Source organism: Ursus maritimus, unplaced genomic scaffold, assembly GCF_017311325.1.
Source record: "Ursus maritimus isolate PB19 unplaced genomic scaffold, ASM1731132v1 scaffold_30, whole genome shotgun sequence".
In the NCBI taxonomy this organism is placed as follows: domain Eukaryota; kingdom Metazoa; phylum Chordata; class Mammalia; order Carnivora; family Ursidae; genus Ursus; species Ursus maritimus.
The window spans coordinates 16,092,947-16,165,035 of record NW_024425564.1 but is presented as its reverse complement, the minus strand read 5'-3'; the positions used below and the strand labels follow the sequence as shown (position 1 = coordinate 16,165,035).

General features: G+C 42.8%; 1 protein-coding gene and 1 long non-coding RNA gene across 2 annotated transcripts; one reads left to right on the top strand and one right to left on the bottom strand.

The window, feature by feature from the left end:
• Positions 1 to 18,091: 18,091 nt before the first annotated feature.
• Positions 18,092 to 25,721, top strand: LOC121106113. Its single transcript, XR_005838864.1, has 3 exons — positions 18,092 to 18,658; positions 23,871 to 24,754; positions 25,138 to 25,721. It is a non-coding gene; the product is annotated as an uncharacterized LOC121106113 (long non-coding RNA).
• Positions 25,722 to 46,158: 20,437 nt separating this feature from the next.
• Positions 46,159 to 46,655, bottom strand: LOC103665154 (short coiled-coil protein B-like). The gene has a single exon (XM_008693054.2). It carries the CDS (start codon positions 46,632 to 46,634, stop codon positions 46,362 to 46,364), a length of 273 nt encoding a protein of 90 aa, XP_008691276.2. The 5' UTR covers positions 46,635 to 46,655; the 3' UTR covers positions 46,159 to 46,361.
• Between the last annotated feature and the right edge of the window lie 25,434 nt (positions 46,656 to 72,089).

Genomic DNA, 72,089 nt, shown 5'->3' with positions numbered 1-72,089 from the left:
ATCTCCTCCTGCTTCCCTCCTGGGCCTCGGTCTGGGCTGAGACTCCCTGGCTTCCACTTCAGCTGCTGCTGTTCCCTCCCTCTGGAAGGCGGACAGGTGGCTCCCACTTCTGGCCTTCAGCTCTTTCTGCCATGCACCTGCTGGCGTCTTTGCCCCTGCAGTGGCCCCATTATGGCACCATCTCCGTGGGGGGCCTGGTGTGCTGCCCACTGGCCACCACATCAGGACCCCCAGGGGGCCTGTGCCACTGCTCTCCTGGCGATACCGTCTCGGCCCCTTCCTGGGCGTGCGCAGCTGCTCCTGTCCTTGCTGCCTTTGTCTGTCCTGCTCCTGAGAGGTGGGGGCTGCGGGACCCATGGCTGCACCTGCTGTGGCTCACATGCCGATCCGTGGCCACAGATGTACGCTTGGTGACTGTGGGAGGGGTGGATTCACTGGGTGTCCCAGGTGCAGTCTATTGGGGGGGGGGGCATGTGGATTCTCTCACTACAGTGCTCTCAGAAAAGGTGGCCCCAGACACCTTGGGAACCTGTGACGATTCCTCAAGCTGACCTGAGCCTGACCCTTCTCATGACTGCTGGTTTCTTTCCACCCTCTGCCACAATCTAGCTGCGTCCATCGCGTCCCTGGCTGGAGTGGCCTGGGTTCTGCTGCACTTCCATTGAAGTCTCAGGAATACATGAGGTTTTTTTTTGGTGACTGAAGGGGACACAGCTGAGGATAAAGGCACAGCCAGTGGCAAGCGTCAGCCATCGCTCCCGTTTACCCCAAACCATGAGCAGATCTGGACAGAGTCCAAGCGAAAAGGCCTCTTGCTCTGGGGCTGGTCACCTGCAGCGGGCTGCTCATGGCCGGGAGCTGGTTGAACCAGCAGCATGACCCCGTGTGGGCGATGGGACTGGCCATGCCTTGCCTATGGCATGCATATCAGTCTCTTCTCCTTGGCTGATCTGGAGAAAGTCAAACACCGGTGTGTACATGAATATATTAGTCTCCCCAGCAGGGCTGTCACTGCAGGTCCCCGGGGAGATGCATGGTCACAGGGGCTGAGTGATGCAGCAACATCCATCCACTGCTCGTGCTATCCGCCCCCCCCTCCTTTTTTAAGGATAGTATTTCTGGTACTCGATCCATGTGGAGGTTTCTCAGACTGCAGCCCAAGCAAGAGGAGTGACTGCAACTCCCTGTGTCCTTTGGGGCCTCTGCCTGGTCTCAACATCCCCTTTTGCTCAGCCACTTCTATCCCTTTACTGTCCCCTGTGATCTCTCATCAACACTAACCCCTTTGTCCTTGTGTCCTTTCCTATAGCTAGCTGACCCCTCAGGACAGGATCACCATTCCCTCCTCCAAAATGCACCATCACCTCCACAGGTGGCAGGCCCACCCTATTAGGGGAGCAACGGGAGCCCTACTTACATGTTAATAACATTGCTGTGGCTGTTGCATGGAAAACAGACGTGGGGGAGTGAAGCGGGAGAGCAGTTATCTGGGAGGCTTTGCAACAGTCCAGGCAGGAGATGAGGGCCGCTCGCGCTCAGAGTTGGGTGTGGTACTAATGGGGGCGATGTTGGTTGGTTGAAAATCTATTTTGAAGAGAGATCAAAATGAATTTGCTAGTGGACTGGACGGGGTGGGCGTGCAAAGTCAAGGATGACTCCAGTATTTTGGTCTCAGCAAATGGGCGAATGATGGTGGTGTTCATTAGGACATGGCAAATTGGAGGAGGCACAAGTCAGAGATGACGAGGGATCTGGAGCTTAACTTTGGACAACCGGAGTTTGAGTTTCCCATTAGACAGCCAAGGGAAGCTTTATGCAGCCTTGGCAGCCTGGAGTGCAGAGAAGGGTGCAGAGTGGAGATACAAATTTCGGGCTCTTCAGCGTGTAAATGGCATTTCAATACATGAAGGATTAAGACCACTTAAGTGAGTGTAGATAGCGTAGAGTCTGAGGATGATCCCAGGGGCACCTCTGATACTGAGGTCAGGGGATGGGAAGACTCAACACAGGAGCCTGAGAAGGGGTGGCCATCAAAGTAAGAGAAGGTCAGGAGGGGGTGGTGGCCTGGAAGCCAAGCCAAGTCGAGCCAAGTTGCCCATTACATTTGGTCGTGTGGCCCTTGACTGGAGCCTATTTAAGAGCGGGGCTAAGGGAAGCCCTGGTTGGTGTGGGCTGGGAGGATGGAATTGAGAGTGTGGGATGGTGGGTTGCATAACACTCTGCATGGGGTTTGGAGCTGAGAAATAGCCTGCTAGTTGGAGAGGAAAGGGGAATAGAGGAGATTTTAAATACTTTAAAAACCATCTTTTCAACTTGATATAATTCTATTCATTCTATTTTAAACACCTCTGTTGAGGTATCCTTTGCATACCATAATATTCAACCATTTTAAATGTGCAATTCAATGATGTTTAGTAAGTTTCCCCTTTTATTCAACCTCCACCATAAGCTAGTCTTAGAATATTTCCATCCTTCCAATAAAAGCCTTGGACGCACGTACAGTTAATCCAGTTCCTTCTTTCCACCTCGGGTGAACGTTACTCTACTTTCGTCTCTGTAGATTTGCCCTTTCTGGGAACTTTGTATAAATGGAATCATACAACGTGTTGTCTTTTGCATTGGGCTTCCTTCACTTAGCATAGCATTCATTCATGTTGTAGCATGTATCATTGTTTGTTTCTTTTTATTGCTGAATGGTATTCTATCAGAAGGATAGACCACATTTTGTCTTCCCATTCACCATTTGCTGTGCATTTGGACTGTGGAAGCTTGTTATTGAAGATGAGGATTGTATCAGTGTGGTCAGGCTGCCATAACAGAATACCACAGCCTGGGTGCTTGAACAACAGAAATTTATTTTCTCACAGTTCTGGAGGCTGGAAGTCTAAGATGAAGGTGCCGGCAAGGTTGGTATATGGTGAGACATTTCTTCCTGGCTTATAGATGCCACTTTTTCACTGTGTCTTCATATGACCTTTTCTCTGTGCACAGAGAAAGAGAGAGAGAGAGAGAGAGAGATCTGATGTCTCTTTCCCCTCTTATAAGATACTCATCCTATCAGATTAGAGCTCTACCTTTAGGACCTCATTTAATCTTAATAACCTCCCTAAAGTTCCTGTTTCCAAATACAGTCACATTGTGGGGGTTAGGGCTTCAACATGTGAATTTGGAGGTTGGGTGCATGATTCAGTCCATAACAGGGAAACTACATCATATTTCTGGGCTGAATGAGAATGATCTAATAGAGGCTTTCTCAACCTTGGCACTCTTAACCTCCTTCTATCCCAGCGGCATTCCCCCACTGGTCATGACAACAAAACATGTTCCCAGGCATTGTCAAATGTTTCTCGGAGGGTGCAAAATCACTCTTGGCTGAGAAGCACTGATAGAATAGGAAGAAAATTGATCATTCAGAAGAGAGAAAAGATAATTGCAAGAGCAAAGTCCTTGAGTAGGCAAGAGGAGATGGCGATCAGTAGTGAGTGGCCCTGAATGGGAGCAGGGAGAACCTATTCACTGGGGCAGGAGGGAGGACACAGAGGCAGGCTGGGTGGCAGAATTGCTGATGGAAAGAGGTGCTAGTTTTCTTCTTCCACTTGTCTTTCTCAGTGAAATCAACCATCTGTGTGGGGGCAGGACTGTGAAGCACATACATGGCTACTGGAGAACCAACCATATTTTATTAAGAGAACTCCAAGAGAAAAAATTGTTTCCTTAGGAGCTAATACCTTCTACATTGTTTAGCCCACCTACCATAGCTCAATGCACAGAGTTCTTGATGTATGCATACTACGTGATTGTAAATTACTTGAAGTTGGGAAGTGTCTTGTGTACATTTGTATCTCCTACAACAAACAGCTCAGTCCACAGTAGTTAATAAATGTTGAATTAAAATGAATTTTCATCAGAACTGTATAATCTTTACTTTCTAAAGAATTTGCCTCATAAAACTAGTAACACTCCAAGAACTGGCTGGTGGGACTAGAATGTGGACAAAACATAGATGAACTATTAACTATGATTCAGTGAACATTTCCAGTTTTTTCCAAAATAGACCATATCAATAAAACTGTAATATAAACCAGTACTTCTCAAACTTCAATCTCCGTATGAATCAGCTGACAGTGTTGTTAAAATGCAGGTTCTGATTCAGTAGATCTGGAGTAGGCCCTGAGATTCTGCAGTTTTTACAAGATTCCAAGCAAGGCTGATGCTCTTCCTCCATTGACCATAATCTGACTAGCAAAGTTCTGGGTCCACAAAAGATTGGGTTGCATACAGAATTGAAGAGCTTAGACAAAGGGCTAATAAGGTCATTGCTGAAAGTGGGAGGGAATTTTCAGGGAAGCAGTGGTAAAAAAGAGAGCATACCTCACAAGTGCCACATGACTTCATCAAGTCGGGATGGCGGACATTAAGAATCAGCATCATGTTATCGATTCAGAATCCAAAATGGCCTTGGTAGTTTGGAGACATGGAAAGAAACCAATAAAAGCAAAGTCCAGAAGAGACAAAGGGCATTGTGCTTGCAGAGGAAAAACCCAGTCTGTCAAATCTACGGTGAACAATGATAGGGTAGATGCATGTAGAGCTGAAAAATATCTAAAAATCATGCGGATCTTGGGTTGATTATGAACCAGCAAGAGAAATGCTCTGGTTTTGAAATCAAGTATAAAAGTAGACCACACAATCAGAAACCACAGAGCAGTCCCCATTATATTTAGTACTGTTCAGAACCTGGCCAGAATACTACATCTAGTGTTGTGTTGTATGAATCAAGAAAGATGGAGAGAACTCAGAGACATTCAGGTGAGAGCTTCAAGAATGATCAAAATATTGAGAAATAGGATTTAGTGGGTAGAGGAGAAGGCTGCATGGTGATTTAATAATAGTGTTTTTTCCACAAAAGGGGTATGTTTTGCAGGGAGTGGTGAGTAGTACTTCCCTATTTCTCTTGACCAACTAAGGCAAAATGCCTTTAAACTGCTTCAAGGGTGATTTTGGTTGGATACGAAAATAGTCCCTCATAAAGAGGGAGGATTGTCAGGCATTGGAATGTGCTATCAAGGGAAGGTCTTAAATATTTTTCCTTTTAGAGGCTTTTACCTGTTTGTTGGGAATTTTTAGTGGAGCCCAACTTGAAGACAGAGGGCTGACATAGCTACAGTTGTGAGCGCTATCCACCATTGGTACTCTGGGCCCCTGAGGACCAAAATGGTTCATAAAGTTGAAGTTGGTTACGTTCCTTCTCAGGATGTCCTGGAGATCCCTGAAGGTCCCAGAGATAAGGGATTACTCACGGGTGTCATTGCTGAGAGCTGCCACTCCTGCTGGTCATGTTCAATGGGACAAGGACTATGGAGTATGTGTGGTAGAGTACAGGTAGTGTTCGAGGTGCTTCAGACTCGTGATCTCTGGTCTGGTGTCTCAGAGTCAGCCAACAACACCACCCCAGTGAAGTGGAGTCCTACCTGATGGACAGCTAGCCTGAAAAACTGAGACCAAATCAACATTTCATGGCAGGATTCACATACAGTTTATTCATGTGGTTACCCAGAAAGCAATACTCACAGATTAAATGGTCAGATGGGTGAAAAACAGGGCATGGTGGGGGTTGGAGAGCTCATTCTAAAGGAGATAGCAACTGATCAGACCCAAATGACTGCTGCTGTTCAGGAGTGATGGCCCCACATCATCAGATCTCCTGAGCCTTTAAGAGAAGTCAGATGTCTGGATATTTAATACAGATATCTTTATTTAAAAATGTATCTGTAAATAATATGGGGTGCCTGGGTGTCTCAGTCGGTTGAGCATCCAGCTCTTGGTTTCTGCTCAGGTCATGATCTCAGGGTCCTGGGATTGAGCCCCACATCTGGCTCCAAGCTCAGCAGGGAGTCTGCTTGAGGATTCTCTCTCCTTCTTCCTCTGTCCCTCCCCTCCCACTCTCTGTCTCAAAAATAAATGAACAAATCTTTTAAAAAGTGTGTTGGCAAATAATAAAAATTCTGGAAATCCCCACGTGGGCCAACACTAGGCAGACCAAGCAAACACAGCTGTATCTGGATTTGATCTATAGGTTCTGAGTCGGACGCCTCCAGTATAAACTGAGAACTGATCTGTGACTCATAAGAGAGAACCAAGGGGAGCTCAAACCCAGAGGGACAGTGCCAGCCACAGTATTGTGGTTTTGCCCTGCCCGCCCAGAGCCAATATTACAGAAGTTCTCCGGTATGACTTTTATTAGTTGGGTGAGGTACTTGAGAGAGATGTTTCACTCTGAATTAATTGGATAGGTGCAACCGTGTAGATGTGTCTTACAGTTCACCCCTAAGATGTCACCCAACTGCCCCTGCCCACATAAACGATACAAAACAATGTCCAACAATCAGAGAAACCCAAGCTTCTGGATGCTAACATCATCTTCCTTTTAGGTTTGGTCATTGTCATGGCAACACACATCAGGCTGCTTCCTGAAGGCCTGTGGACATGTCTGGGATGAGAAAGACCCACCTTGTCAAGAGCAGGCATTCTAAGCAAAACAGGCAGAAGCTGGGAGCCACTCATCATCATAAACCGAGCACCTTATGTGAAAAATGCCGCGAAGTTCTTGCTCCTGGGATATGTTGAGGTGGTGGTTGTTGGCTGCACCTCCAGGTGTAGGGTGCGCTGGGGAGGCGGTGCGGCAGGGGGAGGAAACTAATCTTGCCTTCTCGGTGCTCTTGCACACAATGGTGATGCGCTGGTTTTGGTGTGTTGTCGTTTTGTTCTATGAATGGCCGTTAAATAGTAAGATTTTACTGAGGATCACTTCTTAAGGTCTACAGTGGGTGGATAGTGTGCTGAGAGTCCAACATCACAGGAACTCCATGATTCCTGCTTCCAAATTATTTGCCTTGGGAAGAGCTGGACAAATGAGACAACAATTTCTATTTTGCTCTATTCTTTAACACAGTTGGAGTTCATGGCAATGGAACATTTGAAGTGTTTTATTTTCGTTTGTTTTCTTTTCCATGTCTTTAATGAAATCAGAACGAGACAAAGAAACTGGTAGGATGTTTCTGAGTGCTCTTTCTGCAACTGGGAAAGAATTCTGTTTTATTTCTGTGTTCAGTAGAAATAATTATAAATTCTGAGCTGAACGGAATGCCCTCACAAATAACAGGTTCAAGACTAATTCTATCATGGTAACATAGTTTTCTTTGGCCTGAAAAAAATCTAATTAGTTAAATGCTAGCCTGTTGCTAAAATGGACATACCAGTGGATAATCCTTTGGGGAGAAATTGTTTCACATAATTACAGAATTACAGAATTATTTCTTTATTCATGAAATATCTGAGTGTCTAGACATTGACCCGTATATTCTAAGGACATAAAGTCTTTGTTCTCAAAAGTAAATAGTAATAATAGCTGTTATTATTATTTTATTATAGTTGAAGTTTTATCTTGTACCAGATCCTGTACGCACAATTTTGTTTAATTGTTCCAACAACGCTTTTTGAAATAATCAAGGTTATTATTTTCATTTTACGGATGAAATCTGAGTCTGCAAGAAGGTGCCTAAGGCCACATAACTAACAAGTGGCTGGACAGGGATACTTTGCCATTAAAGCTTATAATTTAACCACTGCTCTATCCAGTCCCCTTTAGGTATAATTTGAGAGATGAAGTTTGGACACAAGTGAAAACAAAGCATTTCTGATTGCTCCAATCAGAAGTAACCTCTTCTTCTCAGAGACAGATTTTTCAGCTATCCTTGAAACTGGCAGTGTTTATTCTCTGATGGGGAACTTGACTTCTGAAAACAACCCAAAGTCCTTGGCACCAAGCCTAGTGAATATGATGTTTAATACCACTTCTAGTCTAAACTGTGGTGAGACTGCAGTATTATCACTGGCTTGAAAATGTTTCCAAATGAGGTGTTTAAAAATATTTTATTCAATGATAGAAGAAAGTATCAACTCTCTGGCGGCAACTATTGTGAATGGCACTTGAAGACACACGCATGGTTCTGGCCAGTGAGGATTTTCCCATTTTACTCCAGCTTCTTCGCATCCCTGGCCCTAAAGGACTGAATGACCTCCCCATGTACTGGGCACAGCATTGCGGTTCCCATAAGCAGCCTATTGATGGATTGATTGCGTGACGGCACGACTTCATCTCTTGTGAGTCAGAGAGTACCGACTCACCTCTCTTTTTTTATTCTTAGGAGCAAGGGGCTGAGCTCTGACCCAGGGTTCAAAAGTTCCAGGTTGGCACGTGGTTCTCCTGAGCATCTCCTCCAGCTCCCTTTTACTCACATTGGCTGGGAGTCTGGGCTCTTTCTAGGCTTCTGAAGCTGCTCTAGGGTCATGGCAAAAGGACAGTGCTAATTGTAGCCTTCCTTCCCTCTGTATCCCACCAGAGAGAAGAAACTACTTCAAGTGGCAAGCCAGATGTTAAGCCTTTTGCTTCAAGAAACTTCCCTACAAGTATGCCTTACTTGGGATGTCAAAGCATCTACCTTCTGTCCTGTTTTTTGTCAAGAGTTTTTAATCTGTGATCCACATGGCTTACAGCAAGTTTCTTAACCTTCCAAGACTACACGTCCTTATCTGTAAAATGGTGATGGTGATGGAGGTGGGGTCATAAGGATATCTACCTCATCCAGTTGTTATTTGAAATGTACATATTTGGCTGCTTAACTTGGCTTGAATTCACTTTCTAATTTGAGCAAGCAACTTTTCTGAACCTGTTTCCTTGTCTATACAGTTGAAACAATGCTTCATATGTCTTGTTTTGTTGTAAGGATCAGAGGAAGGTATATATGGACAGAATTAATTCAGATTCCGAAATACAGAAAATGCTCAATATTAATTGTGTTCTCTTAGAAATCCATTGATGGCTTTAGAGGAATGTAACCCATGAATCTTCTGAAATTATATGCAAATATTTAAGTATGTTTTGTGTGTACATTTATGGAGCAGGTTTCCATAACACTCATCTGATTCTCAAAGAGTTCAAACCTCTTCCCTCCAGACTACCAAAGTTGAGAACCACTGTTCTAGGGGCTTAAAAATGAAAAACTCCCAAATACCCTAGTCACAACCTCCAGAATGGGGTTAAAAATTGACGCTGTCCATGCTCTATCTCTTGTGATTGAACTTAAAACCTTGATATTGATTCTATTCTTGGCCTATGTCCCAGCTCCCATCTCCCAACCTTTTCTTTGTGGCCATTTATTATTTGCGTGTCTGTTGTGTATTGTGGCCATCTGCCTTTCTGACTAGACCGTAAACTCTTTGAAGGTGGAGACTTAATCATTCTTATGTCCCCAACAACAAGAGGCTAAGCACAGCTCTAAACCAGGTGGGTGCTCTGGAAACCCACCTGATATGACTGAAGGTGAAGTAACCAAAGGTCTGGGTTCATCAGAGCCGTGCATGGAAAAACCTCCAGGAGCCATCACTCTGCAGCCCAAGTTGAGAGAAGAATTGAGAGAAGACTTGAAACAATCAGACCCAGATTCCAGTTTTAGGCTGAACTAATTTCCATTCCCTGGTGGGACAACAAGTTTTTCTCCAGTGTGATTGCTGGTACAGGTTGGGACAGGTTGGTAAAATGTTGAAATAACAACTTGGCTTGCAGATGCATTGGCTAGCTTTGCTTAGGCAATTTTGGTGGAAAGAGAAAAAGGTGGAACAGGTAATGCCTGTTCTGCATTGAAAAAATATAATTGTAAGTTGGGCTAACAGGAAATCTTTTGCTTGGCTTGCCCAAATGATTCAGGGGAAATTGGTGGCTTTTTTGGCTGGTAAATCTGGACTGTTGCCACAATATTCTGCTCAACTCAGGAAAATGGATTCTAGAACTAAAGAATTTAAGTAGAGGGAAAAGAGCTTTTTAAGGGGAAAGAGCTGTTCAAGTACTAGCAATAGGTTAAAAAAACAATGAACCCTACTAACTTGGGTAAAATTGAGAGCAAGCGTTAACTTCTCTGTTTTTGTCTCTTCCTACCATCTTTATTCTGAGCCATGGCAGTGAAAAGACTTATTTGTTGTTATTTTTTCCCCCAGAATTTATACCTCGCACCAGAAAAGGTGAAGTAGTTCATGAAACCCTTGATTTCCCTACACTTTTTCAAATTATGAATTAATTTTCCCATTAAGAAGCCATGTAAACATTCAGAAGAATCTGAAGACTAAGAGAAAAAATTCACTTAAAATCTGACCACCTGTAGTCATGTAATCCCTTACTCACTATTAACATTTTTAAAGTATTTCTTCCTTGTGCATATCACTTAAATATTTTGTAATGATAGTTTATGTATAACTTTATATCTTGCAATTTCCACTTAACCATTCACCAACACATGTTTCTTGATGAGATATGGTCTTTATAACCATCATGGTTAGTGGTTGTATAACATTTTATTGAGTATATGTACCGTTTTCTCCTGTTGATGAATATTTAGATTGTTTCCCTGGTGTGCTGTTATATCAAATGCCACAGTGAACATCTTAGTGCACGAAAGTTTTCCACAGTTTGAATTATTTTCCTAGCATGGTTCCCAGAAGTAAAATCAGAGTCCTGAATCAGTGAGTTTAAAGGTTTCAACGCTCTTGATGTGACTTCCCCACTGCTTTCCAAAAGGTTTGTACCAACTTATCCTGGCAGCAGCAGCAGCAGGGGAAGGTTCCAGGATTTTCAGCAGAGTTTTTATTTAAATGGTGATATAAACTACCTGAACTGGTCTCCCGATGAGCTGTTAACCCTAGGGAACAGGTAGGAGGAGGTAGGACTATCTCATGGGCCACCAAAAAATCTAGAAGCATGATCTCACCTTCTCTCCTCCGAGAGGATCCCCTTCACTTACAAAGCTGGAGCATTCTAGCACTGAAACAGTGAAGGAAGGGAGAGATTATAATTCGGGCTGCAATTAGACTCTTGAGACAAGCTGTTACCCATTGTTGCTTCTTGTGTGTTCCACTGAACGAGGAAAGGAAGCCTCTGTTTCGTATCAGCTCTCAATATCAACTTTATTGGGCTAGTGGTCCAAGGCCATCAATATTTATTGTTTTGTCAATTTTGTCCACAGATATGTACTACTGCATCCCAGTACCTAGAAGACTGTCTGGAGAGAGTAGGCATTCAATGTATATTTGTTGAGTGCAAGAATGAGTGCAGAGTAGAATGGAAGCTAGCAGGGGTCTTATTTCTTTTGAGGCATGTGGCTGATGTTGCTGTTTTCTAACCAAACATGTATTCCCTCTTCTTCCTTGTCAATTGAACTTCCATTTTATTTGTGGCCACAGTGTACCACTGAAATATCTCATTTCCCCAGGCCCCTTGCATCCAGGGAAGATGAGTCTGAGGGCCATGTGACACAGTTTGGATCAATGGGTTGTGCAGATGTAATCTCAGAGTTTCTGAGGAAGCTGCTTTTCTTCTTCCTTGTTTTTCTCCTCTTTCTTTTTTGTGACCTTGGAAGTGGAAGGGCCATCTTACCACCAAAAGATGACAAAGGTGAGGATGAAGTCATGAGCTAAAGAAGACAGAGAATAAAAAGATGGTGAACTGGGATGCCATCATGGGGTTGCTGCACCAGCCCTGGGCATAACATTTTTGAGAAAGTTAAACCCTTTCTCTATAAGCCACAGTGGTTGGGTTTTTAGTGACGCACATCTGAATGCCATCCTTCCTGATACAAGGAACCTGAGGCCCAGGGAGTTTCATCTTGTCCAAGGTCACAATGACAATGTGCCAGAAATAAGAACAGAACTCAGGTCTAGGGGCGCCTGGGTGGCACAGCGGTTAAGCGTCTGCCTTCGGCTCAGGGCGTGATCCCGGCGTTATGGGATCGAGCCCCACATCAGGCTCCTCGGCTATGAGCCTGCTTCTTCCTCTCCCACTCCCCCTGCTTGTGTTCCCTCTCTCACTGGCTGTCTCTATCTCTATCAAATAAATAAATAAAATCTTAAAAAAAAAAAAAAGAACTCAGGTCTACTTAGTTAAACCAACCCTCTGATTTCCCTCAACACTCTTTTCTGGTGGTACCAATTTTAGATTGAAGGTGCTCTCAAAAGTACATTGAGATTAAATGCATTTTCAAGTATTTTTGGAAGAGATTTGACAAATATCTTGATAAATATTGGTTTCTGACTGATTTGGTGAACAAAGGGTACCTGAAGACACTTGTGAACACAAGAGTTTTAGTCTTCTAATATACGCTCTAGTCTAAACGTGAGCTCTTTGAGGGATATTTACTTGGTAGAAGAGAATAAAATATCAAGAGGGTTTCTTTTCTTTCTTTTCTTTTCTTTCTTTCTTTCTTTTCTTTTCTTTCTTTCTTTCTTTCTTTCTTTCTTTCTTTTCTTTCTTTCTTTCTTTCTTCTTTCTTTCTTTCTTTCTTTCTTTCTTTCTTTCTTTCTTTCTTTCTTTCTTTCTTTCTTTCCCTGTCAGAGAGAAAGAAAGAGAGAGCACAAGTAGGGGGAGCAGCAGGCAGAGGGAGAGCAGGAGAAGCTCCTGCCGAGCAGGGAGCCCGATGTGGGACTCGATCCCAGAACCCTGGGATCATGACCTTAGCTGAAGGCAAATGCTTAACTGACTGAGCCACCCAGGTGCCCCAAGGGTTTTCTTTCACATTCCCATTACCTATGTTAACTCTGCTCTCATGTTTCATAGAAAATTGAAAATCAAATCTGATAAATTTGATTTGGGATTTGATTTTTCAAAACTTTGACAAGGCCTTCCTTGTGTTTTTTATTTTTAGAAGAGTTAGAAAAGGCTGGGGCTACAAGTGCCAGTGTGTATTTTCTTGATGTTCTCTCGCTGTGTTAAAGTATGGACCCTTTGGCAATATTTCTCAAAGAGTTGCTTTTAAATGACATTTGAAAAGCATCTACACTGTTCGCATAGTTTAGTTCCTGGATAAATAGTCCTCTACTTTATGGAAGTGACCTATGGAAGAGACCAGATAAATGAGAGAATGAGGGTCAAGTTCATGTGGTGTCTCATTTGCTCAGATAAGCCAACAGGGAAGCATTTCCATAAATCAATGTTAGTAAACCACACAGGAAACTGCTCCTGAGTCTTGCACTGGGTGCATTTATCAGCAACAGGTAATTTCCCAAGGGTAGAATAAAACAAACCAAATGTTGTAGTGCATTCTTTGGGAGTCATACTACATTTGGAAAACGGTGTAAGAATGTAGTTCAGACAGTCCCATCAGTATACTAAATTCATTAGTCAATTTTAATTTTTTAAATGTAGTTGCAATCATTTGTACTGTTAGTGTTTGTATATTAATGCATATGTCAGATAAATTTTTCCAACTGATATGATTACTCAATCTGTTCTTTTCATATTCTTCACTGGCCACAAGTCCAAAGTCATGGGACACTGAATAGCTCTTTACCTTTGTCCTGTTCTTCCACTGTAACTGAGAAGTTATGCCAATCATGAGGCATGTTCGGGAGTGATGCTGGTGTTGCTGCTGCCATCTTGCTCTCAGCCATGGATACAGTCAACATGGAGGATGGCAGAGTGGACAAATGGAAAACCTGTGATGACACACACCACTGATCACACTGCATCTGGAACATGGCTTGTCTCTGGATTCCCAGTTATAGGGGACAATAAATGTTCTGGTTAAACCAGTTGAATCAGTTGTCTATGTGGGGCAGCCAAGAGCACTGATACATTTAGGAAGGGCTGAACAAACTCCTGAATCAGTGCAGCCAACCATCTGTGATGTCATTATCTGGCAGCCCACAGGAACAGCCTGTCCAAACCACATCCATTCCTTACAACTTAAAAAATGACAACTGCTGGTAGCCCTGCAGGCTAGGGCCACCAGATTTAGCAAGTAAACACAGAGGATGCCCAGTTAAATTTGGGTTTCAGATACACAAGGAATAATTTTTATAGCATAAGCATGTCCCGAATATTGCATGGGACATACTAATACTAAAAAATTATTCCTTGCGCATCTGAAATCCAAATTTAACTGGGCATCCTGTATTTTTCTGGCAACCCAACTGTAGGCTCCTGCGAGGACTTCTGAGGTGCTTGTAGGGGTGCGTGGGTCCTGGGCATTCTGGGGTCCTGAAACCACATTTATCTGGGACTCATTTTTAAAGACCATTCTCTAGGTGAGCCATTTCCCAGGTTAATGAAGAATGACAGTATTTCTCACTGGACACTGGGCCCTTTCTTTGTGGGGCCAAGTGAGTCTTCTGCTCCCTTGTCCCTCCTTCTCTGCCCCATTCTCCACCTCTTGCCACATGGCCTTCCCCAATTTCCAGGAACCTAGAACTTCTCTTAATGTTCTTTGGACATCAGAAATTCTCTTGGGTCTGTGGGCCAAGTATGCTCCAGCATTACTTCTTTCTTCCTTCCTTCTGCACAACCCACCCTCACTTCAGGTGACTACGAGGGGACACGAGGCTGAATGGCTGACAGATGGACTGGCCCCTCTGGGAGCAGGAATGCTTCTCTGACTGGTCTCATGGAAAGCAGCATGGCAAAGTGAAGCCTTCCAGGCAGCAAGTGGGTGTTTTATTGCCCCAGAAACTCGCAGCCTCTGGCACTGCTCCTGGATTCTGGTGTCTCATTCTGTGATGATCTTGGCTCGGGAGCTGATCAGGATCCAGGCCCTACCTCTGGAGTCACCAGAGGGGGACAGGTGCCTTTTCCATAGCAACCTCAGCCAGCCCTTCATGGAAATGAAGGAAGCTTCCTTTTCTCTTTAGTTGAGATGAAAGTACACTCTAAAAAAGGAACTTTTCTTATTAGAAAATGGAGAAAATTAAAGCAAAGCCAAGAATCCAAAGCATATAATTGGTTGTTTGCAGAGATCACTTTCTGGTCCTCACCCCCCACCCGCAAAGAGCAGCCAGCTTGGCACAGTCATGAGGAAGTCAGCTTTGGACTTTACACATTTCTTCAACTCTCCTGGACCCGATGGACACCATGAGATAAAATCGGGTGGTGCTTTCTGAGGTGTGACTCTCATTGCTCCCTGTACCTGCTCCCACCTCCTACAGCGGGTCCCACTGCACCACCCCAGCCCTCAGGGACCCTTTGAGTGGAGGGTCCACCCTCCTGAGTAGAGCAAGGACTTCTCCTTCCAGCTCTCAAGGACCCTCTCCCTGGTTCCTGGCCTTCCTGGGCCCTCTGATCCTGCTCTGAGAGTCCCCATGGCTCAGTTTCCCTTTTGATTTGTCTGGCTTGGTCCCTTCAGTGAGGGTTTATGTCCTCCCCAGAAGACTCCAAGGCTGCCTGGAAGTCATGCAGCCCCGAAAGCAGCCTCCATCTCTCCTGATGTGTCTTATTCTCCCAGTTTCCTGTCTCAGCCAGAAATAGACTCACCTGCCTTCCCATGTCTCTCATCAGCCCCACTCTCCTGTGGCCCACCCACTAGGTTTCCCCACTTTTGGTTGATGAGAAGTTCTGGTCCTCAGTTCATTTGCTGCAACGATAAAGATCTCAATTACAGATGTCATAATCTTCAAAGAGCAGCACTGAAGTATTATGTTATTTGGTTACTAAACATGTCTGGCTCCCTTCCCTGGGGTCATAATGGTAGTAAGAGGGTGGCAAGAAAAACTGGTTTGTCAACAAGAGAAGTTGGGAGATTCTCCAGAGTTCTAATTCCCACTCGACTACCATATATCGAACACCTATATGGTGATCTAATTTACTCCTTTTAAGAGCTTTTTTACAGATGAGGAAACTGAAACATTCATGTATCCTTTACCCATGACCCAACACCGTCTTCATTATGGAGCGATCACCCTCACGTGTGTCTTTGTTACGGGCTGAATTATATCTCTCCCCAAATTCATATGTGGAAGCCCTAATGCTCAGCTCAATGCCTCAGCATGTGACTGTAATTGGAGATATGGTCTTTAAAGAGTAATTAAAGCAAAATGAGGTCATAGGGGTGGGCCCTAATCCAATGTGACTGGTGTCTTTATAAGAAGAGGAGATTAGGACACAGACACACACAGAGGGAAAATCATGTGAGGACACAGGGGGAAGGTGGCATCTACAAACCAAGGAGAGAGGCCACAGAGGAAACAACCCTGCCGGGACCTTGATCTCAGATTTCCAGCCTCCAGAACGGTGTGCGAGTAAATGGGTTTCTCTTGCTTAAGCCGCCTTTTGTTTTGGCAGTGCTAGCAAACTAATACGGCCTGTTATTACGCGTCAAGTTCCTCATGAGGTCTTGGATGAGGCTTCCGGTGGTAGATTGTGCGGGAAATGGCCAGGGGCTAGGGGTCATCAAAGGTAGCGTTCCAGATGGGCTGTCCTTGCCCGGGATCACTTGCCCTTGTCTCAAAGCCCCATGTCGCTGCAGTTGCTGCCAGGTGCCACTCATAGAAAGGTCAAGTGGAAAGAAAGGGGAGGTCAGTTTGAGAAGCTGTGCGAAGGATGTTCTCTGAGCAGGATACCAGTGGTGTAGGATCTTGCTTCCCAAGTTTTGTAAAGACTACACTTACTTAAAAAAAAAAAAAAAATTCACACACACACACACAAAAATTCCCAGAGAGAGTAGAAGAAACAAGGTAAAACAGAGGGAAAGAGGGGGAAAACTCTAATTCATAGTAGTAATATCACCTCCTATTTGCAAAATACATTACATGTTACGAAGCACTTAACACTGATGGCCATTCTCAGTGCTGTTTGGTGAACAGAACATTCTTCTTCCCATTCTACAGGTGAGGCAAGTGAAGGTGAAAGTCCTGCCCAAAGGTATTCGAAGGGTAGGACGTGGGGCAGGAGCCAAGATTCTGCCCCTGGAGCTGCACAGTGTTCAGGGCACATGCTTCCGCTGTCCATTTCTCCTGGGGCCCCTCCCTTGGTGAAAATCTTGAGATTTCCCCCCCGCTGCCCTGGTGGGGGTGAGCTGAGGGCTGGGGTCCCAATGGTTGTGCCTGCCTCTGGGAACCTACTTGCCGTTCCCTGAGCTCTTTCGCTTTCCCCTCTTCTCCACAGAGAGAAGAATGTGATTTTGTCAGGTCGACAGCAATAACACCCACTTTTGACAGCCCTCAAGTCCTCCCAGCCAGAAGCCAAGCAGAAAGTCAAAGCCGGCTGTGTTTCCACCACCCCCAGGGTGACTCTGTTTAAAATTAAAGCTCAGCATGTTTTCTTTTTTTAATTCACAATTTATTGTAAGGGGAGAAGAAAAGCTTTTGCCCTAGTGATTAAGTTTTCAGAGGGATCACCTTCGAGCAGGGCTACAGCAGAGTTGCTGCTGGTAGGCAGGGGTATTTAAAGAATGTGAGCTGGAGTTCTTTCTTCTAAGCCCTTTTTATTTCATTTGCACGGTGCAAAGGTATTTGTCATGAGAGGGGCATTTCATAGCTATCAGGTCAAGTGCAATAAACTGGTAAGCAACAGACTGCCATTGAGGTGAAATAATTTCTGACACTTAATGGTTATTACTATGGAAGGCTGTCCATCACCATCCATGCTTCTTGCTGCTTGGGGCTTTCTGCTCTTCGGCTATGGCAGAGAAAATAGCTGAGTTGGGGTTTGGAAGCTGCTTCCAGGAGCCGCAGTTTGGTATTACCTGGCTGCTAAAGTTGCTTCTTGGTTAAGTGCCAGTTCCAACCTTCCTGGGGCCATGCTTCCTTTAAGGAAACACAGGAAACCCCTGTCCTCCTCATAGCCCCACCCCCCCACCCTCAACTATGTTGTTGCAAATCAGAACTTACTGTGATTTGGGGAGAAATCTGGGAAGGCTCGAGTTCTGGCCCAAACAAATCAAATAGGGTAAATCCTCAGTGCTGGGAGACATCTCCCTCTCCATTAATTTGAAATTCATGATCATCTAGTCTGGAATGAGTTAGATGCAAAAAAAGGGGTGGCGGACAGACTCTAAGGTGGTCCCCATGATTCCCTCCCTTGGTGCGTGTGTCTTTGCGTAATCCATTCCCCTTGAGTGTAGGTGGGTCTGTGACACGCCACTAACTGAGAGACTACGCCTAGGGTGATGATTACAAGAGTATGTTAGGACTCTGTCTTCCTAGCCGACTCATCTCACTCTCCTGCTGGCCTTGAAGAAGCCAGCTACGTGTTGCGACTGCCTATGGAGGGCTCGTGGCAAGGAACTGCTGTGGCCTTTAGCAATGGATAGCAGCCTCCAGCTGGTCGCCCGCGAGCAGTGTGAAGCTCTCAGCCTTATACCCACAAGGAAATAAATTCTTCTAATAACCTGAGGGAACTTAGAAACAGATTCTCCCCCTGACAAGCCTCCAGATGAGAACACAGATTGCCTGTCACCTTGACTGCGGCCTGTGACCCTGAGCACGGACCCAGTTAGACCCTAATGCCCAGAAACTGGGAGATAATAAATGCGTGTTGTTTAAAGCTGCTAAATTCGCAGTCATTTGTCATGCAGTAGTCGATGACTAGTACAAGGGATTTGTGGAGTAAATGAATACAGAACGCCATGTCCCAGGGGTGGCATGGAGCCACTAAAGAAGACAAGCCTCGCAAGCCCTTGTGGAAGCACCATTTGCATTAAGGAAGAGGCAACTGCCTGGACTTCTTAGCCCATCTTTTAAAGATATAACAGAAGTGCTTCAAGGACAACCCGGGGAAAGCACTGGGTTTGTCACTTCGTGGATGGGCAGTCCTATGGAAAGGATCATTCCAGCAAAGACTGCGGTAAGTGCCATGGCCATGGCGGGGAATGTGCCAGCCTACGTGATGCACAGAAGGGGGCCACTGTGGCTGGAATGGGAGGGGCCAGTGGTAGGAAGGTGGGTCAGGGAGGTCAGGGAGAGCCCTAGGGAGGTCACAGAGACCCAGGAAGCCACCATAAGGATTTTGGCTTTGACTGAGTGGCATGGGAAGCTGTTCAAAGGGTTTGAGGAGTGGTGAGGGGAATGGCATGACCTGACACGTTCTAAGCCCACCTGTACTCTCAGTCCCAATTTGTGGGTGTGTAGGAGAAGGCAGAGGCCTGGTGGCAGAGATTTTGATTCACTTCTATACCCCTCACGTGACTTAGCATGACATCTGACATATTAGCTGTCTAGTGCTTGTTGGATTGAATTGAATGTATAAACCATCCATTATTGCTGTAAGATTTTTAAAAAGATTTTATTTTTATTTATTTACTTATTTATTTGAGAGAGAGAGAGCATGAGTTGGTGGGAGAGAGAGGGGGAGGGAGAGAGAGACAGAATCCCAAGCAGACTCCACACTGAACATGGAACCCAACATAGGGCTTGATCTCACGACCCTGAGATTATGATCTGAGCCAAAATCAAGAGTTGGACGCTTAACCGACCGAGCCACCCAGGCACCTCACTGTCAGATTTTTTAACATTCTGAAGAGTTTAAGTCCCAAACATTTGCATGGTGTTTAACTGGTTTATCAGAGCCATTGACATAACTGGTGAAATTAAAGGCAAAGCTATGTTGATGAGTACGGCAACCCCAAATTTCATAGACAAGAAAACGATGAGCAGGTGTTATCTCGGGTCGGTGAAGGGCACCCCCTCCCTTGCCTGGTGATGTTAAAGAGGATGGGATAGGAGCTTTTTTCCTTGTGTGTGTTGGGAGGGGCAGGGGTTTCCTCTCCTACATGGCTCCTGTGAAGCTTTGCCCATAGCATCTGCTGCTGAAATCCTCCGTCAAGTTTACCCTGTGTCTTCTACTCTGTTGTTATTTTGATTGCTATATTTGTTTTTCCCCCAAGAAGGGTCAGGATCCCAGAGGAACCCCCAGGACCAATAACATATTGAAATGTATGAGCGGTTGAGTAGCTAGGGTATGTGCACTGATGAATGCTATGTGGGGACTGGGCTAGGCCATAGTACGTGAACGTTGGGTCAAATACCAGTCTAGATGTTGCTATAATCGTATTTACTAGATGTGATTAAATCAACACATTTGGAGTAAAACCGATTGCCCTCTGTATTGTGGGTGGGCCTTCTCCAGTCAGCTGAAGGCCTTAAAAGAAAAGACCTGGGTCCCTAAGGAGGGAATTCTGCTTCTGCCCTGCTCTGAGATGCAAGACTGCAGTATTACCTTTCACCAGATTTCCCAGCCTACAAGCCTGCTTTGCAAATTTTGGACTTGCCAGCCCCCAGTCACGTGAGCCACTTCCTCAAAACAACTCTCTCTATATAGATAGAGATAGATAGATAGATAGATATAGATAGATACAGATATAGATATAGATATAGATATAGATATAGATATATAGATATCCTATTGACTCCATTTCTCTGGGAACTCTGACTCATACAGCGTGAAAATTCCAAGACTGGAAGTCTGTCTACTTCTCCCGCTCCCCCTGAAGATTGGTCTTGGTGTCTGTTACTTTCTCACGTCAACCTGGAGTGAAGCATGGGGTGTCTTCTACCTGAGGAGGCACTGTTTGAGCGAGGGTGGGTAGAGGTGCACCACCCCCAAACAAGTCCTGATGTTGCCAGTTTTGTGAGCAGAACACTCTAAGGGAAGGCGAACTTCTTAGGGTAACATCCTAGCCAGCACCACGGCCCTCAGTGGTTTTCCCCCCCACCTGCCCCTCACCTCCCTGGCCCCAGGGGGTCCAGACTCTTGGTAAACCAGTGGCCTACTATTTCCTCAGGTGTGAACGTCCCCAAGGACTCTTTCTCTCTCTTCTCTCTACCTCTCATTAATGGTGCCTCAATTCAGAGGGGATCTGATCAAGCCAAGGACACAAAGGTATAGGCAACTTGCAATCTCGGCATCTGTCCTGGGGAAGAACATATAGGTGAAAAGGGTCTCCCACTGATGGGTTTATGTGGAGGCATTTTGTGAACATGTTTAGATGTCCTGGCTCCCTTTATTCCCCAGTATCCAACAGGGATGAAAAGGAATGGAGGCATGCTGGTTATATTCAGGGCTAGCTGCATATAGTTACCCCCTCCCTAAGGTCTTCCTTTTCCTTAATCTCCAGCTTCAGTGGGTGACAACAAGGAGAGTGTAGTCAGCCCAGGCAGTGCTGGAAGCTGGGGTGTCAGGTCTCTAGCCTAGAAATGGGTGATTTCTTGTGGGTCCTCAGTGTCGAGCTACACCACCCACTGCATGCTACACCTATACTTCCTAGGGAAACCAGCCCACACCAGCAGGGATCCTGTCCCCAAGTTCTCTCTGCCTAGTGGCCATCCCTGATGGAAAGGAGAATGCTAGCTGGAGTAGGAATATTGCTGTTTGCTCTTTTTAGAAAATATGTTTTCTAAATGATGAGACCAGTAGAATCTACCCAGGGGAAGTGTCCTGGAGTTGGCCCACACTCCTACCCAGAAGCATTTCCTCCCTGTTGGGAAATGGACTGGCCAGCTGGCAGTACCCAGGTAGATTCCTGAAGGGTGAAGAGTCCTGCCACTTCTCTAGGCTGGACTCATCCCACCAGAGCCCTCCCTCATTAGTCACATCATCACCATTGAGAGAGAGTCAGAGACCTGGGGAATAGCTTTTCTGATTCTTCTCCCTCTCCTCCGGTGCCATCTTGTCTGTGTGCCTGTGGTTTAAGGATCAGTGTGCCTGAGCGTGGAAAATAGGGTATGGCTGCATCTGTCCCCAACACTGTGGCTGGTGTGACTTACATGAATCACTGAGTCACACTGATGTCCAAGCTGCCAGTGGGGCAACTTGCAGGGAAACACAACCACATTTTCCTTCTGAAAGGACAAGAGTGACTGTTCTCTTCATGGATTGACATAGATCAACCTATTCGAAATACTAAAAGATGATGTATCCTTGCAAATAGACATTGCATTATAAAGCCAACTCAGCTCTTCAGTGGCTTCAATTAGCACTCGGCACAGCACGGGGGACAGAGGAGAGCGGTATCTGAACAGCCAGCTAGCCAGCAGTCTGGGGAGTCTCATGCGTTTTGAATTATAGCACCATCGTTTATATGAGAAAGGGAGAGAGACAGAGAGAAAGAGAGACAGACAGAAGGAAAAAGAGAAACCGAGAGAAACAGCAAGGCAAGAAGAGACAGAAAGAGGGAGAGACAGATGGAGAGAGAAGGAAATCGTAAAGGAGCGAGAGTCTTACTGTCGAGGATGGAGAGGGATGGATGGGGAAGGGAGCTCCTCTGCTCCAGTAGCTGTCGTCCAGATCAGAGCCCCTCCATTTCTCCTTTCACCCTCAAAACAGCCAGGGAAAAATCCCTGTGGCAAGTGCACAGGTGATCTAAGGAAGTGACCAGCGGAGAGAAAGAGGGTTTCCTTCCCTCCTGGGTGCTTTTTCCCTCTCAAATCATGGCTCTTTCAAGTGAGGTTTCCAGCGTAGATGTGGGACACACTGGGCAGCTACTTCTTTGCATCAAGAGCAACGTTGTCTCCATCTTCACTACAGCCGAGAGCCAAATGTGCTCGCCCTTGTCACTGCCGGATGAGCAGTGGGAGCCGGGGGGCCTGAGTTCCAGGCTCTGAGCGCTGTGGCCTCAGTGGCCGGCCTTTCTCCATCAGGACCATCATGTGCAATGCACACTGTGTTCTTCTGGTGTGAGGAGCCCACAGATCCCAGCTCCCCTTTCACTCCTCCAGCACCTGGGACAGCTCGCAAGGGCAGCACCCAAGGCTCTCAGCTACTGCCAGGGGCCTGCCATTTTCCCGAAGTCTCTGGCTTTCTAGTCAATGTCTCCAGCTACCTAGATGCCTCAGTACATGTTCTTCTGACTCTCTTTCTCTCCTTCCCCGCCTTCCCCCTTTTTCCTCCTTCCCACTCTACCTCTTCTTCCTCCTTCTTCATCTTCTGAAGCCCAAATTATCTCTTCTGAGGGTAATTATTGCAGAGTCCTTAATTTGGAAACCATTGTTTTGTCTCCAACAAGAATCCTACAATCAGGATTTGGGGGGTTGTAAAATGAGCTTCCACCATTCATGTGTTAAGAATATAATGTTCCCTATCCCTTCCTCCATTTCACATTTAATAAACTGACATGCTTATTACACAAAGAAACCAGAGGTGTGTGTGAGTGGTGGGAAACAGTACTCTGTGTCTGTAAGCATAGTAAGGGGAAGGCACACTTCCCTTGGATCTGGAAATACACAATACAATTGCAGTCCATTAAGTAGTGGACCGTACCTCCTTCCCTGGTTTATCCATGAATAGACAGGCAGAGTGGGGCAGAGAGTGTGTAACCCCTAACCATTGCAGAGAGAAAGAACACAACTCAATTCACTTAAAATACTGTGAGCACATGGATGTGAACTGTGTGTCTCCAGGATCTTCTTGTTTCCTCCCAGCCTGTTCACTGCATCTCTGTGAAGTGGGTTGGGGTCTCTGGTTATCAGCTGCAGCTGACTGGGGAGTACCAGAACAAATGCCAAGTAAATTTTGGTCATTTTTAAGCCTACTCTTGATCCATGGATTCCCAGGGCTGTGCGTCAAGTGGGGCAGCCAGGTGCTGGGATACCAAGCTGAGTGAAAGGCGGGTGGGACCAGGAGAGAACAGGCTGTTAGAGGCTGCACTGCAAGAGACCGACAGGCCTGCACAAAGGTGGCACCTGCCCTTACACTGTGCATGTACATGGCTCGCTCCTCGCTGAGCTCCAGAAATTAGAGGCCTGAGTACCAGGAGGAAGAGTGTCCCCACTCTGCCCCATCTCATGGGCTCATCTGTAAAAGGCAACATGCATCGTCTACCTGATGGGAGGGGCCTCATCCCAAGTCTCTGAGCACATCTGAGCTCAGTTTAGAAGAGAGAAATTATAAAAAGTTGCATTGTTTAATATCTCCTTATTTTTATTCTGTCATATTTCCTTACGTCTGCCTTTATGTGGCTTTTATTTCTCTATATTACAGACCTAAAAATAAACCCACATTTTTTCCTATCTCCCTTCCTGCCAATTGCTACTGAACCCATCCCATGTCCTACTCACTGCAGGTCCCAGCTCTCTGGCTGTCAGAGTCTCACAACCAAGCCAGTGGTGGACCCATCATGGAACTCATGAGTTATCCTGGCTGCAGAGCACAGAGCAAAAGGGTCCACTTAAGAGGCAGTATCTCAGGAGAAGATAAATCAAGTGACAAGCTGAACACATTGTTCTTGTTGAGGGGCCAAGCAGAGGCATATTCCAAGTGTGAGCCAACAAGACGGGAACCATGCAAACCAGAAAGAGAGACATTTCAAAGCAGAGACTTGGAGATAGAGCCTAAGAAAGTCCTCCCATGAAGAGAATGTGTCTAGCAATTGATTACCATGAATGTGCTAATCAGAGAAGATCACTCCTGCTGCACACCTAAGAGGTTATCCCTCTGGGGAATGTAAGCCCTAACCAGGAGGGAAAGTAATTGGCCTGCTATGGACTGTATGCTTGTGTCCCTATGCCCCCAAATTCATATCTTGAAGTCCTAACCCTCAGTATGAAGATATTTGGAGGTGAGGTCTTTGGGAAGCAAGTTTAAATGAGGTCATGAGTGTGGGGCCCTAATTTGACAGAGCCGGCACCCAAATAAGCAGAGGAAAAGACCAGAGCCCTTTTTTTCTGCACCATGTGAGTGTCCAAGCAGAAGGCAGCAGTCTGCAATCCAGGAAGAGTCCTCAGCAGGAACCAAACTGGGTGGAACTTTGATATTGGACTTCCCAGCCTCCGGAATTGTGAGAAATAGATTGCTGTTGCTTAAGCCACCCAGTCTATGGTATTCGACTAAGGCAATGCCCAAAGGTCCTGACACCTGATACCCTTTACTGTGTCCCATGGAGATTCCAAGTGCTTTATAGAATCAGCTCATTTCATCCTCATCATTTTAACCTCACAAACCAATGAGGTAAGTGGTTTTCATCACACTACGCAGATGACGACACCAGGTATAAAGAGGTCAGGAGACGTGTGGCTGGTGCGTGCAGTGCCTGGATCTCACTCCCGCGGTCTGACACCACAGCCTGGACAGGGAACCACGGGACCTCAGTGCCTCGTGGGATTTTAATGGTAGGAGTGTTAGTCAAGGATAGGACACTTCCAGGTTCCCCTATCACCCACCCCTCGGTGAGGCTATCCCTTCAGGGCAGGTCAACGGGCAGAGGAAAGAGAGCATCCAAGGAGCTGCTGATCTGGGGGGTCAGTGAAGGCACAGAAAGGTTGGGCCTCCTGATGATTCATTCTTTTCTTTCTGTGTGCCCTTCTTGGCCTTTTTGTCCCCACTCTCCCCAGGAAGGCTCTGCAGCCATTTCTAGGAGTGGACAAAGGCGGAGCCTGTGACTCGGCTGAGCTGCAGAACAGGGATTCCCAAACCATGGTTGTTCTGACGGCCTCTCACGGAGCACAGCCAGCAGATGGTAAACATCCCCCGTCGGTTTCTCAGGAGAGGGCTATTTCACCGCTGCCCTTGGGTGACCAAGGTGAGGGCGAGCGTGCACCATTGGCCGAGGTCGCACATGGTGGCCCACTGTTCCGTGCGTGTGAAAATGCCAGCTTCTGTCACAAGGGCTGCAGTCCTGCTGATCCCTCTAACACTAGAAGTAGTCATTTTAGAGCGAGAACTCACGAGTCCAGAAGGAGCACATCAACAGCCTGAGGATACCATCTGTGCCACCAAGGCTCCCTAGGAGGCTTAAGATGGCTTTTGCCGAAGCAAACAAGCGTTCGCAGGTACCGCCTTTCCACTGCAGAGAAGGGGGGAAGGAAAATTCCAGAGTGTGGCTCCGTTATCTCAGCTCTGATAGAGGCCAACGGGGGGAGAGCAGCTTTCAATAGTGCTTTTCCTCTTTGCTCTTTTCCTTGTATTTGACTTTCAATGTAAATTAAAACTTTTTCCAGCAACAATTTTGTGGTGTACATTTCTAAATCATAGCTAGTTAATAACATTTCTATTTTATCAAGCACTGAAAATGTCGTTTCAAAAATCCAGCTAGATGATATGTTGCAGTACGTGTATCTATTTACTCGATCCACTTAGTGAGCCCCAAGTAGTAGGCGCCACAGTGATAGCAGTGTCTGCGCTGCAGCAAGGGAAAGATGATGTATCAGGCACTTTACGGGGCCTTTGGTATGCATTTTCTCACTCGGGCCTCCAGACAACCCACAATATTCTTCAGATCCCCGTTTTACAGATGAGGAAACAGAGGGACAGAGTAACTTGTTCAAGGTAGTTGATGGGCATTTAAGAGACCAGAAAGAGAGATCCTACTTGGTATGGTATCAGCCCTGGCCGGGGACTAGTATATGCCCTGCTTCCTTCCTGGTAACGTTCAAGATTGAGGTCACTGAACAGCCAATTAGACATTGGCCTAATCACGATTGGTAGATCTGTGCCTCTTCCCATTCTCTGTTTTCCTCCATCTCTCTTTTCTCTCCTTTCCGATTACAACAGAAACACCTGTTTACATCTACTAGTCAATCACTTCCTGTTATGGACCGAATTATGACACCCCTCCCCCCAAATTCATATGAGGTCCTAGCCACCTGTATTTCAGAATGCAGCTGTATTTGGAGACAGGGTCTTTTAAAAAGGTAATTAAATTAGAGTCACCTGAATGGCTCAGTCTGTTAAACATCTGACTCTTGGTTTCTGCTCAGGTCATGGTCTCAAGGTTATGGGATTGAGCCGCGTGTCAGGCTCCATGCTCAGTGTGGAGTCCGCTTAAGATTCCTTCCCTCTCCCTCCTCCTCCCTGTCTACTCCTCCCCTTGTTCGCGTACATGTTCTCTCTCTGTAAAATAAATAAATCTTTTTTTTTTAAAGGTAATTAAGTTAAAATGAGGTCATTAGGTGGGTCCTAACCAGATATGCCTGGGTCCTCATATGAAGAGGAAATGTGGACACTCAGAGACACCAGGGGTGTGTGTTCAAGAGGAAAGACCATGTAAGGACACAAGAAGAAGGTGCCATCTACAAGCAAGGAGAGCGGCCTCGGGAGAAACCAACCCTGTTGACACCTTGATCTTGGACTTCCAGCCTCCAGAACCGAGCAAAAAATTTTCTGTTGTTTATGCCCCCAGTCTGTGGTATTTGTTATGACTTTCAGAGCAGACTAATACACTCCCAAAGTGCCAGCAGTTGAACATGATTTGGTTCCAGTCACCCTCCATGACTCCCTGTCCAGCGAGGGACACAGACCAGTTAACAAATAACGGCAGGACAAGTTGACGAACCCTCTGAGAGAGGAGTGCGCCAAGACCTGTGGAAAGCCACGGGGGCACTGTGGGTGGGCCCAGCGGGGAGGAGATGAAGAATGGTTGGTTTGAGAGATGACCTTTGAACAGAATCAGAAAGAATTCCGGTTAACTAGGCTAACAAGAGAAAAAAGTACTCCAGATCGAACAGCAAGGACAAAGGAAGCTGTAGCTTCTGGAATCAGATATGGTGGATCCTTGGCAATCTCAGAATTAATGTTTGCAGTTTGGGCAATACTTGAGTGAATAGGTGGGTCCTTGGCATGTACTAATCTGTAATTTTGCAAAGGCACGAGGGTGCATATGAGGGAGTGTGTTGCTGGTGTGGGAACAAGTCCCCTTAGCTATTAAGTGAGCTTCTGCATTGAAATGACTCACTCAACACAAGGCATGCTTTCAGTCTCATAAAGACCCCATGAGAAGCTATGTTGTAGATTAGGAAATGGAGAAAATTACACGTTACAGTCATATTCAAGGCTCTGAGCATTTAAGAAAGTCTCTCTTGCACCCTCCTCAATTCAGCCCTTCATCTGCCGTTGATTTTTTAGTGAGCATTTCTATTTTGTACCAGCCACCAGGCTAGGTATACAGTGGTGACAAAACACACATGCCTCTGCCCTCCGGGAACTCACAAACTTTTGGGGAGGGATCATGAAAAAAGGAAGCAGACATATATGATTGCCACTGGTGAGAAATGTCACTAAGAAAAAGTGCCGGTGCTTTGGGTAAGAACAGATGGTGAGGGGTCAACAAAGGGCTCTTTGGGGGAGGCAAGGGATAAGTGAGCCTGCTTCTCTGCAGACAGAGGGAGGAGCATGCCTGAGGGTCTGCGATGGGAGCAAGGTGTGCTGGAAGAATGGTGGGCCGAGAGTGTGTTGAGAGAGAAGGAAGAGCAGCATAAGGTGAGTGGGAGGAGTGGGTGGGGCCAGATTAAGGCCTATGGCCATGGTAGGAATTTGAGCTTATTCCCCACGAAATCAGGAGTCTCTGAGGGCTTTTAAGCAGGGAGTACCAGTCTTACCCCCGTGGCTCGAATGGGGAAAATGGACAGGAAGGGGCACACGTGGATGCCCAGTCAGAACACAGGTTCCCAGATATGGCTGCAGATTGGAATCCCTTGGGCGTGCGAAATAATACTGATGTCTGGGTCTCCCGCATCCTAGACATTCCGATTTAATTGGTCTGGGGTACAGCCTGGAATTTTACAGAGCTCCTCCGGTGATTCAAATGGGCAGCAAAACTTGAGACTTTCTGAATCTAGAAGGTTCAAGAAAAGATTCAGTAGAGGTTTTGAGAGTGTGGTGTACTAGGGTTGTGGCTATGAGAAGCCAAGGCATGAACAAATACATGAGATGCATTTTAGAGACAGAAACAGGAACTTAGCAGGTATTCTGGTTATGAGCGACAGAGGAGCAGGAGGATTTAAAGATTACTCAGAAGTGAGGTCTGAGACACGGATAGACATTTGGGAGCCATTGATATTTGGGTTGGTATTTAAAGCCACAGGAGTAAAAGCAATCACATGGGAGAAAATATGAATAGAGAAGAAGGGCTCAATTTTAATAAGGTGAGGAGAAAGGGGTTAGATTAGGGTGGGGTGGGGTACAGATGAGAGAGATGATGCCACAGAGGTGTGCAGGAGGAGGGGCTAGCAATTCATAAAAGGAGGATTGCGCCCCCCATTTTAGCAGGAAGAATGAACAAGAAGAGGATAGTTTGAGTGGCTTTGTAAATTAGTTATGGGAAAGTGAGAGCACTTTTAGCTGATAGATTTCATTTTCTCAATTGAGTTTAAGCAGGTAAGAGCTGAGGGTGAGTGGCAAGGGTTGGGGTAAGGAGGAGGGGTGGCACTTTTGAGGAGTTTACAGAAGTCATGGGGTTGGGGGTTGGCGAACACACCTTTCGGAGAGTGTTGTGAATTTAGGGCAGTACCGTGTGTCCATCTGAGGATGATGGTCATGCCTTTATTGTGACTGTCAAGGTGTTTCTTTGTCTCCACCAACAAGGCTTGGAGTCACAGGTGTAGGCACAGAGAAATGGTGGGGTTCATCCCAGGTTGGCATTTGTGCATCTCTGGTGATTTTAACAGGTTTAATAAAGAGTTGGGGGACTGCCTGGATTATGAGGTCCAGTGTATAAATGAGCGGTGTGGGGGCCCTGGAGGGTGCACTGCTCCATATCCCTTCAAGACAACCTGGTGGCAGCACCCTTTGATTCCCTTTGCACCCTCAATAAGACCCTGCTCCCCCGGCTGCTCCCAGCCATGACTGCAGGTGCCAATGTAATGGCAGGGGCACTGGATTTACTTTGTATTTTCAAAACAATGTTTGTATTAGTTTCCTATTGTAAATTTCCTGTGTAAAAAATTCTACAAACATACTAATTTTAAATAACATACATGTATCAACTCCGTTTCCATGGGTCAGGAGTCCAGGCATACTTAGGGTCTCACAAAGCTGTAATCAAGGTGACAGCTGGGGCTGGGGTGCTATGCCAAGTACAGGTGTTTGCTGGCAGAGTTCAGTTCTTTGCAGCTGCGTAACTGATGGCAGCTTGCTTCCCCAAAGCCAGTGAAGGGACAGAAAGGCTGGGCTTCTCTTTCATTCATTCTTCTCTTTATGTGCCCTTCTTGGCCTTTGTCTTCTCTTCTAGAGCCCAGGAAGGCTCTCTAGTGATTTCTAGGGCCACAGGGGGCAGAATCTGTGACTTGACTGAGTTGCAGAACCAGGGATTCTGGAGGGAGGAGAGCATTTCTGCTGCTTCTGTTCTCTTATCTCCAGACCCAGGTCCACCTCCTTAGGTCAGGCCCACCCAGGATAATCTCTCTTCCAATTAATTTAAAGCCAACTGATTAGAGACTTCATTACATCTGCAAAATATTTTCACTTTTGCCAGATAAGATAAATCATTGGTGATACTCACAGTCTGGCCGACACTCCAGGGGAAGGGATTTCACACGTCAGGTGCACCAGGGGGAATATTGGGGGCCATCATAGAATTCTGCCTACCCCAGCATTCACATCAGGTAAAATAAAAAAAAAAAAAGTGTTTCCTTTTCTCTTCTGACTATAAAAGTAATGTAAGTTCATGGGGTAGAATCTGGAAGCTGTAGATATGTACAAAAAGGGGAATTTAAACCCACTCATTAGAATATCATTTCTGCCCTAAAATATAAACCTTATTATCATTTTTATTTTTTTTAAATAATGGAACCACAATATAGAATTTTTTATATTTTCTATTAGATTAAGTGTTCTTTGAGAATATGAATTTGGCTCATACTATTCCCTGTGTGAATATGGATTCAATTTATTTACTGTTTTCCCTTGTACACTTTGGTTGCTTCCAATTTTTTTTTTTTGCTATTATAAATAATCTTGATGAATTTACTCCAGCATCTCTAAGTGCTTATTCAGAGCTCACTATTCACTTGAAATTTTGAGGCAGAGATAGTTAAAGTGGTGGGACAAGATGCCAGTAAAGAAATTAATCAGAAACAGAAAACATCCACAACCCGAATGGGTTATTTGGAAAATAAAATCAGTTTTTATTTGGGCACAATTTTTTTTCCACAAACATTTTTTGGGGAACCCAAGATACTGCTAAAGTGTTTTGGCATAGGGCTCCATGAATATAGGGATGACATTTATTCCAGGTTACCCAGCCTTGCACAATAAGTACTCATCACAAGGATTTGGTTATGCCATTAACATAGTTGCATAACAACCCCTGAAGGGAAAGATCTGAGTGTGGGGAAGTGGGAGAGAAAGAAAAGATGAGCTGGGATTAGGTAGGAAGGTGGAATAGGAGGGTCCAGACTGCAGAATTAACTGGAAGAGAGAGATTTCCCTTTGTCTGGGAGATTTGGTGGTTGAAATGAGCGCCCGGAGCGGGCAGGAAAGCTGCCTGTAGTAATGAGCCCAATAAAGTGATTTAAAACATATTGATCTTTGTGTGTTTGTGGGTTTGGGCTTAACCTTGGTGGTTGGCTTCCTTCAGGGCAAACACCTGGTATTTTGTATGCAGTGGGGAGTCAGAACCCACCAGAGACTTTGTCATTCAGTGCTGAGTTTGGTGTGGTGCGAGGAGGTCTTGGACACGGTCTGAGGACATTTCGTTTGGGAGGTGCTGTCAGGACCTTGGGCCTGTGCTCCCAGGATGGGAGGCTGCAGAAAGACAGCATGTTGCTTCTACTTTCTGAATTTTCTGGGAGTGTATGTGTGTGTTGGGGGAGGGAAAAGAAAGGGGAAAGAGCAGGAATGATGATATAATGGGTCCCTATAGTGAGCCACTGAGAAATGCTAGGGAAGCTGGTCCTTGGCATAGTTATGCTTGACAAATGAGATGTGTTTCGTTCCACTCTGGGCAGCACACACGTGTTCTCTTTCCAGGTGCAATGGGAGCCATCTCTCCCATGACAATTGTGCCCAAGCCTTCTGCTGTGCTGTGTCTTCTGGGAGTAAATTGCTATTTCCCTTGAAGAGACTATGTCTCCTTTGCCAAGCTGCCCAGTGGGCTCCCTCTCTCCTCTGCCAAGAAGCTCTTCTGTGGAGTAGTTGTGAGTTTGGTAGAATGAATTTTCATGTGAATTAATGGCCAGGGCATTAAACGTTGGCCATTCCCTCAAATGAAGTGTTGCTTTCTCTTTCCCTTTTTGTAGTCTCAGTGAGGACCCTAAGCCAGGTGTGGGAAGTGTGTTTTGGAAAAAGCAACTCACTGGTGGTCTGTCCATAATAAATATCCAGGAAGTGGCTTTGCTCCTAGGACTTTTAAAATCCTGTGCTTCTCAACTTTACAATTATGATGCTCAAAGGACCAAGTATAGGTATAGATCATTGGTTCTTAACTGGGGGTGACTTTGCCCCTTGGGGGACATGTTGCCATGTCTGGAGATATTTTGACTGTCAATGCTAGGGGTGGGGGAGTGGGAGAGAGGTGGGTGGAGGACATTACCCATATAGTGGATAGAGGCCAGGGATCTTGCTAAACATTTTACAATGCACAGGAAATATTCTGTCCAAAATGTCAATAGTGTCAAGGTTGAGAAATCCTGGCATAGACCAAAGTATTACCCCTATTACCAGGAAGCCTGGCTTCTGCGTTTGTAAGATAGACACCAAAGTTTGTATGGGAGCTGTCTGCCTGAACTCTATTTAGGCAAAGAACCATGACCTACTTTTCAGCACTTTCCCTAAAGCAAGATTAGCCAAAACATTTCAAATATCCCTAATGTGGGAGAAAACAAACAAACAAATGCCCAAGCCTATGGGTTAAAAGACTCATTTACATAACAATGAGACGCCTGAAGCAAAGGCAGATCTGGGCTAGAATCCTTCCCAGTGAGCGTTCCTTGAGAAAGAGAGCTAAGCTGGTAAAAGGAGCATGCCCCATCCTTCACATGCCTGTATCACGCCAGCATCCAGCAATGCTTTCAATCAGAAGTGGTGCTTCCTGGGCAGGAGACCTAGAGATGGCCTCCCTTTGGGCAATTTATGCTAAATTAGTTTTGTGGATGCTTCAGGTACCAATTCCTCCAGACTTCCTTCATTACAGACAGTGCCTCTGGGACCAGTAGTGAAAAACAGTGTCTTGAATTACCGGGTCCTAAATTTAATATCGGAGACCGTCTTCCCTTCCTCTATCAGGTACCTATAGCAAATAGCTTTTACTGTTTTCAGAAATGCTCACACTTTAATGTGATGTCTGGGGTTTGAAGAACCCTTAGGTCAGAGGATGGGCATTACGAACCCTGAAACTGTCATGCAAAATTGTGTGAGTTCAGTTACCTGGGGAAGAGAATCCACTGATTTCATCACATTCCCTAAGGAGCCTTTATTCCGAATATTAAGAACCACTGATATGGATTCATTCGTTCATCAAATATTTATCGAATGCCTATTCTATGCCAGCACTGTGTTACATACTGGAAACGAAGAGAGCTAGGTGGTGGTGAATCATTGATGGAAATTTAAAGAAAACAGGAAGGAGCCTGAAGAGAAAAGTACAAAATTAATCAAGACACACTGAACAAAGTAATTGAGAAAATTTAAAGAGCCTAAAGATATCTTTTATTTGACATTGACAGACATTTCTATCTATACATACACAACGTTGTAACAATACTATGGCAATGGAAACAAAGCAGAGGGAAAGTTATGGAAGGGAACGCTTAGATGAAGTGGTATTTTATTAATAGGTAATTCACATCTCTAAGCTGCTGATTCTGAAAATAGAACCCAATTTGTTCCACCAAAAACATTTTTAAAATTTAATTATCAAGTGGATTGATCATCTGTGTTTCCTACATCTTATAATTTCCGTGTTTTTGGAATGATAGCTTGCAGGGTGCCTGGGTGGCTCAGTCAGTTAAGTGTCTGCCTTCGGCTCAGGCTGTGATCCCTGGGTCCTGGGTTTGAGACCCACATCAGACTTCTTGCTCAACAGGAGTCTGCTTCTCCCTCTCCCTCTCCCTGCCACTCCCCCTGCTTGTGCTCTCTCTCTTGTCAAATAAACAAATAAAATCTTAAAAAAGAAAAAATGAAATGAAAGCTTGCTTTCACAAAGATAGAGGTAAACTCTTGTGTCTATCACACCCATGACTTATCATGACGGCTTCCATTTTAATTTTTTCACCATAAACACTTACTTTTCCTTTTCTTCCTGCTAGTTACAATTTGCTTCTTAACCCTGCCCCGACCCTGAGATTCAGCACTGAAGGAGTGGAGGCGGGTGGGGGTGGAGGGAAGGTCACTCCCAGCCATCAGTGGGACTGTCAAGGACACCTGGGCTCCACTCCACCCCATAGGGTAATTCTGGACCCAACTCCTCGTCCATTGGATTCATGGCTCCAAGCTAAAAGCCAAAGACTTCTGTTTTCCTTTGTGATTTGTAATCCATGTTTCTTCATATGGACATCACCTTACCCGTGGTCACCCTGCGAATAAAAAGTTGCTGTCTAAACTGTGGACACTGTAAGTTTACCTGTGTTTCTTTTTCACCTTAAATAAGCCGAGTCATATTAGTCCACTGTTTCCTAAGCCTGAGGGGAACTCAGTTCATACTGCTTGCCTTGGGAATGCATTGAATCTCTGTTTCATAGCATATAGAAAACACCTAACAGTTTATATAGTAAATTCCAGTGTCTCATTTTATAGATGAGGATGCTGTGTTTCCTAGACCTCAAGCTTGAAACCGGCAGAACTAAAACTAGAATCTCCATTCTGAGTTGCTTCCTGGAGCTCCCTTCACAATGCTAAATTTCTAGAAGACACAAAACATCAAGATTACTTTTCTTCAGTCCTTTCTGGGCAGAATTTGGTGGCCTCTAACAGTACCTGGGTCACAGTAAATTTAGAAGCTGTCTTAGTTGGATGATCGGACCCAGTAGCTCAGAACAGCCACTGACCCTCTCAGTCTTCTGAAAGGAAGAAAACGTACCCACAGGCCAGTTTCTTGGCCGACAGGTAACTTGAAGGTGGACCCCAGAAGAGACAAATGCTCATTAGATATAAATGTAGGAGCAAAAGAAAAGTAGGTATAATGCTTCATTCTGCCCAAGGGGCTCCATTTCTTACAGTGTGAACAGGATTCCATTTCTCTCCAGTTAATACATTGTTCAATGATTTCCCCAGTGCCAGGGAAGCTATGTGCTTCTCAGGAGCGCCCACCTTAGCAAAAAGGTCATGTCACAAAAATCTATTTGGTTGCTGAGGGAAAGACAGCAGGTGATTCCCAAAAAGTCCTCTTCCCTTCTCCCATAGAAATAAAATTTTTCAAAAAAACTCAAATAATCCAATTAAAAAACGGACAGAGGACTCGAATAGACATTTTTGTAAAGAAGACATAAAGATGGCCAACAGACACATGCAAAGATGCTCAACATCACTCATTATCAGGGAAATGCAAATCAAAGACGCAATCAGCTATCACCTCACACCTGTCAGAATGGCTAAAATAAAAAAGATGAGAAACAAGTATCGGTGAAGATGTGGAGAAAACGGAACTCTCCTGCACTGTTGGTGGGGATGCAAACCAGTGCAGCCACTGTGGACAACAGTGTTGAGGGTCCTCAAAAAATTAAAAAGAGAACTACCATGTGCTCCAGTAATTCCACTACTGAGTATTTACTCAACGAAAGGAAAAACACTACTTTGAAAAGATATGTGCACCCCTATATTTATTGTAGCATTATTGACAATAGCCAAGATATGGAAGCAGCCCAAGTGTCCATCCATAGATAAATGGATCAAGAAGATGTGGTGTATATATATACAGTGGAATATTACTCAGACATAAAGAGAGTAAGATCTTGCCACAGGCAACAACATGAATGGACATAGTAGGTATTCGGCTAGTGAAAAAAGCCAGAGAAAAACAAATACCGTATGATTTTCACTTATACGTGGAATCTAAAAAACAAAACAACAGACAAAAAGCAGAAACAGAGCCGTAAATACAGAGAACACACTGATGGTTGTCAGGGGGAAGGGGGTGGGGTGGGCAGAATGGGTGAAGGGAAGTAGGAGATACAGGATTCCACCTATGGAACGAACAAGCCAGAATAGAAGAGCCAGCCTGGGGAATAGAGTCAATGGTACCATAGCAGTGCTGTGTGGTGACAGACGGTAGCTGCACTTGTGGGGAGCGCCTCAGAGCGCAGAGAGACGTTGAATCCCGATGGTGTGCACCTGAAACTAATGTAACATGGTGTGTCGAGTATACTCCAAAAAAACGCTCAGAAAAAGAAAAAGAACGTTCTTTAGCCTGGTCACTGTCTGCCCGGGAAAAAAGATTACATTCTCTAACTCCCTTTGCCTTGAGGATGGTCATTGGATCAACTCCTGGCCAGTGGGACACAGGGGCCAGCGTGGTAGGCAGTTTGCCTCAGTGGGACAGAGTGGGCTCTCCCTGTCCCTCTCTTCTTCCCTGCTGAGTGGAATGTCAGTGTGACAGGGAATCCTTTTGGAAATGAGGGTGTGATAGAGCGGTTAGGGAAAGGCCGACAGGGCAAGAAGATAGTCTTAGTCACTCAAGGGGCCACAACAACACACCACTGAGCAAGCAGCTTAAGCAACAGACCTTTCTTTCTCTAGTTCCAGAGGCTGGGAAGTTTAAGATTAAGGTCTCACTGGATGGTCACCTTATTACTGATGTGACGGAGAGAAAGAGCTCTGGTCTCTCTCCCTCTTCTTAGAAGGACACGAATCTCATAATGGGAACCCACCCTAATGACCACATCTAAACCCAGTTACCTCCCAGAGGCCCACCTCCCCATACCATCACACTGGGGTAGGACTTCCACATAGGATTTTGAAGGGACACAAAGTTCCGTCCATAACAAAGAGAAACCTCATAAGCAAGGCCCCATGGCAACTTGGGCTTCTACACAAGAGAGAAGTGTGTTCCTAACTGGTTAGGGCACTTTGGGGGCCTCTTTCACATTCAGACAAATGTATGATATAATAAATACAGTACTTTAGGTTTGTTCTTACTAATATCACATCCTGTTTTCTCCTGTCACTGTTATGGCGTATGGGATAAATACCCACTCCATGAGGGCATGCAGATTCTTACCGTACAGGCGTGCAGGCTGCAGGTGGAAAAGTTTACGTTTGACTCGCCACATGTGACTGACCAGAAAGCCACCGTGGTTGGCCTGTGACAGGTTCACTGAGTAACTTCCCTGAGTCGCAGATTGCACAGAGCCCTGGCGGAGGGCACTGGGCACCCTTCCACCCAATGGACCATGACAGAACACGCATTTGATTCAGAAATCTTTTATTTTTGTCACTGGAAGGGAGGGAAGGAGGAAGGGGCGACATGGACTGAGGGAAAGGGGGCCATCTTTGTTCACTGGGGCTGCCCTAATGAACTATTACAAAATGGTGGTGGGGAGGGGGGAGGGCTTAAACAACAGAAATTTCTTGCCTCACAGTTCTGGAGGCCAGAAGTCTGAAATCCAGGTGTCAGCAAGGCCATTCTCCCTTGGGAGGTGCTGGGACGGGTCTGTTCCAGGACTCTTTCCAAGCTTCCAGTGGTTCCTCAGCGTGTGGCAGTGGAACTCCAGCCTTCACAGGGTGCCCTCCCTGTGTGAAGAATGCACCCACATTCTTCACATCTCTGTGTTCTCATCTCCTTTTATAAGGACACCAGTGGTATAGGGTTAGGGCCCACCCAGATGACCTCACCTTAACCCAATACTTTGGTAACAACCCTATTTCCAAAAAAGGTTACATTCTGAAGTACCGGGGGTTAGGAATTCAACATATGGATTTTATGGGGACACAATTCAGCCCATCACAAGGGATATGAACTGGAATACTATTTTGGCCAAATTATTCCATCCCACCAGCAGCAGGAGAGGGGAACCAAAGTGTATCAGAGAGCTCCACAGCGAACCCAGCATGGCGCGCGTCATGCTGAAAGGGAGTAAGGAGGCAGTTCCCCACCAGCTCTGCAGTGAAGCGTTGCTCTCACCGGATGCTCTCCCCACAGCAGCACAGTCCATGACGGCCAGGCTTGCAGGGTATTAAGCAGAGATCCAAGAGCCCAAAGCCAGGGGTCCCAGCTCCTCGTCTGGACCTCTGTCCCTGCGTTTCAGCTGCCTTTCCATCCTGCCTGGGAGTCATGGATAAAAACAACTACCTGCTCTGTCTGGAAACCAACACCAGAGGCTGGGGATGTATTTTAGGAAATATATTTTATCCTTTCTTGAGATAAAAATAATGCACACTCATTATAGCTCACTTGGAAATGACACAGAAGTTGAAAGCCCATAGGAAAATCGCCCCTAATTCTAAGACCCAGGCAACCTGTTAAAATTTGATTTCTATTGCATCCATTATTTTTTTCTTTTTCTATGAATATTTTATGGAATCTGGGCCATGATCTCTATTTCACTCTATACTCTGATTTTTCACATAACATAATGCAAAATTTCCCATTATTACAAATTATGCTTAAATATTCTTTCAACAGCTGAAGAATATTGAGGATGGCCAGGTAATAATACAGAGAAGCTGATATTTTCTGCATTCCAGACACAGTTTCAAGCAATTTATATACATTTTCCCATTTAACCCTGACAACAGCCCAACAAAGTAGGAATTATTTTCATGATATAAATTGATAAAAAAATATTGAAGCTCAGAGTTTTAGTAATGTGTCTAACATCACACAATTATTAAACAACCAAAGAGAGATTTATAGACAAGTTTGTTTAAGGCTACTTCCCTTGCTTCTGATTACTGCTTAATTTCTCTATTCTTGGATATGGGGCTTGCTTCCACATTTTTACTGTTATAAATACTGCAATGTACATCTTTGGACAGAACATTTTTCCCCCTGGATAAATTCACAGAGCTGGAATTACTAGAACTAAGATTTGAACATTGAAAAAAAACCACATTTTTTGTTACATTATCGCCAATTTGCTTTCCAAGAAGGTTATCCCAACTTGCATTCCCTGGAGCTCCATTCTTGTTCCTTTATGCCGAGCACTGGACAGTCAGACTTGCTAAGCATCCCTGCTATTTATGATAGCTGAAAATAGATTGGTTTTGCTTTTTATTTGTATTTTTTTGGTTATTAGTCAGGTTACGTGGTTTTTCATAGGTTTGAAGCCATTCATATTTTCTACTAATAATCTGGGCCCATTTATATGTTAAAGCTTTAGTATTCTGCTGAGCCATGTGCAACTGACATTTTTTTGTAGGTCAAAAACTTGTTGACTATCAGCTCAAAATTTTTTTTCAAATGCATTAGGAATATGAATCTTTAGATATATTGGCTATAAATATTTTTGTTGATGTTTTGATATAGACGTTTTTACTTCCCAAATGAGCATCCAATAATCTGGAAAGTATTTGAGTAATGGAAATAGCATGCTCATGATTCCATGGACTAATTTTTTTTTTTTTGCTTTTGCATTTTATTTGTCCCTTCTGCACTTCCTTCTCTTCCCCCACCCTTTCAAGTCTGAGTCTGGAATGAGATACCTACATGAGGTAGATCACGGCTTGGCACCAACTTTAAAGATAGAATAAGAAATGGCATTGGAAGAATTACAGGTGCCAGTAAAACAAGAAAAAATAATGCATCTTCCCTATGGGCGATGACTTCTTAAAGTAAAAAAAAACAAAAACAAAAAAAAACACTGTAGCCTGAAAGCATTTGGAGACACCACTTTTCCTGCAGAAGTGTAGAGGCTCTTTAAGGAAAGAGTGATCTGGGGACATAGGTGTGGGGATACACCTTGCATGCCCGACAACGCAGAACGCGCTGAGCCTCATTCTTAGCCAGAGAAAGCCAGACCATCTGGCTCTGCAGCGACTTCATGTCTTCTCTTTCCTGTAGGGAGATGGAGAACCATTTGAAAGAAAACCTTTGTGGCTGCAGGTTGCACACACATTTTTGAATAACCAAAAGGAAAAGGGAACGAACGGTTCAAGTCGCTTGTCAAATCCAAGCGGGTGGTAAGAGAGACAGAAACACCGCTTCAACAGCCAGGAGTATTCCAAAGGTCACTGACAAGCATTTGCCTTTTAACACCTCATGCTCGAGACCCTCGTTTGTAGGGACAGTTTCTGTTTGCCTGCGCTCACATGGGGAAACGGGTAGACTTGTATCCCAATCTGCTGCCTTGAGCCTCTGGTTTAAATGATTTACGTCAACTCTCCCTTGGCCTCCAGTACTTTTTCATGTCAAGTACCGATGCTCTGCCCCAAAGATGGGAAGCAAATCTTGGCTCCTCCTGTGTTCAAGCCTTTGATCAACCCAATGTATCTTGCTGCCTCCCTAAAGTGTAAATGAGGTTACATTTTGTTTACAGCATGGCTCCTGGGAGGGCAACTGAAGATATTACATATGGGGTGTTTGCAAAAACAATAAACCGTTCTCCATGGGTGAGGATGACATTCCTGACCCGCCCTCCTAGAGGATGAGCTCACAGTTGGTTTCCCCCGGGGAGAGCACCACTCCCGTCACCTGGTTGCCATTTGTCGCGCCGGCCAGGTCGGGGCGGGGGCAGCTAAGTGAAGAGAACAAAGTTTGCCTCTGTGCAACGTTAACTGACCCATTCACAAATCCCACCGATCAAACCCACCACAACGTCAGTGTTCCTGGCACGAGCCACAGACCCACACAACTAACTGTTCCAAGTCACATAGGGACCAATCCGTCAGCACACAGCGTTCTGCCACCCAGAGCAGGCTTCTCGGCAGGCCCCCCGTTGCATGGGCCGGAGTCTGTGCACAGAGCCCAGCCAGCTGCGGCCGCCCCTGCACCCTGGGCCTTGCCTTGTGGAGACGGCTTACACACGCGGCCCAGATGTTCCCTGTAACCGAGAGCCCTGGAAACAACTGTGTAAAAACACATGCGCTTTCTAAGGCCTGCCTGGAATGTGACCAAATGGTCTGGGGTTATTGTCTGATCACTGGGCAGTTGGAGACCCAACCCTGTTTCCTCCTCTCTGAGCTGTTGGGCCTTGCTTCACTAATGGGGCACGATTCTAACAACGGTGGTTGTAGTGAGGGTTTCTTGTAAATTTTGAATATAAAGATCATACTACCACAGAACTTCCACATCTTTTAAAAAGAAAGCAAAAAGAACACAAAGAGAAGGAAGCTGATGATCGCTGGTAATGAGTATGTGGGAAATCGAATCATATTTTTGAAACGATAGTATTGTCTCCTTTTTGCTTTCCCGCAAAATTTATATATATGTGCCCACCCCGACCCCCTCCCCCACCACCAGGGTGTAAAGATCTCCCTTGGAAGAATGTCAGTAGTGTGACAAGGAGGCGAATCTATGCAGCCGTGGTGTAAATCTTTCCTGAAATCAACTGCACAGAAGCGTTTGTCCTCCCCGTGGGCCGGGAACTGAATAATTCAGGCTGTGTAACGTCTCCCTAACTGGCTCCCCGCCTTCCACTCCCTTTCTGTCCAAACCGGTCCCATCCTGCAAACTGCCATCGCTCCGGTCCTCCTGGGGCCTAACCAGCAATCAGCCATCGCCGTAGAGAGGAACATGTGAGGGCTTCAAGCTCCACAATGTGAAATGCGCTGGGAATGAAGAGCTGTTGCTTCTCTTTGCCTTTTGTGACTCTATCCATTCTGCCACAGTCCTACTTTCCAAGGGCTCCCTCAATCCACCGGTGTGCCCTGAGGACCCCCCCACCCTTCCTGTTCCCCAGACCGGCTGGGACCTCCTGCTGTAAGCTTCCCTGTGACCTGAACCTCTTCTTCCCAGCCCTCTTCACCATCCTTCAGTGAGTCTTCCCCACTGGATACCTGCAGTATCTGGCAGCTAGGTGCTTCAAGAATGTTCCCTCGCTGAAGGGGTGACTGCTTTAGCAGCCCAGTCTTCTAGCATTTTATTTAGCTGTTTGCTCAACACAGCAGGTCAGTTCTAGGCCAAGCCTAGGCCACCTTTGGTTTCTCTACCTGGGATGCCCCTCCCTCTTTCCCACAACCCACATCCTGTTTACCCTCCCTAGTCTGGCTCATTCGTCTCTCCAAGGCCACCCCTCATCCCTAACCCATTAGATCCACTGGGAGTTTTCCCCCTTCCAAATTCCTGGGGTGCTCGCTGTGGCAGGGACCCAGGCCTTAATCACATCCTTCCCTGCAGGGAGACCTGAATTTTCCCAGCGTTTGTGCCTGGACTCCCTTATCAAATCTGTATCCACGTCCCCCAGTTCCTCAGGGTCCTGAGCAGAGCTGAGCACAGACCAGCTGCTCCATGCATGTCTGCCTGACTGATGGCGGTTGGGCACCTTCCCTGCCTCTCTCCAGTTCCCCACATCCTAGCCATCATTCAAAGTCCCGCTCAAGCCCAGCTTCCTCCACGGCGCCTTTGTGATTGACGCCCCACGTGGATCCACAGCTGGCTCATGGGCCGGAGCTGCCCCTTCTGCACCTCGCGCACCTGCCGGACGACACGTTTGAGCACCCATCCCAGCTTGTAGGCATATTCCGTTACTTGGGAACTTTGTGTGTGCCCTGCTGTGTCCTGGCTTTCTGGAGCCCCGCTGCACTCCCAGGGGAGCACGCACCCCACGCTGGATCCCCTCTTGAGCTGCCATTTCTTTCATGCCCCTGGACACACCGGAGCAGGCAAGCCCAAAATGTGTGACTGGGTGCCTGCCGCCCTCTCAGGACGACCTTCTGTGTGAGTCACAGCTTCTGGTCCTGGAGTGTGATGCACACATTTCTCAGTGTGGAAGGCTGACAGTAGAGCTCTTTGAGGCCAGGTCACTCACCACCAGGAGACCGAGCATTTTCTTGAGTGCAGAGAGATGCATTTATTTCAAAGAAGGCTCACTGGGCCTGGCACATAGTAGAAACTCAGCACGCTTTGGAACAGAACACGAACAACCGTGATCCTTGATGGCAAGTGTCCTACTCTAGGGTCTTCAAACGTCGGTTTATACACCTTGTAAAAGAATTTTGAAAATCTGTACTCATCCATGCATTTTTTAAATTGACTTCTAAAACGTTTCACACGTTTTTAAAATAAGTTGTATTAATAGGAGATAGGAAATGTTAACTATTTTGTATGTTGAAATAAAATGAGGATTGACTATAATTTGAATAAATATTTTATATCGTTGGATAAAATAAATTTTCATTACTTTACTGAATAAAAGCATGCTATATCTGAAAGATAGCAGGTGAAATTTTTGTTTGTGTGTTTAATTTATCATATTTTGGAAAATCCAATAGTTCTGCAGAAATTACATTTTAAAGGATCCACATCGCAAGCTTATGCTACTTTGGATATTCTGAATTATGAGCCGTCATGGGCCAACATGCCCTTCTTGCAGAAATATGTATAAGACAGGGAAGGACACAAAGCCTTACAAGCTTAAGGGACTTGGTTTATCATTAATTTTAATTTATCCCATTGTTTCAGCTTCCTTCCTGCAGCAAAGAATCAAAACAGGATTTGGGATGGGCAAGGGATACATCTTTCTTTTGTAAAGTGAGGAAAGTATATTCTAAGCACAGGCTCATTTCAAGCGGATCAATATTAGCAAAGAATACCTATGGGCATTGATGCCTTTTTAACTATCCTTGCCTGACTATCATTTGGAAAGTGTTCAAATTTTCCGGAAAGTGTGTACCCCGGTTGGAGGAACACTGGCCCAGTGCGCAGGGTTAGCAATAAGAGCTGGAGTAGAGGGAAGAGCAATTACTGGTCCAGGCCGGGGGGCTCCTGCCTCCCCTTCGGCTCCATGGAGAGGACATCCTTCATCGTTGCCGTGAGGCAGGTGAACTTGGCTTGCCAGGGGCAGCCAGGACAGAATGGAGAAAACTGTTAGATGTTACATTATCAAGCATTAGAAACAAAAACAGAACCTGAAAGGTAGCTAAACCAGAGAGGCATAATAGACCACACCAATTCTCAGAGGAGCAAAGGGCAGAGAGCAGTAGGCAGGCACAGCTGACGCAGAGGGGCGGGAGGAACAAAAGGCAGGCAAGAGGAGCTGGGACAGATTTGTGGTCAGTCTAGATCAATTCAAGTGCACTGTGGTTCTTTTTGCCAGCCCTCCACTGGGAACCCCAGAGCTCAGGCTCCTGGCTCCCCAGCTTGCAGCTTTGTCTTACAGAAGGAAAACTGTTTAACCTTTATTTATGAAGTGCTAGAAATACAGTCTGGCTTCGACATCTTTGTGGCTCCGGCACCGCCTGAGGCTCTCCAGGCTCACGTTCTCGTCCCCGCGTCTTATTTTTCTTAGACAAACCAGATGGTGCCAGGCATTTGCACCTGAGCCGTCCCTTCCGCCTAGAATGCTCTGCCTATGGGTTCATAAATTATTGCTTCTGAGCCTTCTTTCTCCAGCATATTCATCCCACCTCACCCCTTAGAATGGAATTTCTCAAAGTGGGCTCCACTACTGTGTCAGGATTATCTGAGATTTTTGTGGGGAAAAAGAGACTATATTGCCAGGCAAATCTGGAGATCGAGATTTCAAATCTGTAATATTGGAACCCCTGTGACCACACATAGGAACGTGCACGTCTGTGAGCTGCCCATGTGCTCTTATGTGTTCTAAAGCTTGCAATCCATCACTGCTATGTCCCTCAAATTCATATCTTGAAATCCTAATCCCCAAGGTGATAATATGTAGAAGTGAGGCCTTTGGGAGGTGACTGGGTCATGAGGATGGAGTCCCTATAAAAGAGTGCCCTTATTAAAAGGACCCCCAGAGATCCCTTGCACTTTCTGCCATGGGAAGACACAGGGAGAAGACAACCTTGATCTTGGACTTTCGGCCTTCAAAGCTGAGAAATAAGTTTCTGTTGTTTATAAGCCACCCAGGCTGTGGGTTTTTTTAATGCAGCCCCAGTGGACTAAGAGAAGTGGTGTGCTGTCAGGGACTTTCTCAGAGTCCCTGGACTTCCTTCACACTTCTCCTGTCGCACTCCCCCATCACATCACAATTTCTTTCTGTACTTGCTCGTTCCCACTATTCCCTGAATTCTCAAGAAGAGAAATGCCCTCATCTTTGTTAACTCCACACCAAGCACAGTGCCTGGTACATAGTGGTACTTAAGCGTTCTTCTTCTTTCCTTTCTTCCGTTCCTTCCTTTCCTTCCTTCCTTCCTTCCTTCCTTCCTTCCTTCCTTCCTTTCTTTCTTTCTTTCTTTCTTTCTCTTTCTTTCTTTTTTTCTTTCTTTTTTTCTTTCTTTCTCTTTCTTTTTCTTTCTTTCTTTCTTTCTTTCTTTCTTTCTTTCTTTCTTTCTTTCTTTCTTTCTTTCTTTCCTCTTTCCTGCCTTCCTCTCTTTCTCTTTCTTCCTTTCTTTTTCTTTCTCTGAAATATATATATATTTTTTATTGAACAGTAAAGCACGATTGTAACACAATTTTAAGTGTTTGTAAATTAGGTCACAAAAGGGGTGCAAAATCTTTGCCGTATAACTATTATATTCATACAGCTACGGTCATTCATCAAATTTTACACCAATACAAACATAAGACTAGTCTATGATTCAAAGTAGCTCAAATCTAACAGCCAAAATTATATTAGTGGATCTCTTATCCTATTTAACATTTTAACATTACTTCTAATACTAAATTTCTTGCCGAATGGAATCTACAAACTAAATTTTTAGAAACTGTCAAAGAGTGATTAAACACTACGAACCAAGTAGTTCGGTTAACAGAACATTCAGGGAGACGTGGTGACAGAACATACTGAGAAGGTGTCGGGTAATATGCATGCACTTTATTTATGAGTTTTATACTAATTCGCTCTAAAGGGATTTTGCAAAAGGTGGTCTGCTGGGTACTACAAATATACCTTGAGACTGAACCCTTTGTAACTATTCTCTTCTAGATGTGGTTGACATAAGATTAGTCACATTTCATCTACTCTCATATATAAATTCTCCAAAAGATCTAGTCTGTGCCAGAGATCATGCAAATCTGGAGTAAAACCATTTGGAGCTGGTTCTACCGTATGCCAAGTGCTTTTCCTCTCCTGTTTCCATTTTTCTCAAAATTTCCTATTACAAATATATAACCAGAGCTCATCTTTTTAGATATCAAGTGGGTTATTTTTTGCAAAAGGAAGTTTTTATCAACAAACCTTCCCAATTTGACAATTCGGTGGCAAAGAAAAGTCTTCATATGTATAGCCTCTGTTTTCAATTGAGTAAAGAGAAACCAACAATCTTATCTTAATACTAAGGTGAGCTCTAACTGCGAAAGCATCCCATTTGGGTTAAATTTCAACAATTCAAGCTCAGGTTATTCTCAAAGATGATTAACTATTACAATTACTTTTACAAATGTGAAACCAGTATTTTTTTCCCTAGGGGAAGGAGAATGGGAAGGAAGAAGTGCATGGAGAAGAGGCACAGCACAGTGGACAGGGTACACACAGCTGTACAGTCAGCGCATGATTTTGGTCACTTTTCACAATACGATGGCTATTTTCTTGTATCTCTTACTGTGCCTATAATAAAAGAAAGTGCTACACCTATAAATCAAAGCGAATTTGACAAAACATTCACTTTCAAGTTTTATAAATATATGCATTTCTAATTATAAAGTCTCTATGAGACATTTGCATGTTTACATAGACTAACATATATCACGCAAGCTCATGGATGTCTTCTGTTACACTCCTGATTTTGCCTAGATCTGACATTATCTTCATAAATATTCAATTAAGCCACAAGCAAAATTACTGTAATTTTTGAATGTATCCAAGTTTTAAAGAAAAGAGAAAGATCATCAGAAGGGATGTCAAATCCCTTACTTTCTTTGGCTTTTTGTGTCAGTTGTTTGAAAAACACTAGAAGCTGACATGAGGTTTTCTATATATTGTCCAAGAACTTGGTTTTCTGATTTTAGCTTCAGAATTTCTTCCCTAACTGCATCTACTCTTGCTGACAGATCTTCAAGTGTGTGTTGAAGTTCCCACACTTGATTAATAAGTTGTGTTTTTTCCTGCAGTTCCACCTGATTTTCAGCATCAACTGTATACATGATGGCATTCATCATCTCCAGTAACAAACTTTTGGGCATTGGGTACGAAATCCTTGACGAATGGTCTGCCGTTGGAGATGCTGGCAGTGGGAGGGTTCTAATCAATTGTTCTTCAGTGGTCAGGGTGTCCCTAATAAAGGATACAACTGATAGAAGAAAAGCATCCTCAGTGTTCCCGTGGGTATCAGTGAGCATAATGCTCTCAGATTCGAAGACAACCACTTGCTGGTTCTAGAATTAAGCTAACTGGCTCTGCAAGGTGCAAAGATGGACCTATGCAGGAAGCTGTGGCGAAACATCTTGCGGCATAGGTCCAGCCTCAGTCGAAGGACTTTTGCCAACTGGTCAGGATTGTCGGGGACAGTGATGACGTCTGCTATGGTAAAGGTGTGTAATGAGGGGGGCTCTGGACTGCCTCCCAGGGCGCAACTATCACAGTGAAAATAAGCATTCACACAGTCTAGACTGACTGGCCTCCAAGACTTGCCTGAACGTGTGCAGTTTATTGGATTCCTTGTGGGGCAGTGACAATAATGAAGGACCTAACACCCATTCCCCTTTCTTCTTCAGTATCTGAATTTTTGGAAGGCCACAAGGTACCCAGCTGAAAAATTGCATTTCCCAGTCTCCCTTGTGGACAGGAGTGGTTAATGAGATTTAAGCAGAAGTCACTGTGTCTGCCCTCTGCTCTTCCTTCTTGCAGCCAGGAACACGGACTGCAGCTGTAACAGCCATTCTGTAGTCATGGATGGATGCCATGAGCAGGGAACAGAAAGCTAGAAATAGACAATGTCATTGGTGACATCACACAACCAGCATTGTAGCCATGGATTGCCGACCTTTGGACTACTTCTGCGTAGGAAACAAAACAAGCACACAAAATCCTATACGTTTAAGCCACTGATATATAGGTTTTTGGTATAATCCTGACATTCACATTGCTGGCATCATTTGGCTTGTGAGCTGATTGCCCAGTATGGATTTCTTGTTTACGGTTCACTGACCTCTTAGAGAGGCAAGACTCACCCTCCACTCTTACTACTGCTGCTCCCAGTTCCACGGGGTCATTGAGGCTCTCTGCCTGAGACTATTCAATCTTTTAAGTTACCTGAAAGCAAGCAGCTGGGCTCACTAGCCACTTGCGACATCGACCAGATGGGTCTTCAAACTCTTTGCTGAGCCCACTGTGCCTGGGGCACTCTGGAGGATGCTTTCATGGGCTCTATAATTTGGACCCAGAGGAACCACACAGCTGGGAACCTACTACTCCTGAGATTTTCTTCCTCAAAGAGAGTTGCTTTTGAGTCTTAACTCTATATGTTTAAATCTTCCAATGTGCAGTAGACACAGGATTTCCTGAGTAGTGAGTACCAAGCTTATAGGGGAAAACTACTAGGAAAACCTCATGATATTCCCAAAGAAAGAAGCAGCATGTACAAAATAACGTATAATTTAGGAGGGGAGACATTTCAAGGTATAAGACTTCAAGTCTTCCAGTATGAAGGAGATTTTGCAGTCAAGAGATCCAGAGATCACCATTAGGAAGATCTAGATAAAGCTGTAACCATCATTTCAGTGCCAGTGAAACAAAGGTACATCTTAGGTCTGTCCAGAATATTGTGTGTAAACCAAATCTAGCCAGGGGAAGACCAAATAATCTTCATGCAGTGATCAATATGGTAGAAAAAGAGGTCTGGGAAAGTGCACTAACAGGGGCTTTGAGAGTTAAAGAGAACTGGGTTCAAATCCCCTCTTTTCTTCATTAGAAATGAAGGCACAAGTAGATATCTTGGCAGGGTTGTTGAGTATGAAATAAGAAACTGTGAGTAAAAGGGCCTGGCCATCAAAAACAAGACATAGAAGCACGGGAGAGATGAACACAGTGGTGATCAGTATGGGCTTTGCCATCCTAGAGGGGATGGTCCGAATCTAGCCTCCTGTACCGCTTCTCTGTGACTTTGGACAAATTGGCTAACCTTTTCAAGTCTCAATTTTCTGATTCAAAAAATAGGGATAATAAATGACCTTACTGATAACGTTGTTGTGGGAATTATATGACATGATGCATGTCATATAAGCACTTAGCAAAATGCTGAAAACAGAACAATATTTCAATAAATAATGCTGCTGAAGGACAGCTTCTTCCTCCTCCCCCTCCCTCTTTTATTTCCCAGTCCCTTACACTTAGGTGGGCCCATCCGACCAGTTATGGCCCATAAGCGATGAACAGAAGTGATGTATACCATTTTAGGTCAGAGCGTGAAGAGTGAGCACTTCTCCATGTGCTTTCTTCCCCGACCACGGCAAATCTTGGATCTACATGTTTCAGATGGTCACAGAGTGTTGGAACCTCCATTAGCTTGTGTTCCTGAGTGGCTATTTGGACCCACATTGGCTGTTTTCGGCTAGTGGATTTTGAGATTGACTTGTTACAACAGCATAACCTAGCTTATCCTCACTAATAGAAGTACTCATAAGTGCTGTTGATATGAGTTACATAAAAAAGTACTTCAATGTCAAATAAGCTTAGGAAGTTCTAGGTTACAAAACAGGTTTTTTTCTGACCGTGGTGGGCCCTTTAAATGTAAATGTCCATTGTAAAGCTCTAAGGTTTTCCACGGTAATTTGACAAAGATTTATTATTTTTTTTAAGGAAGCGTCTTTTACACATCTAGTGTTCCATAAAACACACTTTGGAAAAGTATGTTTGGTTAATTGACTATTTCCTACTGAGACCCTATTCTTGTTTCTCTACCTCCATGTGAATTTGAGCAACATATTCCTGCAGTTCCCTACTCAACCCATTTCTACATTCCATGGCTTCCCATCATTCTTCATCCTTTTTCTTCCCTCTGAATTCCAAATTGCTGAGCCCTGCTGGAAAAAGTTAAGGGGTGGAAACTGATTGAACCTCCAACGTTGTTGCTATGCACATTGAGCTTCCAGAATCGGTCGTCTTTTATTTCATTTTCAGTCAATCCCCTACAAACTCCCCAAGAATGCTTTTCTTATGCTTATGCTTACTTATGCTCGCACCCCAAACTTACCCTCATGCCCCTCCTTTTAGCAGAAAACCTCATTGCCTACTTTATGGAAAAGATCAGTCATCCAATGTAAACTCTCATTTCATCCTCTCCTCTTTATGAAGATCATTAGCATTCTGTCTTATTTCAAAGAAAAATTTGTTTTCCATTTTAGATACTTCCCAAACCTCAACCAAGCTATTTTTTCTCTTCCTTGTTTCAGTTAAGAAGCATTTAAGCTTTTAGCAAATGAACACAGTAACCACCAAGGAGCCACCAGGAGATTCTCAAAAGTCCCCATTCCTCAAATTTCGTGTTTCTCACTCTGTGTGCTCTCCCCTTGGCCCGTTCACGTACTCTTGTGACCTTGACGTAACTCTGCAGGTAAGTTATGAATCTAAGTTTTCTTCTTTCTTGTTCTTAAAGACTCAGATTTTCGTCTGCCAGCTGGGCACCTCCATATGAATGTCTCAGGTATCTCACCATTCACATGAAACACATTCTTTTCCTCTGACACATCCTCTTCCTCCTCTGCTTCTTCTGGAGGTGGCCCCGCAGGAAATCAGCTCAAAATCTCACAGATATCTCTGCCTCTTCCTTTTCCTAACTCCCTTTGCTGTGTTGGTAAAAGACCTCCTCTTTCCTTTTCCACATTTGTTGCTTTAGTCCTCATTCCTCTGACACGGACCAAGGAGATAGTTCCTCAACTGGTATTCCCAATGCCAGTCCCCACCCACAATGCACCGCCTAATTGTTGCCAAAGAGGAATTTGACAGAATTTGACACCTATTCATGATTCAAAAATAACGAACAAACAAACTTCCTGGCAACCTAGAAATAGAAAGGCAACTACAGTGATAAAGATTGTCTGTCTCAAACTGGCAGCAGCACTAATACGTAAAACATTAGGGCATGCTCATTAAGGCCATGAACAAGACAGAGATGTTTGCCATTACAATTAGCCAGCATCATAAGAAAAAAGAGACATAACTATACTAAAGAAGCAAAATTATCCTACAGCAAAATTAATTTTTTTGAGCCAATGGATGAAAGATTGAATGACATGGGAAAATACCTAAGATACACTAAGTGAAAAAATAGTGACTAAGAAATGAATGTAAAGAGCATGATCTTAATTTTGTGGGGAAAATAAATGCATTATTTATTGAGTGAATGGGAAAAATTTCAAGACTGAAGAGAATTAGTTTACAAAAAGCTTATACACTGTAATCTTATTATATGTTTTCCTCAAAATAGATCTTCAAATATGTAAACCAGATTTTATTTTGTTTTTGTGTTTATTTCATATGTTCTATAAAGAAATAGATTCTTTTCAAATCAGCAAAATGCTATATATATTAAAAAATGAGCCTCTAATTTTTAGGTTCTAGTCTAGATACCAGGTGAATTTTAACATCTTACCATATTCGTTGTGACTGTCTAAAGATTAGCTACTCATCAGCCTTTTGCACAAGTTCTAATCCTCCCTCTTAACTATAAAATGCCTTGGTCTGTCCTAAATACAAGGAACATTCCTTCCTGTCCAAGAACTCCCAGGCATAAGATACCCATAGGGAGACTTTTCTATTTAGAAGTGATTTATTAATTGGTTTCTCTGTTCTTAGAAATTCAGTGAATAAATCACAGACCCTTGACCAGGAATTTACCATTTCAGTGGACAAAGAGAGGAGGACATTGTCGTCTTGTTTGAATCAAGGGAATTTACACAAAACTTCGAGTCACAAAGAATATTGTTCAGCCCTGCTTCTGTTAGAAGTTAGGAAGAACCTTTTCGATGCTTATGATGACAAACTACCACACAAGAGCCCAGCCTGATTATAAACTAACAAATCTATCTGATTCAGGAAATTTAGCTGTGCTGCCCAATGACTTAATCCTCCTCTGCGCATTACTTTATTTTTTGGGTCCTTGTCCTCAGCTTGACTTGGTCCTAGTTTTTAAAATTTCTGATCTCCTTATTGTGAATTCTGTTACCAGCTCCCAATGTTGGCCCTCAGACCATGCACCTGGCAATGTCTCAGGGGCAGAGATGGACCCACTGGTAAGGCTGGGTGTGACATTGCATGCCACCTGCACATTCAATTAATAAATCAGGTCAGGCAGTAAGCAATGGTAGATGCTAACATCACAAACCATGGAGTATGCTTTCGAGTATATTCTTGCTTGGGGTTTACTGAATTTCTTGGAACTGTGAGTTTATAATTTTTGTCAAATTTGAAAATGTTCAGCCTTTTCATCGTCAAATATTTTTTCCTCTTTCTCTCCTTCTGGGATCCAATTATGCATTAGAGAACTTGTTATTGCCCCACAGGTCTCTGAACTGTTAATTTTATTCAGTCTTCTTCTTCTTCTTCTTTTTTTCCTGTCTGTACTTATTTTTTGGTAGTTTCTATTTCTATTTCTTCAAGTTCATTCTGCTCTTCTTCTGCAGTGTCTAATCTGGTGTCAAGCCCATCTAATGATTTTTTTCTACCTGTTTCCACATGTTGTACTTTTCAGCTTTAGAGTTTCATTTAGAGTTTCATTCTTTTTTATATCTTCCATTTTTCTATACCTTATGTTCATGTTCATTTTAAACCCTGAGCATATTTATAATAGCTGTTGTCATTTCTGACATCAGTCCATTGACTGATTTTGCTTTCTAGGTTGTGGGTCCATTGGTCTCATTTACTATTTCTTACATCTGATAATTTTTTACTGGATGCCGACCACTGTGTTATTGGGATATTTATTGTGTGGATTTTGTTGTCTTCTTATAAATAGTATTGATCTTTGTTTTGTGAGGGAGTTAGCTCTTTGCAAATCAGCTTGATCCTTTCAAGGACTATTTTTAAGTTTTGTTACAGCAGATCTAGAACAAACTTTACTCTTGGGCTAGATAAGCCCTCCCACTACTCCTTCTGTGGTCTCTACTGAATGCCTTGGGTATTTAAGAATCCTCCACTCTGGATTATTGGAACTCCAGTGTCTCCCATCCCTCTGTGAGCTCCAGGAATTTTTGAGTTTATAGCTTCCTGGCAATTATTTACTTGGCTTTGTGGGGTTTCACTCCCTGTAGACTCTTGGGGACCCCTAATCAGATTTCTTTGTATAGCTGTCTTTTTTCTGGTACTTGCCAATTGCAGCTACCTCAGAATCCCTGGACTCTGACCTCTATCTCCTCAATTCAGATTGCTTCCATGCTTTGTTTGGGGTCCTTCTTTCCATCTCGTATCCAAGCAGAAACGTCTTGTGATTATAAGCCTTATGTCTATGTTTCTCTTCTCTCAGGGATCATAGCTCTGTGCTACCTTTTGTGCAATGTTTTGAGTTGTTACAATGGGATGGGAGTCTAATATCAGTTACTCCAACATGGCTGGAAGCAAAGCTTCCCTTTGCTTGTACTTTTAATTTAAGTAAGTGGTACTGTGATAAATAGATCTCGTTCTGAATTTTGCCATTCTTTTTTTTTAATGTTTTTTTATTATATTATGTTAGTCACCATATAGTACATCCCTGGTTTCTGATGTAAAGTTCGATGATTCAGTAGTTGCGTATAACACACAGTGCACCATGCAATACGTGCCCTCCTTACTGCCCATCACCAGTCTATCCCATTCCCCCACCCCCCTCCCCTCTGAAGCCCTCAGTTTGCTTCTCAGAGTCCATAGTCTCTCATGCTTCATTCCCTCTTCTGATTACCCCCTGTTTCTTTATCCCTTTCTTCTCCTACCGATCTTCCTAGTTGAAGTTTGTAGTACCATCAAATAAAGACTTGCTAAAAAATACATTAATGTAAGTATGCCAAAAACATACAGGAGAGAACTAAATGAGCTCTCAATGGCCAAAGCAATGAACAACAGATAGTGGTTTTTTTTTAACCCAGAGTACAAAATAAATACCAGAAGTCTACAGAAATAAGGATGGAAGGAAAGAAGGAGGGAAAGAAAGACGGGAGGGAGGGAGAAGGGGAGGGAAACATAAAAATATCCCCATACACACCCACACATATACACACACACAAAGATAGTATCATTGTCTTGGAAACCTGTAGCATAAGCAGTGATAGCAGATAATACACAGATTTTTAAACACTCAACAGCCAGAAGAAATACTTTGTTCATTTGCTAATTTGACTTTTTTCCATTTGTACTGGTGGTTCTGTGGTTTTTCTTCATTCTCAAACTTCACTTTCCTCCCTGGATATATTCCACCTTTACTTTTATTTTTATATTTTTTTTACATTTTCCTGTTTTGATTCTTAGATCTTCCAACTGATATCTGGGTAACAGCTTTTTTCTGGACATCAGGGACATTAGAAACTCGCCGATTATATAGAGGACAGAATTTATCATCAAATGTTGTTACTGTATTCTTGCTCTCACTATTGTGGTGCTTATTCAGTCCTCCATCATGCCTCACCTAACATGATTGAATAGGTCAGTGTAGGGGGTGAACGATAAAGAGACAAATCTCAGTGTGTTCTGGAGTTTAAAAGGCTTGAATGAAGTATAAAAATCTATAGATAGATTTGTTAGTGAGGCCTGGAGTAAGAAAATATTCTGCAAGTTTGGGATACACAACAGTCAATAACAGGGAACAATTTCAGGAGCTTTGCAGACACATAAGGATAATCGAAATTAAGTCTGTTGGGGGACAAATTTGTCACAATACAGCACTATTGAATAATGTCAAGCACTTTAAATGTAGATAAATGATCATAAGTAGGAAGAGTGTGGAGACTTTCATTGCTTCGAGGATATTTGTTTGGTCTTTTTTCCGATCCATGAGTTTGGTATGTTCTTTTCTTTTTTTTTTTCTTCCTCAATGTCTTTCAAGAGTGATTTATAGTTTCTAGAATATAGATCCTTTACGTCTCTGGTTAAGTTAATTCCAAGGTAATGTATGGTTTTTGGTGCTATTGTAAATGGGATGGATTCCCTAATTTCTCTTTCATTCTTTCTTTTTTAAAATTTAGAACTATGTTTGTCAGATTAATTCAGATTGATATGTTTACATCTAATTTGTTTCTTCTAACTATTGTATGATTGGAACTTTATTTTTTAAAAATTAATCTGGTAGGGCAAGCAGGGCTGAATTAGAGAAGAGGCTTGTCCTAATTATTCACATTTCTACAGTTTTTCTAAAGCTACTCTCATTAACAAAAATACCTTTTCTCATCCTCTCTGTCAAAACATGCTTGTCACTATCTTTTTATTATTTTTTTAATTTTATATTTTATTTATTTGTCAGAGAGAGAGAGAGCACAAGCAGGGGGAGTGACAGGCAGAGGGAAAAGCAGGCTCCCTGCTGAGCAAGGAGCCTGATGTGGGACTTGATCCCAAAACCCTGGGATCACGACCTGGGCCGAAAACAGACACTTAACCAACTGAGCCACCCAGGTACCCCGTTTTTCAGTTTCTTCACACTTAAAAGAATCTGAAGTATTTTTCAGTATATAGTTAATACAGAAAAAAATATATATATACCAATCATCTAGATTTAAATAAATTAATGCTTCTGTGTCTGCTTTGTATGCATGCTTTTTGTAATGATGATAGGAAATAAGATGTTTCAAAAACAGGTAAAGTCCCAGTCTCATACATCCCCCCACCACTCCCTACCTTAGGAAACCATGTAAGTTGCTGTGTATTTCCCTATGCATGATTTCATATTTTTACTATGTGTGTATTGCTTTGTAAATACATAGTGTTTTGTGTGTTTTAAACTTTACAGAAATGGCATCATTCTGTGCATATCCTTTTGCAACTTGATTTGTGGCTTAGTATTAGGTCTGATATTTTGATTTATTGAAATTGATAAGTGTGATTAATAGACATTAATTGCCATATGGGATTCTCTCAACTATTTCATCCAGAGTTCCTTTATCTATCCTCCTACCCGTGGAAAGTTTACCTTTTATTCTTATAGATATTTCCTTGTCCCTATATCTCCTTATGCTCATCAAATTGGCAAAAATTTAAAAATCCAGTAACACTAAGTATGGTAAGAATACAGGGAAAATGTAATATCTTATACAGTGTTGATGTGGGGGTAATTCTGTACACCTGCTTGGAGATGAATTTAGTGATACTAGCACTGACAATGATGAAAGGTCCATTCTGTATTTTGGTGAGAAAACTGTCAGAAACACTTTTATTTGGGGACGCCTGGGTAGCGCAGTCGTTAAGCGTCTGCCTTCAGCTCAGGGCGTGATCCCAGCATTCTGGGATCGAGTCCCACATCGGGCTCCTCTGCTGGGAGCCTGCTTCTTCCTCTCCCACTCCCCTGCTGTGTTCCCTCTCTCCCTGGCTGTCTCTCTGTCACATAAATAAAAATACAATCTTAAAAAAAAAAAACACTTTTATTTGGTTCTACTTCATAAAATTTTATGGCAAGTAAATAGCTTATTATTCTAGCCATCTCAAGAACTGAAAACTGCTATAGGACTTTATGTTTTGGGGTAACAAAAACTCCAAATGATGGAAAAAATAAAGTCTTAAAAATTTTTGAGTAAGTTTAAGTTCAGTTATACCTGGAATTATTAATAGAAAGTAGAATTGCTGATCTTTCTCTATACCCTGCAGTAGTGATATTTTATTACTTTCCAGAGTTATACAACACATGTTTTAAGTTAGCTCCCCCTCTGAACTCTAAATGTCCAGTGTCTTTACCCTCCAGCTCCTCTTTTCTCTGATAGGGTTATCTCTCTCTCCCTCTACCAGTTAATATACTCCTTCGATGCTCATGAAACAGTAACAGCAACAAAACCCAGTTGTTCTCAACCCTGGCTGCTGATTGGAATCACCTGTATCAAAACACCAATCCCTGGGACTCATCCCCAGAGATTCTGATTAAATTGGATTTAGAGCCACTGTATTATGCAATTCAATTTAGCAGTATAGAGCTTTACACAAAACATTCAATTATGCAAAATATATCTCAATATAATGAACTTGTATATTTTCTTTATTTTTCACTTTCTTTTTGAGTCCATAATCTGGGCAAATTTTTCATGCAACCCCCCTCCCCACTCCAGTTCCTACTGACTAATTGTGTGAATTTGGAGAAATTACTTAGTCTTTGTGTAGCATTTTTCCCCTCATCTGTAAAATGGAAATAATAATCACAACATACTTTTCAGGGCTATAGCAGGAATCAAATTAAATTATACATGCAAGTAAAATGGAAAGCAATTTACAAATGTTAATTATTATGAGTCTCTCTGCTCAACATTACCATATGCTGTTTGGATCACATCCGCATACAATTCTGTATGCGTTGAATTGTTGTAATTTCCTGTTTATTTTTGTATGTATCCTTACACTTGTATAACCTAAATCTCAATTCAATTAAGACATTTTTGGGGGAAGAAGTGAATTTGTACTTCTTTAGTATATTTTATTTTCCCCATTTCCAAATACAAAGCACGAGGCAAAAGCCATTGAGTAGAATATATTAACAGAAATATAGTCCATAATTAAAATTTTTTTCTGTTACAATACATATTAACTTTGGCTAGGAACTTTTATACACACAGGAAATTGTATTTTCACATGGTAAACTTTATTCCCTCTCTACGTTACTCCTTTTCCTTTCTACCATTTTCAATCAGATACGTGGCTCATTGAGAGTTGGCTAATTGTCTGATGAGAGGGTTGTGTCAAGATCAAAAGCACAAGGGGCACCTGAGTGGCACAGTCAGTTGAGCACCGACTCATGGTTTCAGCTCAGCTTGTGATCTCAGGATCTTAAGATCAAGCCCTGAGTTGGGCCCTGGCTCAGCGGGGAGTCTGCTTGAGTTTCTCTCTCCCTCTGCCCCTTCCCCTGTGCTCCCCCCCTTTAAAATATATAAATCCTTAAAAAAAATAAACAATCAAAAATAACCTATGTGCCTTTTTTACTTCTCCTTTCTAAAAGTCTCAACTCAGAGCAGGTGAGAAGATTTGGAGCATAGACAAAATGCCCCATGAAACCATGGAGAACACAGAATTTTTCTATCTCCAGGAAAGCAAAAGAGTTACCTGAGCTTAGGAGAGAGGTGAACAGAAAGGAAAACCGTGCAGGGGTCTGGTAAGATCTTAGAAAAGGAGGCTGAGGGGGCATCGAGACAGATAGGTGGCCTTGAGAAGACTCCAGTGTCCCAAACATAACTGAGAGATTGACACCACCTGGACCTTGAGCAACTGTTGTAACAGGAAGGTGGACATTATCCATGGCAACTTGTGTGGACAGATGGCAAAGGAAAGGATTTCCTCTAACTCCCGAGGCCTTGCCACAGTGTAGGATTCTGAAGCCACGCACAACTCTGGCTGTCGTGGTAGAGGCACGAGCTCATAAAGAACCAGGTTAACATGTCTTAATAGCTTAGCTGCCAAACAAGAATTATATTGCTCAGGAAATTAAAGAATGTTCTATTTCTTGCACATTTGGAAATGTGGGCTGTAATATCACCACATACATGCATATGCATGTAGCTATTTATATTTTACATTTATAGACACACACACACACAACTTCAGGATATCTTGCCAGAAATGACATGTGTAGTTTTCTCTCCTCTCTAGGAGGAAAAATGCCTACAAACCACATTCTCAAAGAAACTCAGAGGTCAGAGGTCAACCACATATATTCTTAAAGGACAAACACACATTAATGTTAACATTTTCCCATTGTTGATATGTTTTTGCTGATAGGAGAGTAGATATACAGTTTTTATGGCAAATTAAGAATTATAAAACTAATGTGATCTCATTAGCAATGACAAATTGACACAATGACAGCCAGTGGCCAGTGATTTCCACAGCAGGGCACGGCTGGGTTGTTTTAAATGACAAAATGAAGGCAATCCAGAGTTTTTCATGTATAGCCTGGCGCGTACATCCTCAGAGACCCTGGTTTTTAATTCCTATGAGAAGGAAGGTAAAAAATGGGAAACAATTAAGAAAATTTCATGGGGGAAAGGAAAGCTGCTCAAAACTTGGAATTGTATCTCCCTCACCACTCTATGCTCCCTCTTTGCAATGTAGCTAAGAGGTCTAGAAATAGAGACCCTGTTTGCGATGCAACAGCAGTCCTGCAATCTTGAGACAAAGCTGCTTGGTTAAGTAAGATGGGTAGAGCTGGAAGACAGAGGAAAACCGAGTTCTTGGCCTTAAGCAGTTGACAATGGCCCATGACTGCCTACCTCTAGACTTCTTTTTACAAGAAAATAATCTGTCGTCAGCCACTGTGGTTGGATTTTCTACTCCTCGCAGCGGAATGCTCCCTTACCTCAAACCCATGTGCACAGCTATGATTGGCTAATAGCCTAAGGAACGAGATATGCTTAGGACAGGGCTCATTTTTAGTAACAGTAAATGTAAACCTACGTTTCAGCGAGTTGTCTTGAAGATGTTTGGCCAGGCCCTTGTTCAATTACATTGGATTATCACTGTTTTTACTCAACAATGGGGCTATTTAGAGCTCAGGCCGGGAGCAGAGGTGCCAGTTTTTGCCACTGTCTTGCTGTTCATTTATGCTTGCTGTATTAGTATTATCTTTAATCCAAAGGAATTTTTGCTTTGGTAGAAATCTTTAGAAGTCACTGTTGTATTTTATGAAAATTAGCTTAACTAAAAGGTTGCAATGCATATATAATGTAATTCTCTATATTAAAGAATAGAATACATCCATGTAATCAGTCACATAAAGTGCAAAAGGAGTTTCTAATCTGATATCAAACAAACAAGGGAGTTTTCCCAACCTTCCTCCCCCACCAGACATGACGGCCGTCCCCTTTCTCAGGAGCTGGCAGGCCATATGCAATGTGCAGATGAATGAAAGCAACACTTTAAGTCTGAATACTAGGCAGTAATAGAACTTAACTTACTTATTTTAAGAATTAAAATAAATACACAGTTTGGTGAATTGGATACTCTAAAGGGACATTCAAGTAACTTTCTTCTATAATACAGCTAGATTTTGCATAAATTCCCCCTTTCCAGATTATTTTTGACGCATTACTAGGCCTGTAAGAAAGTCTGGGAAATGTTCAAGGAACCAAAGTAACTAAGTCTCACATCTTATATTTTTTAAAAAAGTAATCAACATGAATCATGAACTTACACATAAAATGTGAAATTGTGAAATTTTTGAAAAATTAATATGAGAAAAATCTGCTGGATCTAGGATTAGGCAAAAGGTTCTGAGACTTGGCACCAAAAGCACTTTCCGTAAGAGGAAAAACAATAAACTAGACTTCATCAAGATTAAAAACGTTTGCTCTGCAAAAGACCCTGTTGTGAGGATGAAGAGTCAAGCTACAGACTCGGAGAAAATGTTTGCAAACCACATATCTGACAAAGGGTTAGAATCTAGAATATATAATTAACTCAAAACACAGCAGTCCAAACCCAAGCAACCCAGTTAGAGAATGGTCAAAAGATATGATGAGACATCTCATTGAGGAAGATACAGAGATGCCAAATCAGCACATGAAAAGATGGTCACCATCGTGATCCACTAGGGAAACGCATATTAAAACCGCAATGAGATATTATGACACACCCATCAGAATGGCTAAAATAAAAAATAGTGGCAACCCCAAATTCTGGGGAAGATGAAGAGATATTGGGTGTCTTACACATTGCTGATGGGGATATAAATATAAACTGGTACAGCCACTCTGAAAAATAGTTTGGAAGCTTCTTAAAAAACAGCAACAACTAAACATGCAATTACCATGTGACCCAACAGTTATAGTTATACTCTTGGGCATTTGTCCCAGAGAAATGAAAACTATATCCACACAAAAACCTGTACATGAATGTTATAGCAGCTTTATTTGTAATAGCCCCAAACTGGAAATAGTTCAGATGCTCTTCAGCAGGTGAATGGTTAACCAAGTGGTAATATATCCACACCATGAAATACTATATACCAATAAAAAAGAATAGACTATTGATAGACACAACAATCTGGAAGAATCGCCTGAGAATAATACTGCAAATGTCAATCCCCCAGACGACATACTGTATGATTCCATTTTTTAAAAGACTTATACATTTTTTTATTTCTTTATTTAGAGAGGGGAAGGGCAGAGGGAGAGGGAGAGAGAGAATCTCCGGCAGACTCCCTGCTGAGCATGGAGCCTGATGTGGGTCTCGATCTCGTGACCCTGGGATCATGACCTGAGTCCAAATGAAGAGTCAGTTGCTCGACCAACTGAGCCACCCAGGTGCCTCTGTATGATTCCATTTTTATGACATTCTTGAAATGAGAAAATTATAGGGATGAACCGATTAGTACTAGGGATGAAGGGGGGATAAGAATGAAAGAGAAGCAGGCATGGCTAGAAGAGGGCAACATAGGGACCCTTGTGGTGATGGAGATGTTCTGCATGTGACTGTATCAATATCAATATCCTGGTTGTGATTTTGCACTGTAGTGTTTTGAGATGTTACCATTAGGGGAAACTGAGTAAAGGGTACACTGGATATTTGTATTCTTTCTTAGAACTGCATCTGAATCTACAATTATCTTAAAATAAGATGTTTCATTTAAAAAGTAAATAAATAAAACAATGCTTTAAAACCAGAAGACGAATTATAAGCAAACTTGAAAGTTAAGGTTGCCCAGCAAATACAAGTAACAGCAGTTACGGTCAGCAGAGTAAATGTTAAGTCTATGGCAAAACGAAGGATCTTGAACTAAGTTAGGTTTCCTAACTATCTTTGGAGTAAGGCACCCCCAATTTAGGCCACCAGTGTCCCCATGGGTGGAGGTCACCTAAATAGAAGCTCCTACTAAAAGAATGACCAAATTACAAGGCAACAAGCCACCATAAAGAAGAGCAATAAATGAATATGATAAGTGTTAGATTTAGGTTCCCGAGGACATAAGGTATTATTATTCACTTTTCTGATACACAGTACACAATGGCTCTAAAAGGGGGAATTAGACTCAATAAAAGATGAAAAGAAAAATAAGGAAAGAATAAGAATGCAAAACTATAATCATTATAAAATGATTATAAGGTGAAACAGCTAGAACTCACAGAAATGAAAAATATCATTAAGGTTAAAAGTCAGTGGATCACTGCCTCCATTCTGCATTGTGCGGAGGCCTAGCCAGCAAAAATTAAGTTCTTTAAAAAAAGGAAATAGAAGATGTAAAGAATGGAACAGAAGGAGCAAAACTGTCATTATTTTCAGGCAATATAATTACCTATATAGAAAAAGGAACTCACAGAAAAATTATTAGAATAATGAGAGTCTAACAAGGTGGCTAGAATATAAATCAATATACAAAAATCAAATCACTTCTATAAACCAAAAATAAATAGAAAACGCCATTTTTAAAAAGATACACTGACAGGAGTAACAAAAATAAATTACCACAGCATAAGCGGGAGAAAGGTCTGCAGGGCTTTTATGGAGAAAACTTTTAAAACTTATTGGGAAAGAAATGTGAAATAAATGGAGAGACAAATAATGTTCATGAGGCAGAGAAACTCAGCTTCAACAGCTTTTTACCCTCTCTCTGCTCCTCCAATGGATGCACTTGCTCTCTCCTCCACTGAGAAGGCAGCAGTCAGAGAACGTCAGCTACCACGTGTGAATATCAAAATTTCAGCAGCAGCTTTATGGAACTGTATATAAAAGTTGTGACATCTGTTTTGTTGAGTGTATCTTTTGAGGCTTTCTCTGTTAGAAGCAGTGGTATCCATGTTTGATGCGGCGTCCTTTGTATTCACCTAGCTGGGAGCAGCTGACCCCTCCGTGGGCAGAGAGAGTTTTCCATGATTGCTTAAATTAGGACCTTGCTACTCCGGCCACAGGTGTCGAGAAATGGCCCACCCCCTGCCTCCATGTGCAGAGGGAAAGAGGTAACCATGACATCTGTCCCTCTGTATTCCTCACCGCGCTAATCTCATAATGACCTTTATCTGTGTTTATGTCTGTTTCCGTTAGTGGTCCCGGACTCCTAGGTCACCCCTCAGCTCCTGGACTTGAATCCCCACATAGCTCAGCATACCTTTTCTTGCCCCTTTTCCCATGCTTCCCCAACATACAAAATCTTGGCACTGTGCCCTCTGTAACTCATTTGGCAAAATCTTTTATACTTTAAACCTCTCATGTAGACATGCTTTCACTTTTTTGCTCTGAGGACACCTGCATTTCCCCTGGGCACCATGCTTCTCCTAGAGCCCTCTTTCAGGATTGCTATTTTCTCTCCCAGAGTACTTTAACCCCTGGGTCTGGAGGTGGCCTGAATATCTTCTCTGCCGCTCATCATTGTCTCAGACCAGTCTCTCTCTTCCCTCTCCCTGAAATACCCAGCTTTGAAAATCATATTGTCTCTTAGAGCTCTCATGGTTACAGCTGTCTGCTGACCTTTAAGTTTACTTCACCTTATTTCTAATTAATTTTAGCTCCTGGTTTTCTGTCACTTTATTCAACATTCCCTTTGTCTTCGTTCTTAATGATTTCAGTATGCACATAATTTGGTCCACACTCGAAACTCTCATTTCCTTGACTCTTTGTCTATTGCCATTTTCCTTCACCCTATCTTTTTATTTTTACTCCCAAGCACATACCCTAGACCTTGTCATTACCAATAGCTCCAACTCCTATATTTCTGGCTCTTTTGACATGATAGAATGAACTTCCTTCTTCCACGGAAGTCAGGCATAGCCACAAGATTTCCCTTGGCCAGTGAAATGGCCAAAAGAAACTTTATGATGAAAAACCTTATTGCTCTTCTCCCTGAATGATGACCAGCAACATGTGAGATGATGGCTTCCCTGTCATCTGGGACCAGGAGTTCTCATTAGTGATGCACAGAGAGCTCCTGCTGACTTAAATGAACCTTTATTATTTAAAGCCACTGAGAGCTTGGGTTTGTTTATTGCCCTAGCATTTTGTGCTTCCTTCCCTTTCTCTAACTATTCCTCTAACCTTTCCGCATCGCTTCCTTTAGTACCCAGATCCAAACAAACCTGTAATGTCCGAGAACGTAAATTGGCACATGGAAACTCTCTGCAATTTTTTGGGGGTAAATCTAAAACTATTCTAAACTAAAAGCTTGTTAAAATTAATATAAGGGAATAATGCCAGCAAGATGGTAGACTACGAAACTCCAGGCCCTCATTTCCCCGCAAGAGCATTAAAACAAAGCAAAAACTAGATACTGACTGAAATAACTTTCTAGGAACTCTGGAAATAAGTCAAGAATCTGCAGTAACAGAAAAAAAAAAAGAGTTTGATCCCTAAAAAGCCATATTCAAATCAGTAGGGAATTTCATGACATTTTTACTTGTCTTGCCCCACCTTCTTACCAGAATGAGCAGGAATAAGCAGCCAGTTCCTGCTTCCCTTGAGACGGAAGGAGTAGAGTAAAACGTATCTGCCACATTATGACCTGTCTGTAGTTCTGCTCAGGGGACAGGTTTCAGTTTTGCCTGATTTGGAGTTTGGTGAGCAAAGGTAGCAGGACTTGGCTCACAGCTTGGGAAAGGCCAGAGAAGGCAGTGGAGACACTAGGGCATGTGAAAGCTGCAAGGGAAATGCAGATCTCCAGATATCTGTGGCAAGAGATATAGGTAGAAGAACACAACAGAACATCTAAAACCTCAAGAAGAAACTGGAGGTGAAATTCTGGGAAATCAAGACATTTAAAAACAATCATGTATATGGAGGGAAAAAAAATCCCCCACCCCCTGACTCCTCACACAGGCCCATGCAAAATGGAGTCACAGAAAAAAAAAAAAAAAGAAAGAAACCTGATAAGACCTTAGGCTTTCACTCTGGGCTGATTCCCATGCTCAGAACATGTCCTGATACTTAGCATAAGTTAGCAGAAGTCTTGCATGCCAGAAGACAGTGGGATGATATATTTACAATGCTGAAAGAGAGGTGCCTGGCTGGCTTAGTCAGTAGAGCACACAACTCTTTTTTTTTTTTTTTTTTAAGATTTATTTATTTATTTGAGAGCAAAAGAGAGAGGGAGAAGGGGGAGAGGCAGAAGGAGAGAGAGAGAGGGAGAGGGAGAAAATCTCAAGCAAACTCTCCACTGAGTGTAGAGCCTGACATGGGGCTTGATTTCATGACCCTGAGATCATGGCCTGAGCTGAAATCAAGAGTTGGATGCTTAATGCTTAACCAGCTGAGCCACCCAGGTGTCCCTAGAGCATGCAACTTTTTTTTTTAAGATTTTATTTATTTATTTGACAGAGATAGACAGCCAGCGAGAGAGGGAACACGAGGAGGGGGAGTGGGAGAGGAAGAAGCAGGCCCCCAGCAGAGGAGTCTGATGTGGGGCTCGATCCCAGAATGCCGGGATCACACCCTGAGCTGAAGGCAGCCACTTAATGACTGAGCCACCCAGGAGCCCCTAGAGCACACAACTCTTAATATTGACGTAATGAATTCAAGCCCCATGTTGGGTGTAGAGATTACTTTTAAAAATTAAAAAAAAATAAATTGCTGAAGGAAAAACAAATGTCAACTGAGAATCCTGTATCTGGCAAAACTATCCTTTAAAAATGAGGGAGAAATTAAGACATTCGCAAATAAAGAAAAGCTAAAGGAATTCATTACCACTAGACATACCCTATAAGAAATCTAAAGGAAGTTTTTGAAGTTGAAATGAAAGGACAAAAAAATGAAATTCAAGACAGAAACTTGAAGTCATACAAAAATATAAAGTTCCCTGGTGAAGGTAAATACATGGAGAGATATGAAAGCCATTACTGTAATTTTAGTTTATATCTCTATTTTTTACTTACCACAGCATTTAAAAGATACAGGCATATAAATTATTATAAATCTAGGTTATTGGGTACATAACATATAAAGATATAATTTGTGATATCAATAACATAAAGGAAGGGAGAATGGAACTGTAAGGGAGGACAGCTTTTGTATCAACTGAAGTTAAGTTGCTATCAATTTAAAATAGATCATTATAATTTTAAGATGTTATATGCAGTTCCCATGGGAAACAAGAGGAAAACATCTAGGGACTCTACACAAAAGAAAACGAGAAGGACATAAAAATGACACCACAAAAATCAACTAAACACTAAAGAAGGCAGTAATGGAAAAAATGAAGGACATGCAACTATAATATACATTGAAAACAAATAACAAAATGGCAAAAGTTAATCTTTCCTGATCAGTAATTACTTTAAATGTAAATGGATTACACTCAGTATCAAAAGGCATAAGTTAGCAGGATAAAAAAAAAAAAATCCAAACAAAAAACAGGATCTAACTTTCTGTTGCCTACAAGAGTGTCATTTTAGATCTAAGGACACATATAGGTTGAAAGTAAAATGATAAAAAAACATATTCCATGCAAATAGTTACCAAAAGAGAGAAGAGGTGGCTATTACCAGACAAGATAGACTTCAAGGAAAATATTGTTATGAGAGACACAGAAGGACATTATGTAAAGATAAAGAGGGTCAATTCACCAAGAATATATAATAATTATAAACATATATACACCAAGCATTAGAACTCCAAAATACACGAAGAAAAATTTGACAGAATTGCAGTGAGAAATAAACAGCTCTACAGTAATAGGAGACTTTGATACCCCACATTCAACAATGGGTAGAACAACCAGAACCAGGCAGAAAATCAGTAAGATAAGAGAGGACTTAAACAACACTGTAGACCAATTGGATCTAACAGACTTAACAGAACATTCCAACCAAGAGCAGAATATACACTTTTTTTCAAGGGAGCATGGAACTTTCTCTGGGATAAGCCATAGGTTAGGCCATAAAACAAGTCTTAATAAATGTAGTAAGATTTAAATTATAGAAAGTATGTTTTCCGATCACAATAGAATAAAATTAGGTATCAACAACAGAAAGAAAACTGGAAAATTCAGTATATGGAAATTAAACAGCACACTCTTAACAACCAATGGGTGAAAGAAGAAATCACAAAGGAAATTAGAATATACGTTGAGACAAGTGAAAATGAAAACACAACATTTTTGAACTTATGGGATGCACAAAAGCAGTGTTAAAAAGGAAATTTATAGCTGTAAACACATTTTAAAAGAAGGATCTCAAATCAACAACCTAATTTTATATCTTAAGGAACTTGAAAAAGAAGAACTAACTAAAGCAAAGCTAGCAGAAGAAAGGGAAAATATACATTAGAGATAAATGAAATGAAGAATAGAAAAACAATTAGAAGAATAAACAAAACCAAGAGCTGGTTGTACATAAAGATCAACAACTTTGACGAATCTTCAGCTAGATTGACTAAGGAAAAAAGAACAATGACATAACTAAGATCAGAAATGAAAGAGGGGCTACTACTACTAATTTTGCAGAAATAAAAAGGATTAGAAGAGTGTACTATCAACAGTTATACACCAACAAATTGAATAACTTAGATGAAAGGATGAATTCCTTAACACACAACCTACCAAGACTAAGTCATGAAGAAACAGAAAATCTAAGTAGACTGGTAACTAGTAAGAAGATTGAATCAGTAATCAGAAAAACCTAACAAAGAAAAGCACAGGATCAGATAGTTTTGCCGGTAAATTCTATCAAACATTAAAAAAAGATTAACAATATTTCTCACACTCTCCTAAAAATTGAAGATGAGAGAACACTTTCTAACTCATTCTATGAGGCCAGCATTGAAAATAAACCAGACAAAAACAATACAAGAAATGAAAATCATAGACCAATATCCCTGATCAATATTGATGCAAAAATTCTAGACAAAATATGAGCAAAACTGAATTCAAGACCATATGAAAATGATGATCAAGACAATAAAGAGTAAAACTGCTGTTCACAATGTTGTGAAGAACATTCTAGAGGTGTGTCCTAACACATTCAGGTTTGCTACCGGGACATTTAGTTTCATCTCAACATGCCTTCATTTCTTTACCTGGACCATAGTCAGGGATATCATTTCTGTACCTGAATGTGCCTCGTTTTTATAGAGGAAAATGTTCTCCAAGTTGAGCGAGTCCCAGGATACTTATTAGTATATTTTCAGATGAACTTGATCTCAATGTGTACATAACACAAGATAAGCACATTGTAATCATCTCTTGGAGAAGTAAAAGTATCCAATTAGGTTGGCAGGTATCCAGAATTGGTGCATTCTGAATTGACCAGTGATAGTTAATGGATCTGATGCATCTTGAGATGCTTAACTGGCATATGTGGAATCATCACAGTCTCCGAGATGGTTATTGGCTTTGTTTTGATGTTCTTTAATTTCACATTTGTTTCAACTCCTCTACCAGACCCACATATTTATTTATCTTTTTTGTATCTGTTCCCAGAATATTTCTACTTAGCAGAGAAGCAATATCAGTAAGCTCTACTGTATTAGTAAGTTTATCAAACAGCAAAAGAGCTGGTCCATGGGCCAGAAATTATTGGTGTGATGGGTTTTTTTTTTTCAGTTCTTTAAAAGTATGCCTTACAGAGGGCTGATTTCCAGGTTTTTACAAAATATCCTTTGACTTTTAGTCTGCCATGAACTTGTGAACTCACATTACATAAAATCTTTATACTTGCACCAAGCTTCAAAATTTCCTGAGCATTTCTCATACACATTTTCTCATTTAATTCAACAATAAATACTATGTGGCTATCATTAATTCTGTTTTATGGGAAAGATAACTAATATTCCAAACTCCTGAGGCAGTTTTTCCCTTTCTGTAACTCTTGAAAATGTGATCAAACTTTCAAAATGTATCAAATAAATTATGCTAGCATTTCTTCATTAGACGTTTCAGGCCTCCACAGGTATGCATATGTATTCTGTGTCATTCAAGAGAACTTTATGAGAATATTTAAATTTTGTGATTTTATTTTGGTGGTGATAAAGTAAACATGTTTTAGATCATCTGGATAAGCACCTTAGAAGCAGCATTTACACCCGTGGTCGTGTTGGTATTAAGTAATGGCTTCAAGTTACAACCTTTTACTTTTAATATGGTGTTTCTCAAGTGAAGGTGGACATTCAGGGGATCTCTAATTTCCCCAATTGACCAACCCTAAGCAAAAACTGACTAGGGGAATAAAGAGCTAACATGTGAGTATTTGCAGAAGATTTCTGCTTCTCTTCTAAAGGAAGAATTATTTGTTGTTGCTTTGAGGCTGACTTCTGTTGTGTTGATCAACATGGTGATATCGAATTGAAAGGAATTGAAATAATTTATTTCTATTTCGAAGAGCAGAAAGCCTTACACAAAGGGGAAAAAATAGATCCAGAAACTAGTGGAGCAGAATCAGGTAGGGAGGAAGAAGAAGATGGGGAGGAATGGAGACAGAGGACAGCACAGGAATTTGGACTTGGGGGCTGCTGCTCTGTTTACCTTGTAAGAGAAAGGAAAAGAGGATTTTAACAAGTGTGCTGTATGTTGTGAGTAAAAATCCACTTTGGCGTTTTTTAAAGACTATTTTAAAAGGCTTAAGTAGCTTTGCAATTGCTTTGGGTATTAAACTGGTGGCCAAACGTAATACGATGCTAGGATGGTCCTTGAAACATCTTGGTCTTATCTAGGTTATTTTATTAGTTAACTTAGGTTCTTCTGTGAGTGTCAGGAAATTGAAAATATCAGTGAATTGAAGGAGATAAATACTTATATTTTTATAGATTTAACCGGTTACCTGTAAGACAAAGACAAAATATCTCCCCCGCAACACACACAATATACAATGTTGATTATGTAATGTAAATTTCAGTAAAAAATTTCAATAAAGAAAGAATGGGAAGCACCAGTATCAACCCCTGAAGATGGAGTGGAAAGATTCTCTTCTGTTAGAGTGTGTTCCCTGGTTAGTCCATGTGGCAGCTCCTGCTGGGGGAGTAACCAATCCAGCCAACAAGACACTCCATAGGAATACAAAAAGAGAACACAATTAAACATTGAGTAAGCATTAACGTAACACATACATGGCAGGTCTAGATTGAACTCCACACATTTATACAGAAAGTAGGAGAAAGAACATTAAAACTTCTCTTATCTGCTGGGATTTTCTCCAGTAACCCCTGTGAGAGACTTGGAAGTTTATATTGGAAGTAAGTATTTATAACCCCAAGGGTCAAAAGACTCATGACCTTCTATTGCAAAACCAAAAGTTTGGACCTTTTATTGGACTTATTACATTTTCAAGGAGACACCCTATGTAGAGTAGAGAAGCACCATTTTCCCTTTCAGCCCTAGTTCTGCTCTGTGGGTTGTGACCATGTGCTCACTGTTTCCTCCCCACCCAGGTCTGCTGTCTGGGGGGAGGGGGGGGTGAAGGGGCACTTCCTTGGGGTTGCCCTGTAAGGGGACCTCTGAAGAGAGCACTGGAGAAGGTGTCCTTTTATGGGTTGCACATGCTTCTATCTGGGCCATGTTTGGAGTTCTGATTGCTATTCAAAGATTCAGACTACTTCTAGCCAACTTTGTGATTTCTTGGTAGTTTGGTGTTCTGAAAAGTTTAAGCTTTCCATCTATTTGGCTTTAATCAGTTTCTTATACAAATAATCACAAATGAATATCTGTCTAGACAAAGTTTTGAACTGAAGACTGAATTAACAGCCTCTGGGCTCTGCCTATCTACTTCTCTTGCAACAGGAATGAGGCTTCCTTCAGGACATCTGATGCTACAGGCTTAAGTGGGAAGACAAAGACCTTCATTTGACTTTGGTGCTGCAAAGGTTCCTATTGTCCAGGAAAGATAACCTAGGAAGCTGCTTTAAAAAAAAACTTGAGGCCACAGGCTGTCACTTTGAATTCCCTGCTTATAACACCATAAGTTTAGGCTGCAGAAGTAGTTGACATTTTCAGTTCAGAAGGTCTCAGTGATTGAACTCTCAGTGAATTTCGATGGCAGAGCACAGGCAAAGAATCTCACTTTGCAAAGTTATCCTCTGCCAATAAGCGACCTATAATCGCAGTTAATTCTCTCCTGTAGGACTTTGTTGAAAGTGTCAGAAGTTGCCAACCCACATAACTATTCTAAATCTCACCTACTGGTACACCCTTGGATGGCATGTGGGATAACCTCATGGCCAGGGCTGGGACTGGGGTGAGGTGAGTGAAGCGCTCACCTCAAGTACAAAATTTAAGGGGGCACCCATCCCCCTCTTCAGTAATCAAGATAAAGATAAATAATATTTCAATGAGATATTTTTAAAAAAATTAAAAAGAATGCAAAAAATCTGTGACGAAGTATCAAAATTTTAGGTGAAGATGAGTTCAATATTGCTGACTTGTCCTATCGCCTCGGGCTCCAGTGTGACTCATCATGGCATTGCTCGTAGCTGATAATTTCACCAACTATTTTGCAATTAAAATAATAGGAATTGCCAGCTTTCCAGCCTGCAATATTGAGTGTTTATCACCTTTTGCCACACAGCTTTCAATAAATCACCTCTAGAATCCCACTCCTGGCACCAAATTCTATCTTAAGATTAGATTTGGCTAGAAAAGACAGAAAATCCAGAGTAGCAGGACCTTAAACAAAATAAAAGTTTATTTCCCTGTCAGGTTAATGTAGGCAGGCCAAAGCTGGTGTGTTTACTTCCATTATCACCAAGGACCCAGACTCCTTCTTTCTTGATTCTCCATTCTCATCAATATGTGGCTTCCACATTATGGTTCCAAAAAGCTGTTCTAGCTCTAACCATCATGTCTACATTCTGGCCAACAAGGCAGAAAGTGGGAGGAAGGAAAAGTGCATGCTCACATTGTTTCTAAGGAATGTTTCTGTAAATTACCACATGGCACATATGCTCATGCTCCCCTGGCCAGAACCAACAAGGCTACACTCAGCTGCAAGGGATGCTGAAAAGTATAGTGTTTGTGCTAGATTGCCATGAGTAGGATAAAAATGCTATTGCTATGGCAGAAAGGGAGTTCAGGCACCGGGGACATCAACGGTCTGGTAGCTGTGAAGAATTTGGCTGTATTTGCTGCATTAGCTTCATTTGGGTTGCCATAGGACCTACCAGCTCAGAACCTACCACTATGCTGGCCAGGCAATCACTATCACTCTCAAACATTTTGTCACATTGTGCCTTTGACCATGGTGTCCATTAGTTGGCTCTGATTTAGGTCTACTAACATCTAATTTTAGGGGCACCTGAGTGGTTCATTCAGTTAAACATCTGCCTTCAGCTCAGGTCATGATTCCAGGGTCCTGAGATCGAGCCCCACATCAGGATCCCTGTTCAATGGGGAGCTTGCTTCACTCTCTCCCACTCCCCTTGCTTTTCAACATGTTCGCTCTCTCTCTCTGTCAAATAAATAAAAAAGATATTTTAAAGAAAATCTAATTTTAGCTACATTATTAAACCTGTGAGGTGAGAAAGATATTTTGAAATGTTGACTGATGTGTTCTTTTCTCCCATATCCTCCTGTTAGATCAGCTAGCTACCCATTATTCAGAGAAGGAACAAAATAGTAGAATGATAATGTCAAGAATAAAATTCTTGCCTTT

Coding starts and splice junctions, on each gene's coding strand:
- LOC103665154 (XM_008693054.2), bottom strand. CDS start 46,634: ATGCCCAAAAGTTTGTTACTGGAGATGATGAATGCCATCATGTATACA.